This window comes from Microcaecilia unicolor, chromosome 1, assembly GCF_901765095.1.
Source record: "Microcaecilia unicolor chromosome 1, aMicUni1.1, whole genome shotgun sequence".
In the NCBI taxonomy this organism is placed as follows: Eukaryota; Metazoa; Chordata; class Amphibia; order Gymnophiona; family Siphonopidae; genus Microcaecilia; species Microcaecilia unicolor.
This window is the reverse complement of record NC_044031.1, coordinates 584,345,588-584,417,676: the sequence shown is the minus strand read 5'-3', so window position 1 is coordinate 584,417,676 and position 72,089 is coordinate 584,345,588. Positions and strand designations below refer to the sequence as shown.

The 72,089-nt window shown below is 42.3% G+C and overlaps 1 long non-coding RNA gene across 1 annotated transcript in view; it reads left to right on the top strand.

Moving 5' to 3' along the window:
* Positions 1 to 1,358, top strand: part of LOC115460438 — an 11,171-nt gene extending 9,813 nt beyond the window's left edge. The window contains exons 2-3 of the long non-coding RNA XR_003940490.1: positions 878 to 883; positions 1,340 to 1,358. This is a non-coding gene — a long non-coding RNA (uncharacterized LOC115460438). The remainder of the gene's footprint in view (positions 1 to 877; positions 884 to 1,339) is intronic.
* The last annotated feature ends 70,731 nt before the right edge of the window (positions 1,359 to 72,089 follow it).

Here is a 72,089-nt window from a genome sequence, read left to right as displayed (position 1 = left end):
TGAAAGAAATGTAGACATTTCAGAAAGTAAAAAGGAATGCTAGCATAAAGAGAATTATAGTAGTCACATTATTTTGTGTACAGATATATTTCTATTTTTGTACAAAATGAAGCATCATGTACCTTACTGAAACATTTTACATATGTAATCCCCCATTATATTGGGGATTACTAAAGATCGATGTATGGAACACTCTAGAGTTTCTGGGTGGAGGGAGTGATATGGAGGGTGGACAGAGGTCCAGTCCAGGGGATGTGTTTAAGGAATAAGTTGCAGAAAGAAACTGTTCTGAGTTGGTGAATGACATGTGGGAGGTACCAGGGAGATAGTAAATGTAAGTGATGTGCTGTGCACAGGGTCTTTGGTTAACTGTACCCTTGCCAGGACCCTTGAAGGAGAGGGGGTCCTGGAAAGGCAGAACAAACCAAGGCTGAATTAAGGAGTAGTTGTTGCCCCTAGAAGTGGCAAATGAGAAGGCATAAGGAGCTCTGGGTGGGTAAAGAGAACCCAGACAGGGAACTGGAGACAGGACAGGGGAAGTCTGTTCAAGGCAGTGGCGTAGCTACATGGGGCCTGAGGGGGCCTGGGCCCCCCGTAGATTTCAGCCTGGACCCCCTCCCAGCGAACCCGCCCCCGCTACCGCCTACCTTCGCTTTTGCTGGCAGGGGACCCCAATCCCCGCCAGCCGACGTCCTCTCCGTCCTGCTGCAGTCAAAAAAGTCTTCTTCCTTCTGTTGCATGCTGACGTCCTGCATGTTGTACGTGCAGGACGTCAGACTCAGAGAACAGACTTTTTTGACTGCAGCAGGACGGAGAGGACGTCGGCTGGCGGGGATTGGGGTCCCCCGCCAGCAAAAGCGAAGGTAGGCGGCGGCAGGGGAGGGTTCGCGGCGGGAGGGGGGTCGGCAAAGACGGGGGCAACAATGGCGGCGGGGAGACTCCGGGGGGGGGGGGCGGCGCCAGGGGGGGGCTAAAATGTGCCCCCTCCCCTCGGGCTCTGGATCCCCCTCCCACCGAAGTCTGGCTACGCCCCTGGTTCAAGGCCAGGGTGCAGCTCTGAGAAGGCATCGCTGGAAGAAGGACAGCCACAAGGGTCTGTACCTGAGGGAATTGGATTGCAATCAAAGTGATAGAGGAGCAGCCTTGGATTATTAACCACCTTTTGAAGGAATTCACTCAAGACGGTGTACAGTAAGAATAGATCAAACATGAGCAATAGGCAACTACAGCAGTAAAAATATTCAAATAACAATATAAAGTATGGCATACAATGTCAACACAATTTGCAATAGAACATTATAATTGATAGTGAAGGGTAAAGCAAAGATGGAACATATAGATAGGTAAGAGAGTAAGAAGAGTTAGAAAGTAAGGTGACTGATTTAAAGAAAGTTTCACATGAGGTCAGAGAGATGGTTAAATGGTTAAATATTATCTCAGGGTAGGAGTCGGTAAACATGTCTTGCTGCAGTATGTGCAGCCCGAGTCATTCCTTGTGTGTGTGAGTGAGACTAACACGTTAGTTACTTCTTCCATTAGAGGCCTGGTTGAAGAGCCAAGCTTTCACCTGCTTCCTGAAGCAGAGATAGTCTTGTGTTAAGTGGAGCCTTTCAGGCAGTGCATTCCAGAGCGTGGGGGCTACTCCGGAGAAGGCTCACTTGCGGCTATCACATCGTGTAATGTCTTAAATGATAAAGATAAGAAATCTTCTGTGAATTCATTTCAATGACACGTGATGTCCTCTGTTGAACCAACGCTGCTGTCAATGAAAAACTGAAATTTCAGTGACCCCTGATGCAGGCGCTTGGTCGCCAAAACACAGCCTATGTTAGCTCTTTCCAATAAAGAACTCTTCACAGGGTACTGAAGAGCCCAAGCTCACCTCCCACAGAAAACTAAACTGTAACAGTGGCAGTAGCAAAGGTGCTCCCTTATTTGGCAGCCTAACCCCTAGCAGTAGTACTATGAGGGCTGAGGAGCCATTTTGATTCAAGGATTCACCCCATCCCCCTCCACTAGAGGGACCTCTGACAGATACCAAGAGAGGGTGCCAGAGTGGATGGGGATTGGAAGGCTTATTTTAGAAAAGAGATCAGGGGTGTGAGATCAGGTGAGGTATTTTGGAACAGGGATGGGGGGGGGGATTGGTGATCTCAGGGTATGGTTGAGGTGATCGAGACATTACTTTTGAACGAGGATCAGTAGCTAGAAGTCTAGGGGTGAGGAATTTTGACAAGAGTTCATAGGTTGTAAGGACAAGTTTTTTGGAATTGTAGTTGGTCCCTTTAAAAGATTACTGTGACCAGGAACACAGAATATTCCCAGCTGCAGAAATGTTAACCCTAACAATTCACTATTTTATCTTGACTTAATAAATAGGGTTCTAGCTAGGTACATGAGGAAATGGGAAAAAAAATTGATTTGCACAAGGTCAGAAGGAGTGGCAGAAGTGGGAAGGTGTAACCCACCTTAGTATAAAAGTCGATGAAATTATGCATGTTGTGTTACTCAAGACCCTGCAAGTCTGCAGATTAAGAGATGTCTCTTTATGTGCTGTAAAGTTGATGGCTAGCACCCAGAATATGTAAGCAGACTGCTATATCCTGCTAAGCCAAGGCAAAAAGGAATTTGCTTTGGTGCAATACCTAAGTTATTGTTTGTAATTAAGGTGAGCTAAGCTGCCATCCATATCCTCTGTCACTAGAAAATGAGGGTGAATGTTTGTAACTCTTTCTGAGAAAATTGCAATGGAGTTATCCACCAATGTTTTATGTATGAATATTAGTGCAGGCTGCTAGGATTTGTAGATATAAAAACCAATTGTATTTAGATGCTTGAATGGAATGAATAAATGCAAGTAATGCATTTAATATTTCAACTGTAATTTTGTTTCAGGCAGTTTGCTGGACCCTACTAGTCCAAGATAGAAGGGAATTTACTATTCTTTAATGAGTAAAGTTCTTATTTGTTTATAATTCAGGCTTTTGATATTAGGTTTTATCCAAAAAAACAGTGCTAAAATACCTCAGTGCATAAAGGTTAAGGGGTCCTTTCACTAAGCTGTGGTAAAAAAAAAGTGGCCTACGGTAGTGTAGGCGTGTGTATTGAGTGCTTGTCATGCCAGTTTTTACCGCATCTACAAAAAATGTTTTGTTTTAATAGGACAGGAAAAGGGCATGCGGTAAAAATGAAACCAGCGTGCGCTCAAAACTGGCCAGAGCCCTTAACGCCACCCACTGATCTAGCGGCAAAGGTTCACGCGCAACACGTGCGGTGACCGGTTGGTGTGCACCAAGGGCCGATTACCGATGGAACCGGCGCATGTAGGAGGAAATAAAAAAATATTTCTTCCAGGCGTTATGGGCAAGCACCAAATCTGAAGTTATTGCCAGGAGGGCGCGCTGACCTGACGGTAGGTCTCATTTTGGCATGTCTAGAACACATATTGAGCCTACCATGGCTTAGTAAAAGGGCCCCTAAGCTTTGGTAAGCACTAATGCATGCCTACCACAGATTAAAATGCAGTACCATGGGGCATGCTCTTTTCATATGTGCACGCTACCCACACACTAAAAAATAGTTTTATAGTGCTGGGGGAGGAGGGTAGGTGTGTTCTGCGCTAATCAGTTAGAGCTATATTGCCACACACAAACCAATTAGTGTGTGGTTAACGTGTGAGCCCTTACTGCCTACAAAATAGATGCTGGTAAGTACTCACGCTATAATAGTCATGCTCTAATAGGGAAATTAGCGTATGGCCATTATTGAAGAAATAGAAAAATTGGCTATTTCCCAGCAGCACTAAAAGTGCTGGGGATAGCGCAGGCCACTTTTTAGCGCTGCTCAGTAAAAGGACCCCTAAAATAGATGTTTATTGGATAAACACCAGAAAACCAACACTTCCCTAGAATTGGCTTATGGTATCTGTCAGCAATCATTGTCTAGGGATGGTCTCGGGTCAGTTCACAGAGGCAATGGGTTCCCAAAGAATACACAATCCACACGGGTTTGGATATATATAGAAAGTATATTGTATGTACATATATAGGCTCACTTAGTACAGGTATTACAATGCTGTATCAGTGTGTGTGTTTAGATGGGAATCAATGAGAGAAAGATAGGATAGTGGTGTTCAGAGGAAGAGAGAAGCTTTGGGGTAGAGCTGGAGAAGAAGGGGGGAGCAGAGAAAGAAAATCAAGAGCAGAGCCATGTGCTTTGGGACTCAAGATGGTGGTGTGCAGACAAAGAAAGAAAGAAAAAGCTGAGCTGAGCCATGTGCTCCTGCTTTTTATACATCAGGAACAGAAAAGGGATCAAATAACCTCTTTCCTTCCCATCCAAACTCCAGTTTAATTTCCTTGATGCAAAGAAGGTGACCATTTTCACAGGTTTTACCTTTGAAGTCCCTAGTTATGGAGCCTCTCTGTCTGGCTTCCTTTGTTCTCACAGAGAGCCCTGCTCCCAGATGCCCAGAGAGGACAAAAGGTATGTTAATTGAGACAGGCAGCTGGGCAACATTTGGTCCATTTGCCATCCTCAGTGATTCCTGAGGGAGAGGGGAGTTATCCGGAGCTGGTTTCATAGAAATCCTGACCTCCAGCAGTCCTAGTTGGTTTCATAGCAATCCTGACCTCCAGAAATCCTGACAGTATCATGTTCTTTATTTCTTGAAATGCCACCTATCAAAGCATTATCTAGTCAGGGGTGGGCAACCTTGGTCCTCGATGGCTGCAATCCAATCGTTTTTCGGGTTTTCCCTCAATGAATATGCATGATCTAAGTGGTTTAGAATTAAAAACTATAATAATAATAATAAAAAAAAACAATATGGAAATAAAAGTTACAAAAGCAATAGGAGAAATAAAAAATTATAAACAGTGTAATCAGGTCCAAACCCAGTATCTTTCCACTTCTCCTATTGTAATAGAGAAATAATTAGGATCCATAAGTTGTTTTTTTTTTCAAACAGGTAGGTTTTTAAACCTACTTTAAATGTCAATAAGAAGATTCCAGATGTAGATATAAAGAGAACATTGTTCCACTGGGATGAACTAACACTAAAAACGGAGGAACAAACTGAGTCAAAAACGATTGGCTGAAATGATGGAATAACAAAGAGTTTTTGATGATAAGAATGTAAGGCTCTATAAGGTATGTATTGTATCAACAATTAAAAAAAAAAAACCAGTAGAAAACCAGTAGTTTGTATTTTATTTATATGTTAGTTTTTCTGCCTCTTCTGTGCTGCCATTACCTACTTGATTCCATTCTGTGTGCAGGCTGAATTAATCTCTCAGCTCACTACAAATGCTGTTCCTGCTATTTTCAGTGTCATCTTCAGTGGTAGGAGCAAGGAGTTTACATGAAAACAGGAGATGGGGGTGAGCCTATCTAACCCACTATATGGACTGAAGCCAGTAGGCAGAGATTGCTGCCATTTTCACTCACCCAAAACAATAGGAAATGCTATTGAAAACAATAGCCAAAGATTATTAGAAATAAAGGGCTGCCTATGTATGGTCCATTCTGTAAAAAGTCTAAAGCTGTTCCACTTGGATAGGCAGTGCCTTAAAAGGTGGAAGACAAAAGGTTTGGGGTTTTTTTATTACTTATTTGACAAGTTTTTAATTTATTTTAAAGCTTCCCATATATAGATATAATTATCATATCATGAAAATAATGAGTGGAGTGGAGTGGAACAGGTGGATGTGAAGCGTCTGTTCACGCTTTCCAAAAATACTAGGACTAGGGGGCATGCGATTAAACTACAGTGTAGTAAATTTAAAACAAATCGGAGAAAATTTTTCTTCACCCAATGTGTAATTAAACTCTGGAATTCATTGCCGGAAAATGTGGTGAAGGCGGTTAGCTTAGCAGAGTTTAAAAAGGGGTTGGACAGTTTCCTAAAGGACAAGGCCATAAACCGCTACTAAACGGACTTGGAAAAATCCCAAATCCCAGGAATAACATGTATAGAATGTTTGTACATTTGGGAAGCTTGCCAGGTGCCCTTGGCCTGGATTGGCCGCTGTCGTGGACAAGATGCTGGGCTCGATGGACCCTTGGTCTTTTCCCAGTATGGCATTACTTATGTACTTATGTACTTATAAATAAAAATGGAATATCACTAAAACAGCTTAAAAAATTATTGTAGCTTTTATAAAGTCTGTATTTTGTGCTTATTTTTCTACACTTTTCTATACAATATAGATGACCAAATTTCAATGAAGATATTCTGTTTCCTGATGGGTTCATCTTAATTTTTGTTGTAATCTGCCGTGGGAAGCCTGATGTTATAAAGATGGACTATATTGAAATTAAATGGAAGTAAAAGTAAACTCTACTTTCATTGGGGCACATGGAATCACATCTTCATCAGTTTTGAAGAAGTTCACATTTTAGATACACAAATGGATTATTCTACAAGATGCAAGGTTCCACATTAGGTGTCACCGACCAGAAAACCATCTAAGTGTCATCATTGATGATACATTGGAACCCTCTGCACAGTGTGCAGCAGTGGTGAAGAAAGCAAATAGAATGTTACGTATTATTAGGAAAGGAATGGAAAACAAAAATGAGGAAGTTATAATGCCTTTGAATCAATCAGTGGTGTGACCGCATCTCAAATACTGTGTGCAATCCTGGTCACTGCATCTCAAAAAAGATATAGTAGGATTAGGAAAAGTACAGAGAAGGGTAATGAAAATGATAAAGGGGATGGGAAACTTCCCTAAGAGGAAAGGCTAAAGCAGCTATGGCTTTTCAGCTTGGAGAAAAAACTGCTGAGAGGATATGATAGAGGTCTATAAAATAATGAGTGGAGTGGAACAGGTAGTCGTGAATCGCTTGTTTACTTTTTCCAAAAATACTAGGACTAGGGGGCATGCAATGAAACTACAAAGTAGTAAATTTAAAACAAATCAGAGAAAATATTTCTTCACTCAACATGTAATTAAACTCTGGAATTTGTTGCCAGATAATATGGTAAAAGCAGTTAGCTTAGAGGGTTTTTTTTTTTTTTTTAAGGAAAACCAACCTGGTTGATCTTTTTATTACTAAGACATGGTTACCTATGTTGAATGATCCTAGACTAAATGAGTTGTGACCCACCTGGGCATAATAAGCTGGGTGGGGAAGGATAGAAAATTTATACAAGAGGTTTTTTTTTTTTTTTTACAAAGTTTTAGGTTCTTGGAGTTCTTCAGTGTTAGAAATCTTAGCATGTAAAATAATTGATGAGTCTTTTAAAGGGCCTTTCTGTTTTACATGAAAATGGAATTCTGCTAAAGAAACTTTTTTATGATTTTATGATGAAAAATGTTAGGTATGATAATAATCTGTTAGTTAGAGAGATTAATTTACATTTAGATGATGGTGCTAATCCAGTTGTCATTGATTGTATTGACTTCTTAGAATCTTTAGATTTTACCTGTCCTAAGATTAGTCGTTCTTATGAGAAGGGTCACCTACTGGATTTTAGTTTAGTATATTAAACTTGATGTACGGCATTTGATATTATCAAAGCAGTTTACAATAACATTTTCAGAACAAAAAAATAATAAGAAAAGAACTCCAACTTTAAAAGAGTAAAGAGAAATAAGAGCCAGAAAATAGGGATAAGATAGAAAAAAGGATGAGGAGTCTGAAACTGCCAGCTAGCCAGCTAGTCTACCTGTCTCAAGGGTCAACAGAAAAAGCTTTGGTAAACAAGTGAGTCTTTAAAGTCACAATTATTCAGTGTGAAGAGCAAATTCAGAGAATTCCATAATGATGGGCTTAACAAGAAGAAAGCAGAGTGGTGAGTAGCCTGAAGCCTAGTATGTGTTGAAACAGGAATACATTTCTGATTACCAGAAGAAGAATGCAAGGAATGTGCTGGCCTATATTACTACTACTACTTATCATTTCTAAAGCGCTACTAGACATACACAGCGCTGTACACTTGAACATGAAGGGACAGCCCCTGCTCAGCAGAGCTTACAATCTAATTAGGACAAACAGGACAAACAAGAGATAAGGGAATATTAACGTGAGGACGATCAATTTAGAAGGACCAATATGTGCTGGCTGCGCATATTGTGCTGACCAATGTGCTGACCAATATGGTGGCTGCGCAAGTGGGGTTGCTTCAGCTCTTTGACATCATGCTGGCTCCTGCCATTAAACCTCCTTGTCTGGCACCAAAAGTTAAGCATGAGAATTAGCACTAAGCACAGTTCTCTAAAGGATGCACATCCTTTACAGAATGGTGCTCAGCACCGTTTGTTTCCGGCGCTGATTTTTGAGTGCTGTTTATAGAATTCCCCTCATTCTAGGCAGCATGATCTCCAATTCCGTTGAAAGCTGAAAGGACTTCATGCTTACTTTGGTCATTTAAACTATCTATACAGCGGAGCTTTCAACTAGTATTGTTGACCCCTTTCTATTCACAAATTCTTCTCCCTTTGCATGTTTAAGTTTTATTACAGTTTGTTTCCAGGTGCTACCATCACATTTTCGTTTTTTAGTAATTTGGTAGGATAATTTGACATTCTCAAAAACATCCTTTGCAGCGTTGATCAGCTAAGCTAGCCTGCACATGCTTTATAGAAAATTATCACTACAAATTAATTAAATTGACCTAAATTACCTCTTTAAAATTAATTATAGCCGTAGTTAGCAGATAAAAAATATTGTGTATGCAAAGGACCAGATTCTATATATGGCACCTGAAAAATCCATGTGGAATTTATGCCTAAGCATATTCTATAAGCGGCGCCTAGATTTAGGCACGGTATATAGAATATGTTTAGTTGGTATCTCAGTGCCTAAAACTACATGCCTCCATTTACACCAACAAAAGCATGGCATAAATCCCAGCAAGTAGATTTAGGACCGTGCTCTATAACAATGTGTGTAAATTTCAGAACACCCAATGAACACCCATTTCCCCCACCCATAGCATGCCCTTTCTTGTCTGTGCATGTTAGAAGTTAGACGCACTGCATTACAGAATATGCTTAGTGAGTTGTGTGTGTAAATTCTAATTATTGCCAATTAGTGCTCATTATTGCTTGTTACATTCTATCAATGCTAATTAGATTGCTGCCAATTTAAGTTACGCACATTGTTATAGAACATGCCTGGATTTCAGCATGGTTCTCTAGGCGCGCTACATAGAATCTGGGGGAAAGTAATTAATATATTAGAAAATTAGCCTTTTTTATTTCATTTCCTGTTGGACTACTTCTTGTGGACTTAACAGGATTTTGCACAAAGCCAAAGAGAAAATAACATTTTGCAATAACTAATATTTATTTATTTATTTATTACATTTGTATCCCACATTTTCCCACATAGCAGTAGACTCAATGTGGCTTACAGGTTCCGGAGAGGAGAGTACCAACTCCGGGAATATTTACAAAGTGCAAAATAGAGTAACCGTAGGTGCAAGTAAGCTGATAAGGTTCCGGAAAAGAGAATACAGTTCTGGGATGAATATATAGTAGCATATAGAGAGAAGTAATCCTAATGAAGCTGATAAGTCTCCGGGGATGCGACTACAGCTTCTAGTGAGCAATACAGAGTAGGATAAGGGTTGAAGTACTCTTATTTATAACTGGAGTGGTAAAATTCGTACAGTTTGAAGTAATAGGATTATGTGGAAGGGGTATTGTTCATTATTTAGTTCGATAGATGTGATGCATTGTTCATGAATTAGTTCAGGTCTGCTGGGTAGGCTTTCCAGAAGAGGTGAGTCCTGAGGTCTTTTCGGAATTTTAGATGGGTGTTCACAGGTCTAATAGTAACATAGTAACATAGTAGATGACGGCAGAAAAAGACCTGCATGGTCCATCCAGTCTGCCCAACAAGATAACTCATATGTGCTACTTTTTGTGTATACCTTACCTTGATTTGTATCTGTCTTTTTCAGGGCACAGACCGTATAAGTCTGCTCAGCACTAGCCCCGCCTCCCAACCACCAGCCCCTTGATTTGTATCTGTCTTTTTCAGGGCACAGACCGTATAAGTCTGCCCAGCACTAACCCCGCCTCCCAACCACCAGCCCCGCCTCTGCCATCCAATCTCCGCTAAGCTCCTGAGGATCCCTTCCTTCTGAACAGGATTCCTTTATGTTTATCCCACGCATGCTTGAATTCCATTACCGTTTTCATCTCCACCACCTCCCGCGGGAGGGCATTTCAAGCATCCACCACTCTCTCTGTGGAAAAAATACTTCCTGACATTTTTCTTGAGTCTGCCCCCCTCCAACGTCATTTCATGTCATCTAGTTCTACTGTCTTCCCATCTCCAGAAAAGGTTCATTTGCGGATTAATACCTTTCAAATATTTGAACATCTGTATCATATCACCCCTGTTTCATCTTTCCTCCAGGGTATACATGTTCAGGTCAGCAAGTCTCTCCTCATACGTCAATGTTTCTAGGTAATGCATTCCAGAGCTTGGTGCAAATGTAGGAAAAGCTGGATGCATATGTTGATTTGTATTTTAGTCCTTTACAATTTGGGTAATGCAGGTTTAGAAATGTTCTTGATGATACAATGATGTTTCTAGTTGGTAAGTCGATAAGTTCGGTCATGTAGGTTGGGGCCAGACCATGGATTATTTTGTGGACCAGAGTGCAAATTTTGAAGGCTATTCATTCCTTGATTGGTAGCCACTGCAGTATTTCGCGTAGAGGTTTAGCACTTTCGAATCTTGTCTTTCCGAAAATTAGTCTAGCTGCCGTGTTATGTGCGGTCTGGAGTTTCCTTAAGATCTGTTCTTTGCATCCCGCATATATGGCGTTACAGTAGTCAACATGTGATAGTCCCATTGTTTGAATTATGTTACGGAGAGTTTCCCTAAGGAAGAATTGCTTGATCCGTTTGAGTTTCCACATTGCATGGAACATTTTCTTCATGGTGGCAGAGGCTTAGCTCTCCAGGGTTAGGTTGCTGTCAATAGTAATTCCAAGGATTTTCAGTTTGTCCGATATTGGGAGAGTATGTTCCGGGGTTTTTATGGATGAAGGGAGGTTTGTTTTGTGGTGAGAAGAGAGAATAAGACAGTGAGTTTTTTCCTTGTTGAGTTTGAATGCCGATGCCTAGGCATCCATTAAGCTTAAACTAGTCTTTATTGCAACAGTGATTTCTGTTAGATTAGAGTTGAACGGTATGTAAATGGTGACATCATCTGCATACAGAAAAGGATTAAGATTTTGCTTGTATAGGGCATGAGTAAGGGGGATCATCATCAGATTAAATAATATGGGTGAGAGAGGTGAACCCTGGGGTACTCTGCAGTCAGTATTCCATGATGATGATATGTTTGAGTTTGCTTTTACTTGATAGGATCTCGTGGTTAGGAAACCCTTGATCCATTTGAGTATATTCCCTCCTATGCCTATCTTGTTGAGTATTCTTAATAGTATATAGTGGTCAACCATATCGAATGCGCTTGACAAGTCGAATTATAAGAGGAGTATGTTTTTACCTAATGCGATTTCCTTTTTGAACTTGGCTAGGAGAGTTACCAGGACGGTTTTCTTACTATGGAGAGATCTGAAGCCCGACTGTGACTCATGAAGGATTGAGAAATTGTCGATGTATTCAGTAAGTTGTTTAACTACAATGCTTTCCATCAGTTTGGTTGTAAGTGGGATGAATGCCAGTTGGTGATATCGTTAGTTTTCTTTTTGGTGTCTTTTGGTAATGGTGTGAGTAGTATATTATATTACCTTTGTCTTTGAGGAACATGCCATGCTGGAACAAGAAGTTGAGATGGGAGGTAAGTTCAGTGATGAATCGAGCGGGGGGGAGGGGGTTCATTAGATAATTGGGGCAGGTGTCCAATTGACAGTAGGCTGTAGATAGCTTATTGGTTGCTAGTGCTATTGTTTCTTGTGTGATCTGAGTGAAATTTGTCCAAGTTCGGTTGGCTGGGTATTCTTCTGAGCGTGGGTCTAGCTCATTAAGGAAGGTATCAAGGTTGGTGTAGTCCTGTGACATATTTTTGCGTAGATCGACAATTTTGCCTTTGAAGTAGTTAGCAAGTTCATCTGCTGTTGGGATGCCAGATTTTGTTGAGGACACTGGTTTTGTGTCTAGTAATTTATCCAGTAGCTTGTATAACTTTTTCATGTCTTTGTAGTCAGAAACTAGTTGTTCATTATAGTAGTTCCATTTGGATTTTTTGATTTCATATTTGTATTTTCTATGTGATTCATTCCAAGCATTTAGATTTTGATCGTTTTTGTTTCTTCAGGCTCGTTCAAGATGTCTGGTTCTAGATTTTAATTGTTTCACATTTTCGTTGAACTATGGGGTCCTGTTTGGTTTGTGAGTGTTTTTTGTTCATAAAAGAGCTAAGTCATTTAGAACGGTGATACATCTTGATTCCCAATCTGCAAGATAGTTGATGGAATCAGATGGAATAGACCAATTGTTGTCTTAAATAGATTGCCAAAATGCAGTTGTGTCCATTTTACCTTTTTTTTGGTAAGATTTTTTTTCATCAGCTTTGAGATGCTCATTCTTCTCCCAATGTAGGGTTAGATTTAATTTGAAGTGATCTGACCATGGAATTTCCATCCATTTGTGGTCAATGACTTTAATGATTTGGTCTGATGCGAATTTATGGGTTAGTAGGTCAAGGGTGTTGCCTTTTCTGTGGGTGGCATTCGGATGTGGCCATTTGAAATCCCATAGTTAGAAGAATTCCTTACAATCTTGGACATCAGTTGAGCTTGGGTCTTCTAAATGAAGGTTTATGTCCCCAGTGACTAGTATGTTTGAGTTAGATGTACAAGTGGCCGATATGAAATCCATTAGGGTTATATATGCTTTGCTCCAAGTGCCTGGCGGTCTGTAGAATAGGACGCAATTTAGATTGCCGGCTACACTTTTATGTTGCAATCCGAATGAGGCAATTTCTAGTTGAGGTGTGATTGATTCAGCAGTGGTTTCTAAAGTGAGATGGGATCTGTAGATTATGGCAATGCCTCCGCCTCTTTTACCTATTCTTATCCAGTGTGTAATGTTATATCCTGGAGGGCAAAGGTCCAGTATTATGGGACCTTTTTGGTCATGAATCCAGGTTTTAGTGATGAAGAGTAAATCTAAGGTTTCTGATGTGATCCAATCTTTTATAATTTCTGATTTGTTTACTGCTGATCTGGCATTGATGTAACCTATTCGAATTGTAAGGTATGGATCTTCCATAATGGTGAAAGTGGGAACCTTTATTAGTTGTCTTGTATGTTGATTTGGATTTATTAGAGCTTTTTTGTGTTGGTTGTGCAGTTTGTTTGTGGGATAATGTTTTGCTATTGTAAGTTCTGTTGCCGGTTTGGTTGAGGTTGGTGTGTCTGGTAATCCTGAATCGGCTGTGTAGTATTGGTATGGTGTTATAATCATCGAGAGGTATGGCTAACAGTATTTGGATCAATGTTAAAGAGTAGATTCCTAGGAGTAATTTCATTACGTTCTTTCTGGCTCCTTTGTATAATAGCGAGTGCTTTTGGTTTTGCACTTTTCTCTATGTGATCTGTTGCGTGTTAAATGATGTCTAAGAATGAACTCGTGGGGGAAGAGTGGAGTGTTGTTAGGGGTAATGTTTTTTATGATGTGAGGTTTATCTGGACTAAGTTCGTGAAGTAAAGGAGGAGTGTGCGTGTAAATGTATGAGAATGATGAAGGAAGAGGGTATATGAATTCATGAGTGTTTAAGATATGGTACCCAGTTATGCTCTGCTTCTTTTTCTCAAGGGTGTATCCAGTCGACTGGTAATTGTGCCGTTTAGTGTGTAGACAAATGGTTCTCAAACCTGTCCTGGGGAAACCCCTAGCCAGTTAGGTTTTCAGGATATCCATTATGAATATTCATGATGGATATTTGCAAAATCTCTCTCATGAATAATTATTGTGGATAACTTGAAAACGTGACTGGCTAGGGCTTCTCCTGGGGCAGATTTGGGAACCACTAAAGTAGATGGTGAATAGCCCTGTTAAAAAATATGTCAGTAAGAAAATCTCAGTTTGTTCCTAAAGTGGACTTCTCAAGTTTTTATATAATCCAGCTTATTTTCGAAGGGAAGGACACCCATCTTCCGACACAAATCAGGAGATGGGCATCCTTCTCCCGAGGTCGCCCAAATCGGCATAATCGAAAGCCGATTTTTTGCATCCTCAACTGCTTTCCGTCGCGGGGACAACCAAAGTTCACGGGAGCGTGTCGGCAGTGTACCGACGGCGGGACGGGGGCATGGTTAAGAGATGGGCATCCTCGGCCGATAATGGAAAAAAGAAGGGAGTCCCTCATGAGCATTTGGTCGACTTTACTTGGTCCATTTTTTTCATGACTAAGCCTCAAAAAGGTGCCTGAACTGACCAGATGACCACCGGAGGGAATTGGGGATGACCTCCCCTTATTCTACTATTACTACTATTTAGCATTTCTATAGCGCTACAAGGTGTACGCAGGGAGGGGTGGTGACCAACCCCCTCCCACCTTAAAAAAATTTTTAAAACATTTTCTTCCAGCCTCTATGCCAGTCTCAGATGTCATACCCAGCTCCATCACAGCAGTATGCAGGTCCCTGGAGCAGTTTTTAGTGGGTGCAGTGCACTTCAGGCAGGCGGATCCAGGCCTATTCTCTTCCCTCCTGTTACACTTGTGGTGGTAAATGTGAGCCCTCCAAAACCCACCCGAAACCCACTGTATCCACATGTAGGTACCATACCTAAGTCTATGGTAGTGGTGTACAGTTGTGGGGAGTGGGTTTTAGAGGGGATTGGGGGGCTCAGCACCCAAGGTAAGGGAGCTATGCACCTGGGAGCAATTTGTGAAGTCCACTGCAGTGCCCCCTGGCATGTGAGGAGGACCAGTGCACTACAAATGCTGGCTCCTCCCACGACCAAAGGGTTTGGATTTGGTCATTTTTGAGATGGTCGTTCTTGGTTTCCATTATGGTCGAAAACCGGGGATGACCATCTCTAAGGACGACCATCTCTAAGGTCAACCTAAATGTTGAGATTTGGGCGTCCCTGACCATATTATTGAAATGAAATATGGACGCCCATCTTGTTTCGAAAATACGGGTTTTCCCGCCCCTTCGCCGGAACGTCCTTAGAGATGGATGCCCTTAGAGATGGTCGTCCCTGTTCGATTATGCCCCTCAATAACTTTCAATTAGATTAGTGCGAAATGTTGCTACAGTGACCCCTTAGATTTTTGCTGCAATGGTAATTTCCAGCTTGTGTGCCAGCCAGTGACCCCTACTATCTTTGTAGCTATTTTTGCCTAACCTTTAATAGAGAAGGATCTGCTTTGTCACTCTATGCATTTTTCTTAGGTTCAGAAAAGGCAAAGATGTCTGGTTGTTTCCCAGTAGCTATTTTGCTGAGTTTCATAGATAGTAGGAGGATTACTCTGTGGAGTCGGCTCCTTTATAGATATCAAAGTTGGAGGAACAAACAGTAGTCTTGTGTGCTCAAATATTTATTTTTGCTTCAGAGTGGGAAAACACTAAAGGATATTTACTGCTTTGTGTTGCATCTTCTGTTTCAAATCTCTTTATTGGTTTTCAAGAATACAAAACAAAAAACCAATCAACCTATTAACAGAACTTACGTAAGCAGAATTGTACTGAAGACATAATGATCCCCTTTTTTCCAATATATTGTATTGAAAGTTTGCATAATAAGAGGAACAAAGATTATAAAAAGTAAATACCTAATAACAAGACAATGTCAAATACACTGCACTAAACGAAAAATCAGGGAGAACAGTAGGTAGGCATCATATTTAGGATACAGAAGCATCAACCTATTTATGTAAATATTGTTCTATAGGGGACCAAAGTCTCAGCTTATTGAGAATTGTTCCATATTTTTCTGCAATAACAAATTCAAACTTCTGATGTTGCAGTGCTGAGTTCTACCAGAAATGAAGCCTGGATCTTCAATATAGAGCTAGATTCTAAATATAGCGCCAAAAAATTGGCGCTGAAAAAGGTTCTATTCTATAAGCCATGCTTAAAGTTAGGCATGGTTTATACAATAGTGCTTACATCCAGGAATCACACCTAACTTTAGTCACGGCCATTTACACCCACTGAAATGTGCTTCAAATGTTTATGCCTATATTAAGCATGTGTCCCCGTTATTCTGTAATGCATGTCAGTTTTAGGAATGCCCTCGTTACACCCATGACTCTCCCATTTCCATGCCCCCCTTTTTTAAGATTGCGTGTAAATGCTAATTCGATCTAATTAGTGCCAATAATTGCTTGTTAAAAAGCCAATTATTGGCACTAATTAGCTTTGTGACCTGGATTGGCCACTGTTGGAAACAGGATGCTGGGCTTGATGGACCTTTGGTCTGTCTCAGTATGACAATACTTATGTACTTATTCAATTAAATTACACGTGTAAATTGGGCACATGACCAAATTTGAACACAATTTTTGGCAACTTTTATAGAATTAGGGGGATAATGTCTAAGTAGTTTATCCTAGTGTCTGGGGGCAGGGATTCAGCCTTTGTTTTGTTTCTCGTGTTGGCACTGATATGGTTACTTGTTGGTGTTCTTGTTTTTATTACAGTATGCAGAGCTAGTTCCAATAATTCTTTAATAATTTCATATTCAACAATGCTATTCATTACTTCCACCTTCACTATACTCATTTTTAGTTCTGATTTATTAATTTCCACGTGACTCGTCCACTTCAAATATATTCCTTAAATATTAAAGGGCTAAATAGCCCCTTCAAACATCAAAAATTATGGGATTAAAGTAATAATGTTTCCTCAGATATCATATTTACATAGGAAACTCATTTAAATTCCAAATCTTTTCTGCTTCAGCATCATGCCAAATATAAACTTAAGGCCTAATTCTATACACGTCGCCTAAAAAATAAGCTCCAAAGGAAAATACGCTTAGGCACAGTTTACAGAATATGCCTAAATCCACCCACGTGACTAGAATTCTTACTGTACACCACCTTGAGTGAATTCCTTCAAAAAGGTGGTAAATAAATCCTAATAAATAAATAATTATGCAAATGAAAACCTGGTGTAAATGCTCACGCCTAAATTTAGGCACTGACTCCTGGATTCTATATATGGCGCCTAGATTCTGTGCAGAGATACGCACGTACCTTAATTGGTGGAACAAGTTAATAAGCATTTTTAACAGCACTTAACAAGCACTAATTGGTAATAGTTACAATTTATGTGCGAGCTAAGCGTATTCTATATAGAACTGCGACTAAACTGCAAAGCGCGCAGTTCAAAATAAATGCATGTAGCTTAAAAGGGGTGTGTTTATGGGTGTATTTATGGGAGTTTCATGGGCATTCCAAAATTTCCACGTATAATTACAGAATACGGATCAGTGCGCCTAATTCTACGTGCACGGATTTACACCAGGATTTTATTGCTGCAAATGAACATGCATACATTTAGGCGCTATGTTATTGACTAAGCATATTCTACATACCATGCCTAAATTTTATAGAATACGCTTAGTTCTACGTGGATTTTTGTAGGTACCATATATAGAATCTTTCCCTCAGTGTGTTATTCTGTGTTACACTGCATGTAAATTTTTGGAATGCCCATGACCTGCCCAGCAATGGAAAAGGATGTGCAGGGTTGGGAGAGGATAAGAAACTGTCTGGTATACTGCTTGCTCATTGCTAATTCTGATTGATGTGGCAATAATGGCTAGTAAAATGTGCCTTAAAACTACAACTATTAATGCTAGAGGTATGAAACTGCCAGAAAAAAAGGTGATGATGGGATTGAATAAATAAGGGTCAGATATTTAACTCAAGAAACTCACCTGAGTGCAGCAGATGAAATGGGTACTAGAGGCTTCTTATTTCCATGGAAAAACCAATAGTGCAGGGGTTGCAATGCTGATCCAGAAAGACAGTTCAATTACGATAATAAACAAAGGGAAAGTCAATGAGGGAGTAACACTAGTGCTGTGAATAGTGTAAATGTTTATGTGCCCAATAGAGGGGAAAGTATAATTTCTGCAGAATATGCTGCAGGAGACCAATGCTTGGACTAATTTACCTTGTATAATAGCTGAGCATTTCAGTAGTGTTACGGAGGAAGGCCTGGGCAGATATAAGTTGGGGGATAGATTCAGAAGCGGAGCCAGGATGAGCGAGGTTGACGGCGCGGGGGGAGCGAAAGCGGACTTCCGCCGGCGCACATTTCCAGTGCAACAGGATAAAAAAAATAGGCGCTGGCAGACCTCTGTTTGGGGGAGTGGCTGCTCCCCCTAGCTATGCCACTGGATAGATTTTCAAGGACATTTACTTTTTATTTTTGTTACATTTGTACACCGCGCTTTCCCACTCATGGCAGGCTCAACGTGGCTTACATGGGGCAATGGAGGGTTAAGTGACTTGCCCAGAGTCACAAGGAGCTGCCTGTGCCTGAAGTGGGAATTGAACTCAGTTCCTCAGGACCAAAGTCCACCACCCTAACCACTAGGCCACTCCTTAGCAGATGCTAACTGGATAAGTGTCAAAAAGAGGGTTGTGTTTGGCTTATTCTTGCTCTATAGTGCCTTGGGGGAATTTCTTCAAAAAGTGGTAAATAAATCCTAATAAAATAAATATTCAGCAGCAGTAATCAGACAGTGTCACTAACTATTTCCTCTGACCACCTCAGTGCTATCCGGATAGTTCTGGGGTGGTCTGTGCCTGGAGTTTCAGCAGAATCATAAGTCAGACCACTAACCAGATAGTTAACGGGTAAGCGCCTGTGTTTACTAAGGTGCGCTATGGGCTTGTTAACGTGTCCATAGAAATGTATAGGCGCGTTAGCGTTTAACGCACTTTAAATTTAAAGGTGCGCTAGAAATGCTAATGCACCTTAGTAAACATATTGTAAAGTTAGGTCAGCCCACTCTGCCTATCTTCTTTTCGGCTTTGGCCATCAGCACTCCGTAGGATCTACGTGTTCTCCAATTTCAACAGCCCCATGTTGCCAGCAGGCAGATCTGGCAGAAGACAGGCATAGCAGCGGGAACAAACTCCTGCTACCCTGCAGCTACTTTAGAAAACAGGAATGTTTTCTTCAGACCACCAGCAGGCAGCTCCTACCAGTGAGCAATTTTGGGCCTTTTGCCAGATTCGCTCAGTGTATCCCATCTTTTATTTTTGCCTAAGTAGCTGTGGGTCAGTGGGCAGCAGCAGTTGGCAGGTTATACTCCCATGGGGATCCTATTAAAACCTGCAATGCCAATGTGTTTGTCTCTAATGGAAGTGAATTTTATTCAGGTACTTTTCCTGGGTTATGGTGATAGATCATTTCTGAGCCTCTGCTGCAAGTTCTGTCACTCAAGTACCATAGTACTCAACAGGGATCCTTTGGGGGTTGTTCTCAAGTATCTACAATAACGATTCCAGCGCTCACGGGCATTAAGCTCAGGGGCATTGTAGTGTCACTATCTCTACCTCTTCAATGCCTATGTATTTATTTACAGCATTCATAAGGCATCTTACCCAGAGCACCTATTAATACTAACAGAAAAGAGAACAACAGTGTGTAGCTCACTGAGTAATGGATGCATGGAAGAAAAACTGAGGCCAAGGCAAATAAGTACATTTTCCCTTCCTGAAAATTGCTAGAATGGGCCTTCTTTAATGTTAGATTGTAACTATGCCATAAACAAAATTCCGGTTTGTGAAGGAAATAAAGTACTACACATACATTAATAGCTCTTCTATCAAAACAATTCTTTAAAAATAGACAAAACATTTGAAAAACCTTTGTAGATCTAGAGTAGCCTCAAAACATTTGTTTTTTGTTTTATTTTGCTCTTAAGCGATTTTTAAATTCATCGCAGTCTACAGTCATTTTTTTGCTCCCACAAGCTTTAGTGTTTTTAACCCATCAGCTTTTCTGCGCTTTGTTTAATTTTGTCAGAGTAACATGACCTGCGTTTTTTTCAGGCAGCAGACGTGTTTTCAGCTTGGTGATATTTTTTTTAATTGAATATATAGATACAACATCCACAATAAACCAAGAAAATGTATAACAGTATAAATCATAATTGTCAAACAAGAAATATGATCATACATCAAGTCCACATCATGGGATTCACTAGAGTTAAAAAAGGAAAAAAAAAAAAATAGGAATGTCAAAAAGCATACATAATAATGGCTGTGTTGGCACAATAGCAAATAACATATCCCAACAAACCAAACCAGTTAAAGAATAATCTATTCTATATTAGTTACTTAGAAGACAGAAACACTTCCAAATGATTGGGTTCCAAGGAAATGTTTTGATTTCATATTTTACCAGGCATTTGCACGTACATTTCAAAAAGGTGCCACACACAGCAAAGACCTTTGTATTGAGCTGTAAGAAGGCTTTACAATGCAATTGCATTGGCCTGAAAACATCTGCAAACATTGAAATTGTTTGACCACAAAAGATATATCTTTGTTTTTAAAATATGATTTAAGAATTGCCATTTTTTTTTCTCAGCAGAAATAAAAAAAGACCAGTAAATTGTTTTTCAATTCTCAATTATATCCTTAGAAGACTCAAGAGATTTAGTAAGACCTAAACTATCAGGGGAATTTTGATTATCAAAATCACCCTCTTGATGAATTTGTCATACATCTTTAGGCAGATAATATAATAGACTTTATATCAGCTGGATCAAATGCTTGATGAATTACATCTTTCTTACGCATCTTGAAAAGTTCCACCAGGGAAAGAAAATGCATTATAGGAGAATTTAAAGCCCTCAAATTACAAGCCTATATGGAATTTTCAAAATTCTCCAACTGCATATGCATCACAAAACTACCCTTAATGAAAGACGCTATAGCTGTCTGCCAAGAGGCTGTGGCTTACATAGTACCGTAAAGGCATTCACCAATTCCGGTATGAACAAATACAGTAATGTTGTGGTAGAATAAGGTTTGTGTGTACAGACACATTAGGGAACCGTAGAGAGGAAGAGTTATTATATGTCCATTATGAGCTTTGGTTTTGTTGTATTGCAGGGTACAGGCATTTAAGTTGGGTCGGTAGGGTATGCCTTTTTGAACAGGTTAGTTTTTAATAATTTCTGGAAGTTTAGGTGATCATAAGTTGTTTTCATGGCTTTTGGTAATGCGTTCCATAGTTGTGTGCTTATGTAGGAGAAGCTGGAAACATAGGTTGATTTGTATTTGAGTCCTTTGCAGCTTGGGTAGTGGAGATTTAGGTATGTTCGTTTTGATCCTGTTGTATTTCTGGTTGGTAGGTCTATGAGGCCTGTCATGTATCCTGGGGCTTCGCCGTAGATAATTTTATGAACCAGGGTGCAGATTTTGAAAGCAATACATTCTTTGATTGGGAACCAATGTAGTTTTTTGCATAGAGGTTTGGCGCTTTTGTATCTCGTTTTTCCAAAAATAAGTCTGGCTGCAGTGTTTTGAGCGGTTTGGAGTTTCTTTATAATTTGTTCTTTGCATCCCGCATAAATTCCATTGCAGTAGTCTACATGGCTTAGTACCATTGATTGTATAAAGTTGCGAAATGTTTCCCTCGGGAAGAATGGTTTCAGGCATTTGAGTTTCCACATTGAGTGGAACATTTTATTTGTTGTAGATATCACTTGGTTCTCTAGTGTGAGGTTACGGTCGATTGTAACACCGAGAATTTTCAGGCTGTCTGAGATAGGGAGGCTATAATCTGGGGTGTTTATGTCTGTGGGTTTGTTCGTATTGTATTGGGATGAGAGGATGAGACAGTGTGTTTTTTCTGTGTTGAGTTTTAGTTGAAATGTGTTTGCTCATGAGTTCATGATATTCAAGCTGAGCTTGATTTCGTTGGTGATTTCTGTCAGATCACGTTTGTAAGGAATGTATATTGTGACATCGTCTGCATAGATGCAAGAGTTAGGGATTTGGCTAGTGGGGTCATCATTAGGTTGAAAAGGATCAGTTATAGTGGTGATCCTTGAGGTACTCCGCATTCTGCTTTCCACGGTGGTGATATGTTTGAGCTTGATTTCACTTGATATGTTCTAGTAGTTAGGAAACCCTTGATCCAACTAAATATGTGTCCGCCAATCCCGAAGTAGTCTAGGAGTCTTAGTAGTATTTTATGGTTTACCATGTCGAATGCACTGGATATGTCAAATTGGAGGAGAAGTGTGCTTTTGCCTGTTGCTGTTTCCTGCTTGAATTTGGTTAGTAGGGTAATGAGTACTGTTTCAGTGCTATGAAGGGGGCGAAATCCTGATTGTGATTCATTTAATATTGTGAATTTGTTTATATAATCAGTAAGTTGTTTGGTTACCATGCTTTCCATCAGTTTGACCACCAGTGGGATTGATGCTACAGGGCGGTAGTTAGTGACTTTGTTTGATTTTTTCCTGGGATCTTTTGATACTGGGGTGAGTAGGATGTTGCCATTTTCCTTAGGGAAGAGACCTGTTGAAGCATGTAGTTTAAGTGGGATATAAGGTCTGCTATGAAGCGGTGTGGGGGGCGGATTTTATTAGGTAGCTGGGTCAGGTATCCAATTTACAGTGAGAGTTGGAGAACCTATTAATCGCCTGGGTGACTGTTTCCGCAATGAGGAGAGAGAAGTTTGACCAGGTTCGGTCCGCTGGGTATTCACCAGGGGTTTGGTCCAAGCCAGTGATTAAATTTTCAATATTGGTGTTGTCCTGAGGTAGCATGTTACGTAGGTTTGCAACTTTTTCATTGAAGTATTTAGCAAGGTTGTCTGCAGATGGGATGTCTGTATTGGTTGTGGTGACCAAGGTGATGTCTTGTAGTTTGTTCACGAGTTGGTATAATTTCTTTGTGTCTTTGTAATCTGGCCCTATTTTACTTTTATAGTATGACCTTTTGGTCTGTCTTATTGCGTATTTGTATTTTCTTTGTATTTGTTTCCATGCGTTGAGTATGTGTTCGTCTTTTATTTTTTTCCAAGCTCGTTCGAGTTTCCTGGATTGTGTTTTTATATTTCAGTTCTTTGTTGAACTACGGTATTGAGATATGCCTACATGAGGTTCTTGTTTGTAAGGGTGCTATTTTGTCCAGTATGCTTCTGCATCTTTTATCCCATTCTGAGAGGTAGTATATAGCATCCGTTTGTGCTGTCCATTCGTTGCAATGTAACAATCCATTTATCAGTTTCCACAAACTTCTCAGCCATTTCAAAGGTGAAATTACTATAAAGTGATAAAGAGGGGCATAATCGGAAGGGGCGCCCAAGTTTTCCTGAGGACGTCCTCGCAGGACATCCCGGTGAAGGGGCCGAGAAACCTGTATTATCGAAACAGGATGGGTGTCCATCTTTCCAGTGGCATACCAAGGGTGGGGCGGTGGGGGCGGTTCGCCCCGGGTGTCAGCAGGTGGGGGGTGCTCTGCTGGTGCCGCAGTCCCCACCTGCCTACCACCAGCTCCGTTGACAGATGACCCTCTTCTCCTGCCACCCAGCCGGCACCCAGCCTTTAAAAAAACTCTGTGAAGCGCCTCGAGTCTGCTCTGTTGTAAAAGAAGCTAATCGCCTCGTCACGTCGGCCCTTCCCTCACTATGTCCCACCCTTGCGGAAATAGGAAGTTACATCAGAGGGCGGGACACAGTGAGGGAAACTGGTACGCAGGTGTAAACTGGGTCGGGGAGGAGGGAGACTCAGATGGGAGAAGGGGATTGTGTCTTGGGGGGCTCAGATGGGAGAAGGGGACTGTGTCTGGGAGGGGGCTCAGATGGGAGAAGGGGTCTGGGTGGGGTGGGGAGGGGCTCAGATGGGAGAAGGGACCTGGGTCTGGGGGGGGGGGCTCAGATGGGAGAAGGGGCCTAGAGCTAGAACTGGGGTCTGAGAAGGGGGCAGGAGAGAGAATGGGGCCATGTCTGTGGCAGGTGGGAGAATGGGTCTGGGGCTGAAAAGGAGGGCCCTAATGCAAGGCATGTGGATGAAGGGGACTGGAACTGGGGGCTGAAAAGGAGGGTAGGTGGGATAAGGGGGCTACTACTGGAACTGGGGGCTGAAAAGGGGCATGGGCTGAAACTGTGGGGACTGGGGGCTGAAAAGGGGACAGGGAGAATGGCTGGGGCTGAAGCTTGGGACTGGTGGGAGAAATGGGCTGGAGTTGAAACTGGGGACTGAAAAGGGGACAGGGAGAAGTGGCTGGGGGCTGAAGCTCGGGACTGGTGGGAGAAAAGGGCTGGGGCTGAAACTGGGGACTGGTGGGATAGTGGGGCTGAAAATAGGGGCAGGTGGAAGATGTGGGCTGGGGCTGGAACTAGAACTAGGGGCAGGTGGGATAATGGGGCTGGAACTGGGGGCCGAAAAGAGGGGGCAGACCCTGAATGGAAGGGGGAGCGAGAGGGAGGGCAGACCCTGGATGGAAGGGAGAGCGAGAGGGAGGGCAGACCCTGGATAGATGGGAGAGGGAGGGCAAATGGTGGATTGAAGGGGCAGAGAGAAAGGGTAGACAGTGGATGGAAGGGGCAGAGATAGAGGGCAGATTTGGATGGAAGGGAGGGAGAGGGCAGACAGTGGGGATGGAAGGGGCAGAGAGAGATAGGGCAGACATTGCATGGAGGGGACGGCAGAGAGGGCAGATACTGGATGGCAGAGAGAGAGCATAGACAGATGCTGGATGGAAGGAAGACAGTGAAAAGAAAATGAGGAAAGCAGAAACCAGAGACCACAAACTGTAAATAAAATATATATTTTAATTTTTTTTTTTAATGTTTCAACTTTTTTATTGATGGAACAATCTGGTACGTACAACCGAGTAACTTCAAAATCAATTATAAAATACAAGTACTATACATCAATACAAGGTGAATAATGTTTACCATCAAGATTTTGTTTCATTTTCTCCCCCCCCCCCTCCCTTTCCCCTCCCTCATGTCCCAAATGCAAGTTGGACTAGGCAATGTTTATTTTTATTTTGAAAAAAGTCATCATGGTATATATTTTTATTTTTTTGCTTTAGGATAAAGTAGTATTGTAGCTGTGTTAATAAATGTTTATAATAGAACATGGAAATAAGGTAATCTTTTTATTGGACTAATTTTAATACATTTTGACTAACTTTCAGAGAACAAAACCCCCTTCCTCCGGTCAGGATATGATACTGTAACAGCACTATACTGTATTGACTTGAGGAAGGAGGTTTTGGCCTCTGAAAGCTAAATGTATTAGTCCAATAAAATGGTATTATTTTATTTTCTATATTTGTTTTATTTCTATTTGTTAATTTGTAAAGTGGTGATTGGTTCTTGTTAGTTTTTTTCAAATTTACATCCGCTGTCTTTATATTTTGCGCAGTACTAGGGGACATTTTCTGTTTCTGTGGTGTTGCATTGTATGCAGAGTCTGGCATCTTGGGGGTTCAGTTTAATTTTTGTCTAAATAGAAAGTTTATGATTACTTATTCTATAGTGGATTGGGGTGTATCTGTGTTTGTGAAAAAGGCTTTCAGTTGGCATTGACTGTGCAGGATCGACGATCTGTTCTATTCTGTCTAGTTTTGTTTTACAATAGGTGAATTGATGTTCTAGTGCTCACTGTAGTGTTTAAGATGCTTTTCTTTTCCTTGTGTGACTTGTAGAAATTACTACTTATGGTATTCTAGAATTGCTCTATGTGTCCTGAGTGTTTTGTATTCTCGGTATGCCTAGTACTGGATTTTGGAGGGGGGGGGGGGGGTGTTAAAAAATGACCAGCCCTAAGTGTCAACTACCCTAGGTACATAGTAACATAGTAGATGACGGCAGAAAAAGACCTGCACAGTCCATCCAGTCTGCCCAACAAGGTAAACTCATATGTGCTACTTTTTGTGTATACCCTACCTTGATTTGTACCTGTCCTCTTCAGGGCACAGACCGTATAAGTCTGCCCAGCACTATCCCCACCTCCCAACCACCAGCCCCGCCTCCCACCACCGGTTCTGGCACAGACCGTATAATTCTGCCCAGCACTATCCCTGCCTCCCAACCACCAGTCCCGCCTCCCACCACCGGCTCTGGCACAGACCGTATAAGTCTGCCCAGCACTATCCCTGCCTCCCAACCACCAGCCCCGCCTCCCACCACCGGCTCTGGCACAGACCGTATAAGTCTGCCCAGCACTATCCTCGCCTCCTAACCACCAGTCTCGCCTCCCACCACCGCCACTGCATCTTTCGTTTCGATAATACGGTTGGGGACGCCCAAATCACGAGATAGTTGTCCTTAGAGATGGTCATCCCTGATTTTCGGCGATAATGGAAACCGAGGACGCCCATCTCAGAAACGACCAAATCCAAGCCATTTGGTTGTGGGAGGAGCCAGCATTCGTAGTGCACTGGTCCCCCTGACATGCCAAGACACCAACTGGGCACCCTAGGGGACACTACAGTAGACTTCAGAAATTGCTCCTAGGTGCATAACTCCCTTACCTTGTGTGCTGAGCCCCCCAACCCCCCCCAAAAAAATCCACTCCCCACAACTGTACACCACTACCATAGCGCTAAGGGGTGAAGGGGGACACCTACATGTGGGTACAGTGAGTTTCTGGTGGGTTTTGAAGGGCTCATATTTACCACCACAAATGTAACAGGTGGGGGGGATGGGCTTGCGTCCGCCTGGCTGAAGGTCACTGCACCCACTAAAACTGACCAGGGACCTGCATACTGCTGTCATGGAGCTGGGTATGACATATGAGGCTGGCAAAAAATATTTAAAAAGCTTTTTTTAGGGTGGGAGAGGGTTGGTGACCACTGGAGGAGTAAGGGAACTTCATCCCGGATTCCCTCCGGTGGTCATCTGCTCAGTTCGGGCACCTTTTGAGGCTTGGTCGTAACAAAAAAATGGACCAAGTAAAGTCACCTAAGTGCTCGTCAGGGACGCCCTTCTTTTTTCCATTATCGATCGAAGACGCCTATGTGTTAAGCACGCCCCAGTGCTGCCTTCACTACGCTTCCGACATGCCCCCGTGAACTTTGGTCGTCCCCGCGACAGAAAGCAGTTGAGGACACTACTACTACTACTACTTAGCATTTCTAAAGTGCTGCCAGGGTTACGCAGCGCTGTACAAGTTTAACATGGGGAAGGACCGTCCCTGCTCAAAAGAGCTTACAATCTAAAGGTTACAAACTATGTAGTCAGTGTATTTATTTATTTATTTATTGCATTTGTATCCCACATTTTCCCACCTTTTTGCGGGCTCAGTGTAGGTATCATGAGTGGGGAAGGTAGTTATGCGCCAAAAGCAAGGGAGAAAAGATGGGTTTTGAGTAAGGACTTGAAGATGGGCAGGGAGGGCGCATGACGTATGGGCTCGGGAAGGCTGTTCCAGGCATATGGTGATGCGAGGCAGAATGGGCGGAGTCTGGAGTTAGCGGTGGTGGAGAAGGGTACAGATAAGAGTGATTTGTCCTGCGAGCGGAGGTTACGGGTGGGAACGTACGGGGAGAGGAGGGTAGAGAGGTAATGGGGGGGCTGCAGATTGAGTGCATTTGAAGATTAAAAGGAGAAGCTTGAACTGTATACGGTAGCGGATCGGGAGCCAGTGAAGTGACTTGAGGAGAGGGGTGATATGAGAGTATCGGTTCACGCAGTAGATAAGACGTGCAGCAGAATTTTGGACAGATTGAAGGGGGGATAGATGGTTAAGCGGGAGGCCAGTGAGAAGAAGGTTGCAATAGTCAAGACGAGAGGTGACGAGCGAGTGGACGAGGGTTTGGGTGGTCTGTTCAGAGAGGAATGGGCGAATTTTGCTAATATTATAGAGGAAGAAGCGACAGGTCGCCCAAATCGGCTTTCGATTAAGCCGATTTGGGCGACCCTGGGAGAAGGATGCCCATCTCCCGATTTGTGTTGAAAGATGAGCACCCTTCTCTTTTGAAAATAAGCCTGAAAGTCTCTTGGAAGTTTGTATCCATTTTAAACAAAACATCATAAATAATCCTGCAAGGAAATTTCCTGTTTAGAAGCAGCTGATACCGAATCAGATAGTAAATGGGGCAAAAAGGAACAGGAGGCAATCCTTTAAATTGATTGGAACCCGAAGGCTCTGCAACATCATTTGTAAAACCCATAATTGTAGAGGAATCAGAATGAGCTATGGTACCTTCTTGCTTCTCAACGATAGGGAAGTTTCAGATATAGAAAGAGTACTTACATGTGTCGCGATAGTGACGGTTGAAGATACCAGTAATCCATTGGTCCCTTAACCACCTAAGGTCCTGAAATCTTCTTCTTCCCAATAACTTTTCTCTTCCTCATGAGAGTGGAGCTTGATATCACATTCAACGCTTTTCACTGGCTTCGAAGGGGCTTCAAAGGGGCAGGACCTGCCTCTTTGGTTACATGCCAATGGCCATGCACCCACATTCGTGTACCGCAGTAGGACTGCTTCTTTGTAGCTGGTAAGACCCCCTCTTGGTGTCACCTGGGCCCAAAGATGGCCAATTCAGTGCCTGCACAGAACGCCTCGGCTCCTTTGCAAACCCAAAGGCTCCAGTCAGAACTGCCACTTTGTAGTTGGTAAGGTCCCCTCTCATGTCACCTGGGCCCAAAGACTGCCAATCCAGCGCCTGCACAGAATGCCTCAGTTCCTTCATAAATCCTCTTAGTGATATTTGTTTGGATAGGATTAATAGAGTTTATATTTTCATAGCATAAATCATTTGGAAGCCCAGCACCAGAGTAATCAAAACGCTGGCTGGTCACAGTGGTGGGTTTCTGGGTGGGGAGTGGGCTTTTCACTGCCTAGGGCAAAAAAAGGTATATTTTAACCATTAAATATACATGATCATGTTAAAAAAAAATTACATGATGATGTTTAAAAAAAATACGTATTTAAAATTTTATAACCTGGTCCTGCAGTGTTGGGCAGCTGCTTGCTGATCTGTATCTCCAACCTTTCCTCGCACTAGTCAACCCCTGGCAGCAGTAAGCGTGGTGCATGCGTGCAGCTATTTTGACCTGCAACGACGAGCGAGAACGAGGCTGAGCACACCACACGGGTGGGGATATATAACAAAGCTTGACTCAACAGCAGCAACAGCATGCAGCAAAGGAAGGACGCACGGGTCACCAGAGGTCAAGCTGCGGCCTGCAGTGTGACTGCATTTGTGCGTGCCTGTCGTGCCGAGTCTGCCTCTGCTCTGCCTAAAAGATAGGTGGGTGGGTGGGTGAGACTGGAGATCAGCTGAGCGGGCGGCCACCGCCGGCGTGACGACACGGTACGAAAGTGATGTGTGCAACCGCGCTTGGGTGCTAAAGTGATGTGTGCAATCATGCTTGGGTGGGCGGGCCTGAGCCGAGATTGGATGGGCCTGGGGCCCGCCCAGGCCTGCCCATAGCTATGCCCCTGCATTTTACCATAGCAATAAAAATGACCTTAGCGTGCATGAATGACCCATGTATGGACGTGCTAAGACAACTTAATACCACTGTTTGCTAAAAGGGCTCCTAAGGTTGCTAACCAACTTCATTTGTGCTAATCAGGCTGATTCGCTCCTGGGTTTACCTGACTGCATGCCAGGACTTGTGGTTCTGGTTTCCCAAAAGTTCATGCAGAAGTGGGCCAGCTGGAAGTACCTATAAGAGAAAGTGAGAGGCAGAGCTGAGGGTGCATCTTTGAGTGAGATTCAGCAGTTTGATTGCTGCACAATGCTATATTAAACATCACTGCAGTACATAAAACATAGGCTGTCTGGTCCTGGTATAGCTTCCAGATGGATTAGGAGTGATTATAATCACCATCGTCATTATCCTTGCTAACATGATCACTAGCTTTAGGTTCCAAAGGAAAAGCTTCATTTGTCTTTGTTAAATTCACTTCCTCCAATCTTTTTCTCCTAATTGTCTTTCCTCAACTGCACCTGCTGCTCTAACAGGATTTTGCTACCTTAGGTTTCTGCATGTGATACTTGCATTGCAGAGCTGTGGTTGACCAGTATGTGAGGGGGAGGGGAAGGTAGTGTTTTAGGATCTGGATAAGATAGCCATCATGCTAAGTTGAGATTCCTTGGGGCTCTAGCTTTCTATATGCTTTATGTTTTCTTCTGTAAGATCTCCGATCTGGCCTATGTTATCCTGAAGGGACTGATGCTTTCTTTGTATATGTTTTTGTTTTCATGTATAGTTTTATATTCTCTGGTGATTATATTATTTTGAAATGTAAATGTCAAACACTTTTCAATAAAAAAGGGAAAAAAAACAAATGCTTTCTGAGGCAGGTGGAGGAAAAGCCTGCAGATACTGCAGAACACAGGCATTTACTTACTGCAGAGGGCATCCCACTTTGACTATATTTCCCCTTACCTGTCAGCAGTACGCTAGCTTCCAGTGCTATGGATGGTAAAATTTAAGGGTTTGATATTCAAAGATAACTAGTGCTCACTAGTTATGTACTGCTACTGGATAACTTCTCATGGAGGCCAAATTCCTGGATATTCAGCACTGGTAAACCCGTGATGGCCAATGTGTAAAAAAAGCTCAGACAACTGCAGGTTAAATATTAACCTTTAAAATTTTAACCTTAATTCATCAAGCACTAAATGGTGATACCCCCAAAACACAGTTTTGTGTATTTACAGACTGACACATTTGTTATGATACTACTACAAATCGTTTCTGTAGTACTACTAGACATCTGCAGCACTGTACACATTATATACATGTACTTTCTTTGTTCTTAGCAGGGGCGTAGCCAGACTTCGGCAGGAGGGGGGGTCCAGAGCCCGAGGAGAGGGGGCACATTTTAGCCCCCCCCCCCCCGCCATTGCCGACCCTCCCCCCCCCCGCCGCCCTCCTGCCGATGACCCTCTCGACCCCCCTCCTGCTGCCAACCCTCCCCCGCCGCCACCGTCGCCTACCTTTGCTGGCGGGGGACCCCAACCCCCGCCAGCTGAGGTCCTCTTCTTCTGGCGCAAGGCTTTGTTCTGTTTCTGAGTCTGAAATCCTGCATGTACAACATGCAGGACGTCAGACTCAGAAACAGAACGAAGTCTTGCACCGGAAGAAGAGGACATCGGTTGGCGGAGGTTGGGGTCCCCCGCCAGCAAAGGTAGCCCGTGGCGACGACGAAGGCGGTGGAGGGTTGGCGGCGGGAGGGGGGTCGAGAGGGTCATTGGCAGGGGGGTCCAGGGCCAAATCTACGGGCGTCCAGGCCCCCGTGGCCCCACGTAGCTACGCCACTGGTTCCTAGAAGGCTCACAATCTAAGATTTTTGTGCCTGGGACAATGGAGGGTTGAGGGGCCCATTTACCAAGCCACGTAGGCGTCTATGTGCTCCCAATGCGTGCCAGTTAGGAGTTACTGCCCAGCTACCACGTGGCCCTTGTGTTAATTTCATTTTTGATGTGCAGCTGCTGCACGCGTCTGAAAAATAATTTTTACTTTCTGATGCACGTCAGCTACGTGTGTAGGTCACTATTGCCCGGTTAACGCATGAGACCTTACCGCTAAGTCGAATGGCTGGCAGTAAGGTCTCAGACCCAAAATGGGCGTGCACCAATTTTTATTTTGCCACACATTTTCGGCACTAATTTTAAAAAGGAATTTTTTTACAGGCATGCTGAAAAATTGATCTGTGTGTGCCCAAAACCCACGCCTACACTACCACAGGCCATTTTTCAGTGCACCTTAGTAAAAGGACCCCTAAATGACTTACCCAAGGTCACAAGGAGCTGCAGTGGGAATTAAACCCAGCTTGCCTGGATCAAAGCCCCCTGCACTAACCATTAGGCTACTCCTCCACTGCATGAGCTGAGGGATCTCATCAGTTACATATTCCTGTTGAACAGTGTCATCTGGCTGACATACAGGCCTGTGTCTTTTGGTGGAATAGACCGCCATAGGAACTGAGAAAAATTGAGAATGTCTTTCACTTTAGGAAATAGTTGAAATTGTGAAATAGTTGAAATTGTGATTGTTTTAACAGGCATTTCTTTATGATTACAAAGAGGAGATTGTTCCCGGTCCCTGAACAGATAATGTGTTATCTTCAGTATATTAAATTGTGCTGTATGTTTTTTTATAATGTATGTGAACTTTATTCCCCACCCAGCATTGTGATAGGAGCGTGCTATGAATTTTTAAACAAACGCATAAATATTCCTTTAGAATTCACAGTCATTGAGCCCATCAGTTAATGAGATTTTTACTGCTATAATTGTCTATTGCTTATGTTTGACTTATTCTTGCTGTTCAACACCTTGAGGAGCCCTTTTACTAAGCCGCATGAGGGCCTAAGCACACCCAACGCACATCAATTCTGAGTTACTGGCCAGCTACCGTGTGGCCTGGGCGGTAATTTCATTTTTTACGCGCGTCCACTCCGCGCGCCGGAAGAGGCAGGGTATTGATGAGGGATTAGTTATTAGGGACAGGCTGCCCAAAATATTTTGTTTTGTGTCATTTCCCACGTTGTTTGCAGCATTGGTCATTCTGTTTTGGTTTGTTTTTAGTCTTCATTTACATTTTGGGGGCAATGTTATTAAAGGGGAAATTCTAGAATGTTGCACACGGGGGGGGGGGGGGGGTCCTTTTACAAAGCCGTGGGAAAACAATGGCCTGCGGTAGTGTGGGCGCAAATTTTGGATGCATGCTGGGCCACTTTTTACCACAGCTGGGAAAAAGGCCATTTTTTAATGGGCCGGGAAATGGGCGTGCGCAAAAATTAAAGCTAGCATGCGTTTATTTATGGCCTGAGCATTTACCGCCAGCAATTGACTTAGCAGTAAGGGCTCACGCACTGCCTGTGTGGTAACTATGCAGCACACACCAACGTGGCTGCGCTGCTGATTACCGCTGGGAACGCCCCCCCCCCCCCCCCCCCCGAGGTAGAAAATAGAAAAAATATTTTCTACCATGGGATTCAGCACATGCCAGACTCAGAATTACCACCATGTGCACACGCTTCCCTGACAGTAGTGCTAATTTGGTGCACGCCAGGGGCGTAGCCAGACAGCAGATTTTGGGTGGGCCTAGGCAAGAAGTGGGTGGGCACCAAATGTTCTCTCCCACACCCCCACACCAAAAAAATATCTCAGCTGGTGAGAATATGCTTCTCTCCAGTCTCCATCTTGGCAGTCTGCAGCAGGCATGTGCTGAAAACTGAGCATGCGAAGGTGCCAGTATTGAGGAAAGCAGCATTTTCATTACCATGTGCTACTGTTGGATGTGCCTGAGCCCTAAGTGGGTGGGCCCTGGCCCCCCCAGGCCCACCTGTGGCTACGCCACTGGTGCACACTACCCGTGCATTAGCCCTCCCACGGCTTTTTAAAAAGGCCCCTGATTTTGGCGTTCCAATGACCCATGCTGAGTGTCAATTTTATAACGGAACATTGTGCAAAGATTCCATTATAGAAGACTAGTGAAAGCTACCATTGCAATGTCAAAAATATAATGCACCATTAAGCTTTGCACACTCTGTTGATAGTGTATACATGCATGCATGCACTCATTTTCCATGTGCACAATATTGAGAGAGTGAGCACTCTTTCCAAAACAGTGCATTCTCTTTAAGAATAGTGTACACTATTATTAGTAAATGAGAAAAACCATAAACCCTAGGATTCTATATAGCGCAACTTAAGTCGCGTGAGCAAATCCGGTCTGGATTTGTGTGCACAACTTAGGGGCCCTTTTACTAAGCTACGTAGACGCCTATGCACACCCAATGCACGTCAATTTGGAATTACTATCTGGCTACCGTGTGCCTAGGCGGTAATTTCATTTTTTACGTGCATCCACTATGCACGCCAGAAAATAATTTTTAGGGGACCTTTTACTAAGCCATGTAGGCACCTATGCGCGCCCAACATGTCTCTATTTGGAATTACTGCCCGGCTACCGCTTGGCCTGGGTGGTAATTTCATTTTTTTACGTACGTCCACTACACATGCCAGAAAATAATCTTTATTTTCTGGCACGTGGCGCTAACCAGATGGTAAAGGGCATTCTATGCGCATAGACCATTACTGCCCGGTTAACGCATGAGACCTTACCACTAAGTCAATGGGTGGTGGTAAAGTCTCAGACCCAAAATGGACGCACGCCAATTTTCATTTTGCCAAAATTTTAAAAAAGACATTTTTACAGATGCGCTGAAAAATGGATCTGCGCACATCCAAAACATGTGCTAACACTAGCGCAGCCCATTTTTTCAGCACACCTGAGTAAAAGGACCCCTTAATTATTTAACATGCAGATCAGCACCGATAATTGCCAATTAGCAAGCAATTATTGACAATTGGCATTAATTAGAATTTACGCATACAACTGTATTCTAAATTCTAAGTCACATAGTTGAAAAGGGGTGTGGCCATGGGCATGAAATGGGTGGGTCATGGGCATTTCTAAAATCTATGTGTATTGTTATAGAATATAACTGATCTTCGGGCAGACGCTCAGCATATTCTATAAACTTAGGCATACTTTATAGAATGCACCTAAATGTATTTTTTTTTCAGCACTGATTTTTTAGGCGTGATATATAGAATCTAGTCCAAAATGTATTGTTTCTGCACATTTTAGTTTGTTAATAACGTGAAACAACATGGCATATATCATTGACATATGCTATGTTGCTGCAAACAACAGCCCGCCCCCGCTGATTATACTTCCTTGGACTTTGCGACGCAGTTGGAAAATTCTATTGAAGTAACCAGTAATAGGACCATCATAGTGGCATCACTTTTGCTAGCCTCAGATAGAGGTAATATATTGGATTGATTTTCTATACAGATCACAAGTTTTTTTCATGGATATAAAACTTATGTCTTCCCTGATGTATCTGTGAAATCACACAAGATCGAGAAGGGATTTCTTAAGCTTTGCAGTATAGCTTTAGTCATGGGGATGAGTTTCTGTTTGGCATTTCCTTGAAAACGTTTTGTCAAATACCAGGGTCAAGATTGTGTATTTTTGGACCTAGACCATCTAGAGTTGTTGATATTAATTCAGAGAAGAGCTAGCACTAGCAACCAAAGGGGAATATCATTGAGAGCTTGTAAGATGACTTAGAGATAATCAGAGGTTTATAATGTTTGATAGCTGCATTTTAACCTGAAATTGGCTCCCCCTCATATTATAAATTTATCAGTGGTATTTTCTTTTATTATTATTATTATTTTAATCTTTACTACACTAGGGATATTAATTACCTTTTCATAATATAACCTAATATTGACACTTCTATACCACCTTTTCTCAAGAAGTTGGACCCAAAGTGGTTTGCAGTAATTATCAACAGAACATTAATTAATTAATTAAATAAACAAATTAAGGGGTCCTTTTATCAATGGGTAGTAGGGCTACCACTGGGTAGCAGCAGCGAATTGCTTAAATGCCAGAGATATGCAAGTAACTTACAGTATTCTATAAGTTACGTGCATACAAATGAGTCTCCTGTGCTCCCCCCCCCCAGACTCCACCCATACGTGAGCCTACCTGTAAAATATGCACATATTTACAGAATAGTGCTTAAGTGGATTTTTTTCAGCATTTATGCATGTGTGTGCACATATATGCAAGTATTCTAATTATTTATGCATGTATTTGACACATAAATGGTAGCACGTTATTTAAAGATAAGAACAAAAGCACAAGGAGCCTTCAGGAATAGGGACATCAATTCAGAATTTATTGGACAGACCTAACATGGTCCATGTTTCAGCAAAGCCTTACCTGCATCAGCGGTCTTGCAAAAATTCACAATTTCCAATAAATTCAAAAGACAGTAAAGATTACCGAATCTCAGGATGCTGTAAGATGCCAGACTAACGAGGGTGCAACCAGAGGCTAAATGTGCAACAAATCTGCATCAGAAAAACCACCGGGAACTGGCTAAAGGTATGTTTGGGAATGGAGTGGATATTGCTCCATTCATGGAAGAAAGTGTTTAAAAACAACTTGAAAATCTGAAACTGAACATTACTCTGCTGGTTCCCAGCGTTTTTTTCTGATATGGGTTTGTTGCACATTTAGCCACTGGTTGTACCCGCGGTTAGTCTGGCGTCTTACAGCATCCCGAGATTTGGTCATCTTTTCTGCCTTTTGCATTCTTGGAAATTGTGACTTTTTGCAAGACCCCTGACACAGGCGGCTTTGCCGAAACACGGACCGTGTCGGGTCTGTCCGATAAATTCTGAGTTGATGAACCTGTTCCTGAAGGCTCCTTGTGCTTTTGTTTTTTGCTCCTACGTGAGTGTACTTTGATTCCCCTCTCTTGCGTTGCCAGCACCTTAGAAAAGAAGTTCCCTCATGGTGCCAACATTTAGGACCCCTTTTACAAAGCTGCGGTAAAAGGGGCCTTGCGGTAGCATCGGCACATGGATTTGCCACGCACCAAGGCCCCCTTTTACTGCAATGGGTAAAGAACGTTTAACAAAATGGAAATGGCAGTGCAGTAAGTTGTAAGATTTATGTGTGCCAACCTGGCAGTAACCTTGCAGTGTGTGGGGCTGCACAATTACCACTGGATAAACACCCGGCACTAAAGAAAACCTATTTTTTCAGCACCTTAAATAGCGTGTGTTGGGGGTGGGCACTACTACCGGGCTCCTGTGGACAACCCAACAGTAGTGCCGGATTGGCGTGCGGCAAAATGGTGGGACGTGTACCGCCACTTTGTAAAAGGGGCCCTTGATGAATAGAAAATCAGACAGGTATTGTTGGTTATAAAACTGCCAATATAATTTACTGTCATTTTGTAGAAATTTAGCTTTGTACTTAGAAGGCAATCTGGATAGCTACTGTATGGCCCTGCGCCAAACCACCTTTTTCTCATAGCCAAACTCTAGCCTAATGTTTAGTACATGGATATTTCAGGTTTTGAAAGGAAAATAAAGAGTAACAAATCTCTTGGCAATGTAAAGTTTCTCACTCAATGTTATCAGAATACAGCAGGATCCCCACTGAAATTTCTCACATACTTATGAATTTGAAGTCCATGGCAGTTTCAGGTTAACTACAATGTACTGGAAGTTCAAACTGAAAGTCTTTCAAACTCATTTACATGATCTTTGATACGAGGACCTTTGTTTTATATCTCACCACTTATTCCCATCTTCCTCAGTTTTCATTTGTTTCCTTTGTCTATTATCTTATAAATGTATTCATATTTTCTCATGTTAAACATATTCAAATAAGATTCTTTTTTCCCTTCCAGTCTTCACACTACCGATCCGTCCCAGGGTTCCTTTCCATTGATCCCTTGCTTTTAAAAATTTAGGCTGGATGGGAGAAAAATCCTGGAGAAGGACCGTGGTTGGCTGCCTAGGGTATATTTGGGAATGGAGTAGATAGTGCTGCATTTATGGAAGAAAGTGTTTAAAAACAACTTGAAAATCTGAAACTGGAGAAAGCTATGGGGCCGGATTGGATACATTGCAGAATGAGGGAGCTCTAAACAATTGATTTAATAGATCTTTAGACATGGGAGAGGTTCATGGGATTGAAGATGAGGGATGTGGTCCCTCTTCATAAAAGTGGAGACAGGGAAGAAGTGGGGAAACTACAAGCTGGTAAGCCTCACATCAGTGGTAGGAAATATAATGGAGTCGTGGCTAAAGGAAAGGATAGCAAACTTTCTAGAGTTCAATGGGTTGCAAGATCTAAGACAACATGGCTTTACCAAAGAAAATCCTGTCAAATTAATCTAAAATAACATCTTATATACAAGACACTACTCATTTGCTTAACATATTAGATTCTTTGAATTTTGAAGTAGATCAATAGATCCAACTTGTCACATTGGACGTGACCACCTTATATACGAATATTCCCCAATAATTGGCATTACAGGTGATAGTGGAGGAGTGGCCTAGTGGTTAGGGTGGTGGACTTTGGTCCTGAGGAACTGAGTTTGATTCCTGGCACAGGCAGCTCCTTGTGACTCTGGGCAAGTCACTTAACCCTCCATCACCTGCCGCATTGAGCCTGCCATGAGTGGGAAAGTGTGGGGTACAAATGTAATTAAAAAATAAATATATAGATGAAACATTGGTAACGCAGGAACTCTCATGCACAAAGGTGGAGTTTCTGAATCAAATAACTAGAGTGGTGAACACTAGCAACTATTTCAGATTTGGAAATAAATTTTTTGAGCAAAGTAAAGGGGGTAGCCATGGGGGCAACTGTAGCCCCCACGGTGGCCTGCCTCTACATGGCAAGATATGAAAGCAAATTTATATATCATAGTAAATATGTCTCATCCATTCTAGAATGGAGGAGGTATATAGACGATGTGCTCCTAATATGGGGAGGCAGTGAAATAGCTCTAACAGAATTTATTGCATATCTGAATACATGTGATCAAAATATCAAATTTACGGAGCATAGAGGAGGACACATGGTAGAGTTCCTGGATACCAGAATTCAGTGTAGGGAAGGAAGATTGTATACATCTGTATACAGAAAAGAGACAGATAGAAATACTTTATTGCATTTCTCAAGCCATCACCCTGTACCTTTAAAGAAAGGAATTCCAACGGGGCAGTTCCTCCGAATCAGACGGATATGCTCAGATAAACAAGAATATGTTAATCAAGCTCAAATATTAAAACAGCGATTTAGAATCCCGAGTCAAGCATTTGGAACAAGCTACTGAACTTGTGGAATCAGATAAGAAAGAATCTTTCGAAAAAGTGAAGTATTTGACAAACCAGGTAGGGCAAGTGCAAGATTTACAGATTATGACAATAAAGGATATTTCTATTTTGAAAAGAAAAATAGAAAATTTGGAGAATGTTCAAAAATCAAATAATTTGAGACTTTTAAATTTTCCAAGGGTGATTACTGTTTCACCTAGAGAAATGTTTAATAGATATTTGAAGGAAATCTTAGGATTTACTGACGATATCTTACCACCTTTGACTCAAATTTACTACTTGCCTAGAAAGGCAGTCAATGATTTGGATCAACAACAAACGGAACAACCATTCGATGTCTCAGCAATTTTAGAGACTCCGACTGTAGATTTGACAACATCAGCAACTCTATTAATAACCTTGGCATTGTCTATGGATAAAATGTTAATTATGAAAAAATTTTTCCAAAGAAGAGAAAGAGAATTCCTGGGATTCAAAGTCTGCATATTCCCAGATGTATCTGAAGACACCCAAAAAAAACGTAGGCAATTTCTTTTGTTAAAGCCAGGGGTGCTCAAGTTGGGGGCAACCTTTTTCTTACGATATCCTTGTAAGTGTATAGTATACCATCATGCGGTTAAATATGTGTTTTTTGAATCAGTTCAACTTTCTGAATTTATTACAGCCAGAACTCCTTAGAGGTTAGCTCTGAATGGATTATAGACACAGATGTTAGACCGGTTTAATTTTCCGTTGAATTTACCTAATTTAATTCTCCAAATTGTTAATCTTGGATCTACAACTGTGGACTTGAGTGTACCCAGTCAAGTACATGTTTCTTTATTATTGTTATTAAGATGTTATTGATGAAGGTACCTTTTCTTGTTTCAAATATGACTGTTATAAATATTTGAAATCAATAAATATATTTAAAATAAAAAAATTTAAAACAGCGATTTAAACGAGGGTATCCAAGCAGAGTGATACACAAAGCATATAAAAGAGAGTTTAATGCACATAGACCTTGGCTTCTACGAAAAACAGTTGGGTTTTTAGATTTCTCCAATGAATATGCATGAGATCTATTTGCATGGCATGTACTGCCTTCATTGTATGCAAACAGATATTATGCTTATTCATTGGGAAAATGTTTGGACAAGTTCCTGGAGGAAAAGTCCATAGTCTGCTTTTGAGATAGACACGGGAAAAGCCACTACTTGCCCTGAGATTGGTAGCATGGAATGTTGCTATTAATTGGTTGTCTGCCAGGTACTTGTGACTTAGATTGGCCACTGTTGGAAGCAGGATTCTGGGCTAGATGGACCATTGGCCTGACCCAGTATGGCTATTATGTTCTTATAGTTTTGTTCTCTTTCAAATTGACTAGGGGTTGTCTATAGATTACGGTCTTCATGATTTGCCTCAGATTTTCTATTGGATTGAGGTCTGTGTCTTGACTTTGCCACTCTATGTCGGAGGTTCCTAATGTTATTGTGGTTCTGGAACCCATTTAATATACCAATTAAACCCTCCCACCCCCTCCTAAACCATATATCCACTAGTGACTACTAACAGCTACATAGGTCACTGTTAGCCACAACTGCTAACCTGTCAATAAATTTACAGTAGTACATAGTTATATGAATAATTGTCTTAATAATTGCAAAGTTTTGATAAATTGCCTCAAATTTTAAGATCCATCTCGTACCCCATTTGACATCTTCCCATACCCCTTGGGGATGTGGTCATCACTGGTTTAGAAACCTTGCTCTAGGACATTCACTTTCTTTTTGCTGAGTTACTCCATAAGTTGATTTATTTTAGAATCATTATCCTGGTGAAAGGTGAACTTTCTCCCCAGGCAGAAACACATTTCCCTGCAGAATCTGCCTGTATTTTGCTCCATCCATCTTCCCCTCCATCTTCTTGCTTCCTTGTCTCTGCTGTTGCAAAGTATCCCCCAACATAATGCTACCATCACCCTGCTGTAGTGTAGGGATAGTAGGATAGTGTTAGCAGATAAATAACTGTTGCTACTATTTGAGATTCTACATGAAATGTTGCTATTCCACTAGCAACATTCCATGTAGAAGTCGGCCCTTGCAGATCACCAGTGTGGCCACACAGGCTTCTACATGGAATGTTGCTAGTGGAATAGCAACATTCCATGTAGAATCTCCAATAGTAGCAACATTCCATGTAGAATCTCCAATAGTATCTATTTTATTTTTGTTACATTTGTACCCTGCGCTTTCCCACTCCTTTCCCACTCATGGCAGGCTCAATGCGGCTTACATGGGGCAATGGAGGGTTAAGTGACTTGCCCAGAGTCACAAGGAGCTGCCTGTGCCTGAAGTGGGAATCAAACTCAGTTCCTCAGGACCAAAGTCCACCACCCTAACCACTAGGCCACTCCTCCACTCTGCTAAAACCAGAAAGGTCCACTTTGGTCTCATCAGACCACCAAACTTTTCCCACATGGAAGCAGTATTTTCTAAGTGTTCCTTTGCAAATCCCATATGACGTGTCATATGACTCTTCTTCAGCAGCAACTTCTTTCTTGTTTCCCTCCTAGGCTGTATTTATTGAGTAATTTTGCAATTGTTGAACAGTCAACATTTCCACACTTTCAGACAAAGAACTCTAGACTGTTTTTACAAGTGATCTTAGGCCTCAAACTGACCTTCCTCAGCAGTTTGCTTAACCCACAACTATTGACTTAGGAGAAATGGCTTGAATGAAGAAGTGTCTTGCCAACTTATTTTCACTTTACAATGAAGTCACGGACTTGACAGTATCCCAGCAGATATTCAAACACGCTGAATTTTTCTTAGACTTTTCCAAATCTCTACTTTGAATAATTTTATCTCAGAATTCTTTCCGCAGCTCAGTGTTTGGCATCTTTAGACCATTGCTTCACATTTTTTTTTCAGACAACAGAAACAGTTTGATTCTTCATCTTGAAATATTCAAATCAGTCCAGCTACTGTGATTCGACACAAGTCAGCTCTACTGAATGGAGGAGTAGCCTAACGGTTAGACTGAGAATCTGAAGACCAGGGTTTGATTACTACTGCAGCAGCCTGTGATTCTGAGCAAGTTACTTTATCCTCCATTGTACCAGCTACAAAGCTTAGATTGTGAGCCAACTAGGGACAGAGAAAGTACCTGTACATAATAATATAATATAATAATCCACTTCAATCTGGCTTTCGCCCCCTTCATTCAACTGAAACAGCGCTTGCTAAAGTCTCCAATAATCTGTTCCTGGCCAGATCCTTCTTGATCTATCTGCTGCTTTTGACACTGTTGATCACAGCCTATTCCTTGATATGCTGTCCTCACTTGGATTTCAGGGCTCTGTTCTTTCCTGGTTTTCTTCTTATCTCTCCCAGTGTACCTTTAGTGTATACTCTAGTGGATCCTCCTCTACTTCTATCCCACTGTCAGTTGGTGTACCTCGGGGATCTGTCCTGGGACCTCATCTTTTCTCCATCTATACTTCTTCCCTTGGTACTCTGATCTCATCCCATGGTTTTCAGTATCATCTTTACGCTGATGACTCTCAGATCTACCTCTCCACATCAGAAGTCTCAGCCGAAATCCCGGCCAAAGTATCAGCCTGCCTGTCTGACATTGCTGCCTGGATGTCTCAGCGCCATCTGAAACTAAACATGACCAAGACTGAGCTTCTTATCTTTCCCCCTAAACCAACCTCTCTTCCTCCCCCATTCTCTATTTCTGTGGATAACACTCTCTTCCTGTCTCATCAGCTCGTAACCTTGGGGTCATCTTTGACTCCTTCCTCTCCTTCTCTGCACATATTCAGCAGACTGCTAAAACCTGTCATTTCTTTCTCTATAATATCAGCAAAATTTGCCCTTTCCTTTCTGAGCACACTACCAGAACCCTCATCCACACTCTTATCACCTCTCGCTTAGACTATTGCAACTTGCTTCTCACAGGTCTCCCACTTAGCCATCTCTCTCCTCTTCAATCTGTTCAAAATTCTGCTGCATGACTAATATTCCGCCAGTGTCATTATGCTCATATTAGCCCTCTCCTCAAGTCAATTCACTGGCTTCCTATCCGTTTCCACATACAGTTCAAACTCCTCTTATTGACCTATAAGTGCATTCACTCTGCAGCTCCTCAGTACCTCTCCACTCTCATCTCTCCCTACATTCCTCCCTGGGAATTCCATTCACTGGGTAAATCTCTCTTATCTGCACCCTTCTCTTCCACTGCTAACTCCAGACTCCGTTCCTTTTATCTTGCTGCACCATATGCCTGGAATAGACTTCCTGAGCCGGTACGTCAAGCTCCATCTCTGGCTGTCTTCAAATCTAAGCTAAAAGCCCACCTTATTGATGCTGCTTTTGACTCCTAACCCTTATTCACTTGTCTTTATTTTATCATCCTCACTTTAATATTCCCTTATCTCTTGTTTGTTCTGTTTGTCTGTCCTAATTAGATTGTAAGCTCTGTCAAGCAGGGACTGTCTCGTCATGTTCAAGTGTATAGTGCTGCATACGTCAGGTAGCGCTTTAGAAATGATAAGTAGTTGCAGTAGTAGTAATATAAACCACTTTGATTGTAACACAGAAAGGCAACATATCAAATGCATAATCTTTACCCTTAACTTATTACTGACTTTAAATACAGGGTGTGATAACATATGCAATCAAGACTATTTGATATTATTGGCAAATGAATGATTCAATAGATAGACATCAGGGGCCCGATCTTCAGCCAGCAGTGGACAGTGCTTTTGCTGTCCACCGCTGATGTTAAGCTAGGATATTCAATGCCGGGCCGTTTCCAGTGACTGGCATTGGAATTTAGCTGCGAAAAAGTTAACTGGTTAAGCTGATATTTAGCGCTATCTGGTTAACTTTATAGTGGTTAAAGATAGACTTGTTATTTATGCTACCTATTTTAACTGCTGAACATAGACAGTTAAGCGTTGAATATCTATGCCTTCTTGCTATGTTGCACAATATAGCTGGTTACCCTTGATTCTCTATAGCGTGCCTACAGATCCGTGTTGAAATCCAGGTGGATCCTATAACACCGCATGTAACTTAACTGGCTTAACAAGCTAATCAGCGTTGATTACAGTTCTTAACAAGCAATAATGAGGACTAATGGGCAGTAATTAGAATTTACACGTATAACTCGCTAAGCGTATTCTATAATGCAGTGTGCCTAACTTCTAATGCACACAGGCAAAAGGGGCATGGTTATGAGCAGGAAAATGGGCGTTTCATGGGTGTTCCGAAATGTGCGCACATAGTTATAGAATATGGCCCTCTGCGCCTAAATTTACACACCAGGATTTATGCCACATTTTCATTGGTGTAAATGGAAGCACATAGTTTTCGGCGCTGGGATATCAACTAAGTATATTCTATATACTGTGCCTACATCTAGGCGCAGCATACAGAATACGCTTAGTCGAAAATGTGTTCCACACAGATTCTTTAGGCGCCATATATAGAATCTCCCCTTTAGCGGCTACCACTATCCATGGATATCCAGCAAGAGAAGTTATCTCCTGCTGAATATCCACGGTCAGGCACCGATATGCTATTTAACCGGTCAGCGGCTGTGTCTGGCCGGTTAAATAGCTTTGAATCAGGAGGCATGTCCTTACAAGCACTCAAAGGTATCCTCTACCCTACCTAAATACCTTCCTAATAGTAAGTTTTATCTTGTTTGAAGATTTTATGAGATCAACATAGCCAATATTAAATGTTTCTTCACTGGGGTGGTGAGGAGAAATTATACCATTGTCAGCGGATTTCATCCCTTCAACCTTTCCCTCTCCCTCCTAAGCCTATTTTCTGTCCTATCAATCATTGTATTTCTTATCTTTTATACTATTGCATACTATTTTTATGTAAACCACCCTGAAAGGTCTCTCTGGGGCGGCATATCAAATCAAAATAAACTTGGAAACTAGGAAGAATATGAGGAATTAGAAATGCAACGATTTACCACAAATTGGGTGGATAAAGAACCCGGAGCAGTGTCATTTAAGTCACAAATTTGGTAGGGAATGTGAAACTATAAGACATACTGAGAAATCTTGAGCTTCTCATGGTCCAGTTAAATTATTGAAATGTTTTTTTGGCAGCACGATTCCTCATTCATGTTAGTACAACAGCAAAAAAAAAAAAAAACAACCTTCTATTTGTTCCTGCTTTTGTTTTTATTGCGTTTTAATAATTCAAAAAGAGTGAAACACAGAGCTGTCTGGAGAAAGATTGAAAACGTTACAGCACAAAAACAAAATTCTTGTTTCTTTTACATATGTAGGATAGAATACTTTTATTTATATGTGTTCATACCATCTCACTGTTGGTTCCTTTTTACAAGCAGAACTCTTTTCCTTAAAAGGTAAAGAGTGTAAGACCCTCCTTCCATCCCTCCTAAAAGTATATTAATTTTTAACGTTTCCTTCCTGCTTCTGCTGGTAGATTTGTTTAAGTTTCATCTTCAGCAGAATAATGATTATTTTAGTATGCTGTAAGAGGGAGTTTGTAGGCTCCAGAGTTCCAAAATGATCACAGAAGGACCAAGAATATCTTTAGAAAAACCTTTGTGGCCATGTTGAAAATATTTTCCATGCTATGTGTTTCTTGTTTGTAGCATGATAGTTTCTGATGGGTGGTTGCAAGTTCCCCTTCATGTGCTGTCTGCCCAACATGTTGTTGGAGCAGGTGCTATGCAGGAGTCTTTTTGGATCAGCCGAGTTCAGTTTTCAAGGGCCATAAGCAGACCAGGTTTCAGGATATCCTTAATGAATATGTATGAGAGAGATCTGCTTACAATGATGTAGTGGGCATGCAAATCATTTTCATGCATATATAGTAACATACGTGTAGATGACGGCAGAAAAAGACCTGCATGGTCCATCCAGTCTGCCCAACAAGATAAACTCATATGTGCCACTTTTTGTGTACTCTATAGCATATATAATGCCCCCTTGGCTTCAGGGCTGCCCTGATTCAGTGACGACAGCAAAACCGGCTATCAGTCACAGTGGATGGAGGTTGGCAGGTTTCCCCTAAATTAAGGTCTACGAGACTCTATGTTCACCTAAACCAGTGATGGCGAACCTTTCAGAGACCGAGTGCCCAAACAGCAACCCAAAATCGAATTATTTATCGCAAAGTGTCGGTACTCATTATGGGTGGGGTCACCACAAATGACTCCACCCCTATGATAGCCACACCCCTTACACTAGCCATGGCGCATATAAACAGACATCATTGAAAATATTATACTAGTATAGGAGAAAAAAATAACATGACTTTTTTTCATTATAAATCATTTCTGTAAGCTGTTACAGCTCCAGTATACCCAGTGCAAAATAAGACAGCAGATGTAAATTCTCAAATTCGACATATTCCAAACACTAAAATGAAAATAAAATGATTTTTTCTACCTTTGTTATCTCTGATTCTGCTGCTCTCTTAACTCCATTTCCAGGGCTTCCTTCCCATTTCTTTACTTTCCTCCTTTCTTCTTCATTTCTTGTCCTCCATCCATGTCCAGCAACCCTCCTCTCCCCTCCAGTCACAAATGTCCAGCCACCCTCCTCTCCCCCCTGCCCTCCCGCCCGCCCTCCCAGCACCAGGCCGCCCTCCCACTCAGCACCCAGTAGCACCCAGCACCAGGCCTCCCTCCCTCCCACCCACCCACCCAACACCCAGCATCAGGCCTCCCTCCCACCCAGCACCAGGCCTCCCTCCCACCCAGCACCCCGTAGCACCCAGCACCAGGCCTCCCTCCCTCCCAGCACCAGGCCTTCCTCCCACCACCCAGTAGCACCAAGCCTCCCTCCCTCCCTCCCACCCACCCACCCAGCACCAGGCCTGCCTGCCTCCCTCCCAGCACCACCCAGTAGCACCCAGCATCAGGCCTCCCTCCCACCCAGCACCCAGTGGCTCCAAGCCTCCCTCCCTCCCACCCACCCAGCACCAGGCCTGCCTGCCTCCCTCCCTCTTCCAACCAACGAGGCACCAGGCACCCGCCCTCCCTCCCTCCCTCTTCCAACTAACGAAAAGCCACCAGGCCACCCGCCAGGGGCATAGCCAGACACCCAATTTTGGGTGGGCCTAGGCCCAAGATGGGTGGACAGAAGAATCCCGCCTCATCCCACAGATGATGTGCTCTTTCCTTCTGTCACCTGCATGCCATATGGTCTCTCAAATATCCTCCCTCTCCCACATACCTTTTAAATAGCAGATTTTCACCGGCAACGGGCAGCAACTAATACACACTGCTGATGTTGGCTCCATACCCTTCCCTCTGATGCAACTTCCTGTTTCTGCCTAGGCAAGAATACATCAGAGCGAAGGCTATGGTGCCGGTGCGAGCAGTATGCATCAGTCACTGCTCACTGCAGGCGAAGATCTGCTATTTACAAGGTATGCAGGAGGGACAGTTGTTGGGAGTTTTCGGATGGTGGGGCTTGGGGATCCCTGCCAGCCACATTATAGCTATGCTTGTACTGGGTGGGCCTGGGCCCACCCAAGCCCACCCTTGGCTACGCCACTGCCGCCCGCCCTCCCTCCCTCCCTCTTCCAACCAACGAAAAGCCACCAGACCGCCCGCCCGCCCTCCCTCTCTCCCTCCCTCTTCCAACCAACGAAAAGCCGCCCGCCCTCCCTTCCTCCCTCCCTCCTCCCCAGCACCAGCGCTCGCCCTCCTCCTCTGAAATTTAAAAGGCGTCGGCAGCTGCAGCGAAATGCGTGGTCTTCGCTCGGCGCGCCTTCGGTCTTCGCTTGTGTCTCTCAAGCTCTGGCCCCGCCCTTATAGGCGAGACCAGAGCTTGACAGACACAAGCGAAGACTGAAGGCGCGCCGAGCGAAGACCACGAGTTTCGCTGCAGCTGCCGACGCCTTTTCAATTTCAGAGGAGGAGGGCGAGCGCTGGTGCTGAGAGGTGCTGGGAGGGAGGGGCGGGCGGGCGGCCTAGTGGCTTTTCGTTGGTTGGAAGAGGGAGGGAGGGAGGGCGGGCGGCCTGGTGGCTTTTTGTTGGTTGGAAGAGGGAGGGAGGGCGAGTGGCCTGGTGCCTCGTTGGTTGGAAGAGGGAGGGAGGGCGGACAGCCTGGTGCTTCGTTCGTGGGAAGAGGGAGGGAGGGAGAGTGGGCGGAGCGGACCACCAACGACGCGCATGCCAAAGGAGAGGGCTCTGAGTGCCTTCTCTGGCACGCGTGCCATAGGTTCGCCAACCCTGACCTAAACCATTACAGCTGTTTAATATCTACATTGAAAACCAGTGGTGCATTAACTCTTGCAAGTGTGAGGTAGAAAGAGACTCTTTACCAATTTGTCTCAACTTAATAAGTTACTTTATTGCACAGAATTACTCAGAGGTTATAAATGATTCAATCTTTCAGTTACCATTAAGTGTTAAGGGGAAAAGAACCCTTCAGGCTTCTCCAGTAGTGTTAAGGGGACCTTTTACTAAGCGTCGCTCACTGGGGCCCTTTTACTAAGGCACGTAGGCAACTATGTGCGTCCAACGCATGTCAGTTTGGAACTATAGCCCAGCTGCTTCATCCCCAGGATTTTTTACACGTGTCTGATATGTGTTAGCAGAAAATATTTTTTATTTTCTACCACGTGGCGCTAACTGGGCTGTAATCGGCAGTGTACATGTGCTGGTTAATACGTGAGACCTCACCACTAAGTCAGTGCTGATTTTTAGTTTGACGCATGTCCATTTTCACCAAAAAAAGCCTTTTTTGCTGGTGTGCTGAAAAATGGACCAGTGGTGCATCTACACCAGCGCAGGCCATTTTTCAATGCACCTTAGTAAAAGGACCCAACTATTCTGGAACTACCACCGGGCTAACATAAGAACCCAGCTATAGTTCCCACCCCCTGCGCATGCTATTTCCGGCGCTACAAAAAATGTATATTTTTGTACCACTGGGTTAGCGTGGGAGCCCTTACTACCACCTCAATGGGTGGTGAGTAAATGCTCCCTCACCCCCCCCCCCCCCCCAAAATGGCTGTGCAGCAAGTGGTTCACTTACCACATATGGCCATTTCTCCATGACCAAAAAAGACAGCCTTTTACCCGCTGCGGTACATGAGGGCCTCAGTGCCATAGGCAGCGACTCCGTGGGTGCTATGGGTGCTCAAACACCCCCAATAATTTCTAACCTGCCATCGTCAGAAGTTCCGGTTCCAACCCCAGCCCGACCTGCCCGCCCTCTTCTCCCTCAACAGTCCTCCCTCCTCGCCTTCCTGATGCCCAGAATTTAAAACTGGGCAGGACCAGAGCTGAGAGAGAAGGGAAGGTTCACTGCCACCGCGACCTGAGGTAAAAAGAGTTTTAAATTCTGGGCGGCAGGAAGGTGAGGACAGAGGACTGTTATAGGAGAAGAGGTCGGGTTGGGGTTGGAACTGGAAATCAGGGGGGGGGGGCTGAAAAGGGGCAGGTGGTGTTTGGGGCGAGTTACTGGACATGGAGGGGAGGAGAAGGCAGGGGAGAGAGGAGAAATCGCTGGACATGGAGGGGAGGGGAGAGAGGAGAAATCTCTGGACATGGAAGAGAGGGCAGGGGAGAGATGAGACTTGTTGGACATGGATGGAGGAGAGGGCAGGGGACAGAGGAGACTTGCTGGATATGAATGGAGGAAAGGTCAGGGGAGAGAGAAGAATTGCTGGATATGAATGGAGGAGAAGCCAGGGGAGAGAGGAGAAATCACTGGATATGGATGAGAGGGGAGAGAGAAGAAATTGCTGGACATGGAGGGGAGTGCAGGGGAGAGAGGAGAATTGCTGGATATGGATGGAGGAGAGGGTAGGGGAAAGAGGAGAATTCACTGGACATGGATGAGAGAGGAGGGTAGGGGAGAGAGAAGAATTGCTGGATATGAATGGAGGAAAGGGCAGGGGAGAGAGAAGAATTGCTGGATATGAATGGAGGAGAGGGCAGGGGAGAGAGGATAAATCAATACCCCCCAACCCAGTGCCTACCCTCCTCAGCTCCCTCCAACCAGCTCCCGCACCCTACCTTTAAAGAAATTTCAGAAGCCGTGGAGAGGCGAGGTGCAGCGCCTCGCGCCTGCATGTAAAAGAAGCGTGGATCCTCATCGGGCCTTCCCTCACGCTGTCTGTCCCGCCCTCCGCTGACGCAACTTCCTATTTCCGCAAGGGCAGGACAGACAGAGTGAGGGAAGGCCCAATGAGGACCCACGCTTCTTTTACATGCAGGCGCGAGGCGCTGCACCTCGCCTCTCCACGGCTTCCGAAATTTCTTTAAAGGTAGGGTGCGGAAGCTGGTTGGAGCCTGAGGGAGCTGAGGAGGGTAGGCACTGGTCAGGGAGGGTGTTGATGCGCCGAGGGGGAGGTGTCATCATGCTGCACCCGGGGAGGGAGCTGGCAGGGAGCACCCCTTCCCCGAGCTGACACCCGGGGCGGACCGCCCCTCCTGCCCCCCCCTTGCTACGCCACGGTTCCCCAATCATTTTGAAAAGTTGGCTCCTATGCTCAGTGCGCATCAAAAACATGCACTGATGATAGCTAACACAGGCCCCCTTTTACCAGAGTGATGACATCACTAGCAGTGTTGCCAGTTACCCGGTCCCCAAACCTGCCCAAAAAGTTCACACCCCCGCCCTCGCCCCTCATCAACCCCACCCCCGCCGTCATCATCCCCGCCTCTGCCGTCATCAGCTCCACCCCCGCCATCATCAACCTCGCCTCTGCCGTCATCAACCCCGCCTCCTCCATCATCAACCCCACCCAAAACGTCATCAACCCCCCCAAGTCATCAAACCCCGCCCAAAACGCCATTAACCCCGCCCCCACGGCCCCAAAAAAACGCACAAAAAACATCGGGAAAACCAAAAAAATAGCCCAAAAAACCGCGACCCACAGCGGACAAAAATTTCCTGCAGCGGGTCCCGGAAAACCACCCAATTGGGCGTGTAAACCGCCCACCTGGCAACCGTGATCACTAGTAGCCAGAAGTGTGTTTATTCAGCTGATTCCAAAAGAACATGACTATATAACAACGTGGAAATGGGAGTGTCCTAAATTCTATTGGTCAGAACTGCAAAAGAGAAGGAGGAGTACACTTTAGAAGGGGAAATTCTGAAAATTCAAAATGGAGAGCCTAGTTTTAAAATGAAAGTCAGTCAGCTTTAGCCTCCTGAGCCCTGACCACATTGAGCTAGGGAAAGAACCCCGGCCTTAGACCAAGATGAAATAATTACTGCATAACCATTTAGGTAGAAGTGCTTGCTAGCCCAGTAGCATATTAAAGCTACAGAAGAAATCTGAGAGCTGGACAGCAAGCAGAAGGGTCACCCAGACCTCTGCTCTGTAGCCGGTGAAGTGGGAATTGGGGAACCCTCTTCATCCTAAGCTCCAAACTGAGGGAGAAGAAGAAAACTGTACAAACCAACTTATTTTGATCCTTTGGGCACTCTAAAGCTACGAGAAAGGATACAACTACAACTTTTGCTGCTGTAGCCATACAACTGGAGATTAAAAGACCTTCCAAATCCTGCATGTCTATCAGGGCTCAGCACCTGCATGCCTGACACCTTTTGTGGCCTGCAGAACTGTAAGTCTGTTCCTATTTAACATCCAAATTGTAAGTTTTAGAGAGAGAGGGGGAAGCTTCACAGCTCCTCTACTGGGTGTAAAGTAAAACACTGTAAAAGAGAAGTGTAAATATTAATTTTAAATCCCTGCACTTAATTGTCCTGGATTATTTAATGCTGCCTATTTTTTGAGGGAAACTATTATTTTGGTTCAGAGCACATCAACCATTTGGTCTGCTTTTAGTCTGCGAACTGAAAGAATATAAATATGTGGAGCATAGCCTTATTCGGCCTCTTGGGGTTTTTCCAGTCAAGGCCCATGCCCTAAAAATAAAATATTATATACACGACCAGCTATCATGCTCCCAGAGCACACACTAGGAAGCTGCCTATGGTGACCTCAAAGATCAGGGCTTACAATTGTATATTAAAATTCGCAGTTGTGTGCCAGCTTTATTAAGGTGCTCTGTGTACTATATCCCAGAAATTCTTCTTCTAGAACATGCTATGGAACCTCAGACCTCACCCCAGTAAACAATATCAGATAAGTAACAGCTAAAAGTTCTTCTTAAGCCCTAGTTGTACACTTTAGAACCAGAGGCGTAGCCACAGGTGGGCCAGGGTCCATCCACTTAGGGCTCAGGCCCACCCAACAGTAGCACACGTTTAGCGGTAGCTGGTGGAGATCCCAAGCTCTACCAGCTGAAGACTTCCCCCTGATGGTAATGAAAACGCTACTCTCTCATGATACTGGCACCTGCGCATGTTCAGTTTTCAGCTCATGCCTGCTGCAGACTGCCAAGGTGGAAAGAAACATTTTCTTGCCAGCTGAGATATCTTTTGGTGGTGGGGTGGAGGGGTGGGAAGAGAACAATTGGTGCCCACCCACTTCTTGCCTAGGCCCACCCAAAATCTGTTGCCTGGCTACGCCCCTGTAGTAATGTCATATCAACCTCTGCATGACAGCTTATAATTTAGGGGCTCTACTATTGAAATGTTGCCCAGAGCACAGATCAGCAACTGTTCCTTTATTACACCTGTACCTAGTGAACACTTCTAAAACACTATGACCATGAGATTCTGCTAAGTATTTCTCCTACTCCTATTTGTTTTTGTTAAATAAACATTCTTAATATGTGGAGTGAATGTTATCAGTAAACAATCTATTTATAGCTAAGATAAAAATAGATTGTTTACTGATAACATTCACTCTACATATTAAGAATGTTTATTTATTTAATGAAAACAAATTGCAGTAGGAGAAAATACTTAGCAGAATCTCACCTCATAGTGTTTTTAACTAGATTCTGGCCTGGACTGATTTCTCCTGTGAGTGAGGAGTGAGGGGTAAGTGCCTTAAAAGTGCCATCAGCCTCCAAGTGCCAACTGTTCCCAGCTCTGACCCACCAACTACCTTATATTTATTTTGGTACATTTATACCCCGCATTATCCCACAAGAGCGGGCTCAATGTGGCTTACAAAAATTACAGAGGTTACAATTCAGGGAGAGTACAGATTCAATAAAGTCAAAGGGAGGGGTAAGTATATGTGGATAAGAAAATAGCATGCTCAAGCTATCAGGACCAAAAAGGGTTACACTTTGATTTTTGAAGTCCATAATTGGCCGATTCTGTTCAATATATTTGTGAGTGACATTGCCAAAGGGTTAGAAGGTAAAGTTTGCCTTTTTGCGGATGATACTAAGATTTGTAACAGAGTGGACACCCAGGAGGGAGTTGAAAACATGAAAAAGGATCTGCAGAAACTAGAAGAATGTTCTAAGGTTTGGCAATTCAAATTCAATGTGAAGAAATGCAAAGTGATGCACTTAGGGAGTAGAAATCCATGGGAGATGTATGTGTTAGGCAGTGAGAGTCTGATATGTACAGACGGGGAGAGGGATCTTGGGGTGATAGTATCTGAGGATCTGAAGGCGATGAAACAGTGTGACAAGGTGGTGGCCGTAGCTAGAAGGTTGTTAGGCTGTATAGAGAGAGGTGTAACCAGCAGAAGAAAAGAGGTTTTAATGCCCCTGTATAAGTCGTTGGTGAGGCCCCACCTGGAGTATTGTGTTCAGTTTTGGAGGTCATATCTTGCTAAGGATGTAAAGAATTGACGCAGTGCAAAGAAAAGCTACAGAAATGGTATGGGATTTGCGATACAAGACGTATGAGGAGAGACTTGCTGACCTGAACATGTATACCCTGGAGGAAAGGGAGAAACAGGGTGATATGATACATACGTTCAAATATTTGAAAGGTATTAATCCACAAACAAATCTTTTCCGTAGATGGGAAGGCGGTAGAACTAGAGGACATGAATTGAGATTGAAAGGGGGGTAGACTCAAGAAAAATGTCAGGAAATATTTTTTCACAGTGAGAGTGGTGGATACTTGGAATGCCCCCCCCCCCACCCCGCGGGAAGTGGTGGAGATGAAAACGGTAACGGAATTCAAAAATGCATGGGATAAACATAAAGGAATCCTGTTCAGAAGGAATGGATCCTCAGAAGCTTAGCGGAGATTGGCTGGCAGAGCCGGTGTTGGGAGGCGGGGCTAGTGGTTGGGAGGCGGGGCTAGTGCTGGGCAGACTTCTACGGTCTGTGCCCTGAAAATGGCAGATACAAATCAAGGTTAAGTATACACATAAAGTAGCACATATGAGTTTATCTTGTTGGGCAGACTGGGGATGGATCGTGCAGGTCTTTCTCTGCGGTCATCTATGGATAAACTACTTAGACATTATCCCTCTAATTCTATAAATGTTGCCAAAAATTGTGTTCAACTTTGGTCATATGCCCAATTTACACGTGTAATGTAATTGAATAAGTACATAAGTATGTATTGCCATACTGGGAAAGACCAAAGGTCCATCAAGCTCAGCATCCTGTTTCCAACAGTGGCTAATCCAGGTCACAAGTACCTGGCAAGACCCCAAAAAGGTACAAAACATTTTAAACTGCTTATTCCAGAAATAGTGGATTTTCCCCTAGTCCATTTAATAATGGTTTGTGGACTTTTCCTTTAGGAAGCTGTCCAAACCTTTTTAAACTCCGCTAAGCTAACCGCCTTTACCACATTCTCTGGCAACAAATTCCAGAGTTTAATTACACGTTGAGTGAAGAAAAGGTTTCTCCGATTTGTTTAAATTTACTACATTGTAGCTTCATCGCATGCCCTCTAGTCCTAGTATTTTTGGAAAGCGTGAACACACGCTTCACATCTACCCGTTCAACTCCACTAATTATTTTATAGACCTCTATCATATCTCTCCTCAGCCGCCTTTTCTCCAAGCTGAAGAGCCCCTAGCCACGTTAGCCATTCCTCATAGGGAAGTCGTCCAATCCCCTTTATCATTTTCGTCGTCCTTCTCTGCACCGTTTCTAATTCCACTATATCTTTTTTGAGATTCGGCGACCAGAATTGAACACAATATTCGAGGTGTGGTCGCACCATGGAGCGATACAAAGGCATTATAACATCTCATTTTTGTTTTCCATTCCTTTCCTAATAATACCTAACATTCTATTTGCTTTCTTAGCTGCTGCCGCACACTGAGCCACAGCAGCACACTGAGCAGAAGATTTCAACATATCCTAAACGACGACACTAGATCCCTTTCTTGGTCCATGACTCCTAATGTGGAACCTTGCATGAATGTAGCATATAATCGGGTTCCTCCTTTCCCACATGCATCACTTTGCACTTGCTCACATTAAACGTCATCTGCCATTTAGATGCCCAGTCTCGTAAGGTTCTCTTATAATTTTCACAATCCTCCCGCGATTACGACTTTGAATAACTGTGTCATCAGCAAATTTAATTACTCACTATTACTCCCATCTCTAGGTCATTATAAATATATTAAAAGCAGTGGTCCCAGCAGACCCCTGGGGAACCCCACGAACTAACCTTCTCCATTGAGAATACTGACCATTTAACCTACTCTCTGTTTCTATCTTTTTCCAGTTTGAATCCACAATAGAACATACCTCCTATCCCATGACTCTCCAATTTCCTCTGGAGTCTTTTCGTGAGGTACTTTGTAAAACGCCTTCTGAAAATCCAGATACACAATAACACACCGGCTCACTTTATCCACATGTTTGTTCACCCTTCAAGAAATGTAGTAGATTGGTGAGGCAAGATTTCCCTTCACTAAATCCATGTTGATTTTGTCTCATTAATCCATGCTTTTGAATATGCTCTGTAATTTTGTTCTTAATTATAGTCTCTACCATTTTGCCCAGCACCGAGGTCAAACTCAGTGGTCTATAATTTCTGGATCTCCTCTGGAACCTTTTTAAAAATCGGCGTTACATTGCCACCCATCCTCAATCTTCCGATACCATGCTTGATTTAAGGATAAATTACATATTACTAACATAGCTCCTCAAGATCATTCTTTCAGTTCTATCAGTACTCTGGATGAATACCATCCGGTCCAGGAGATTTTGCTACTCTTCAGTTTGTAGAACTGCCCCATTACATCCTCCAGGTTTACAGAGAATTCATTAAGTTTCTCCGACTCATCGCTTCGAATACCATTTCTGCACCGGTATCCCACCCAATCTTCCTCGGTGAAGACCGAAGCAAAGAATTAATTTAATCTCTCCGCTACGGCTTTGTCTTCACTGATGTCCCTTTTACTCCTCGGTCATCTAGCGGTCAAACCAATTCTTTTGCCGGCTTCCTGCTTTTAATATACCTTTAAAAAATTTACTGTGTTTTACCTCAACACAATCTTTTTTCAAAGTCCCTCTTTGCCTTCCTTATCAGCACTTTGTATTTGACTTGACATTCCTTATGTTGTTTCCTATTATTTTCAGTTGGTTCCTTCTTCCATTTTCTGAAGGATTTTCTTTTAGCTCTAATTGCTTCCTTCACCTCACTTTTAACCACATCGGCTGTCATTTGGTCTTCCGTCCTCCTTTTTTAATACGTGAAATATACTTGGCCTGGGATTTCAGGATGGTGTTTTTGAACAGCATCCACGCCTGATGTAAAATTTTGACCCTCGCAGTCGCTCCTCTAAGCTTTTTTTTCACCATTCTTCTCATTTTATCATAGTCTCCTTTTTTAAAGTTAAATGCTAACGTATCACTACGATATAATTTGCACCCCGGTAATGACAGCGTCCCACTGGTTATCCTCCTTCCACCAGGTCTCAGAGATGCCTATTATATCTAATTTTTCATTTAGTGCAATATATTCTAACTCTCCCATCTTATTTCTTAGGCTTCTGGCATTCGCTTATAGACATTTCAAAGTATGTTTGTTGTTCCTATTTACATGATGCTTAGTACTTGACAGTATTAATTTGCAATCTTTTGTCTGATTTTTATTTTTATTTAAGGACACCTGATCTACTACGGTCTCTTTTACAACCTCACTATCAGGATACCCTATCTTCCCTGTTTTGGTGATATCTTTGAAAGATACCTTATCCCGAACCATGCGCTTTTGAGTGACTGTCGACCTTCTCCAATTTCTAATTTAAAAGCTGCTCTATCTCCTTTTTAAATGCCGATGCCAGCAGCCTGGTCCCACCCTGGTTAAGGTGGAGCCCATCCTTTCGGAATAGGCTCTCCCTTCCCCAGAATGTTGCCCAGTTTTCTAACAAATCTAATACCCTCCTCCCTACACCATCATCTCATCCACGCATTGAGACTCTGGAGCCTGCCGTGCCTCTTGGTCCCTGCGCGTGGAACGGGTAGCATTTCAGAAAATGTTACCCTAGAGGATCTGGATTTGAGCTTCTACCTAAAAGCCTAAATTTGGCTTCCAGAACCTCTCTCACCACATTTTCCTATGTCATTGGTACTCACATGTACCAAGACAGCCGACTCCTCCCAGCCCTATCTAAAATCCTATCTAGGGACGCGTGAGGGTCCGCCCACCTTCGCACCAGGCAGGCAAGTCACCAGGCGATCCTCACGTCCACCAGCCACCCGCTATCTATATGCCTAATGATCAAATCACTAACTACAACAGCTGTCCTAACCTTCCCTCCCGGTCAGCACTTGGAGACATATCCTTGGTGTTAGAAGATAGTACATCCCCTGGGGGCAGGTCCTGGCTACAGGAGTACTTCCTACTTCGCCAGGGGTGATGCTCTCCTTCTAGGAAACCTCCCTCCTTCAAGATAGCACAGGGGCTACCATACTGGAGGAGGGACGTCTCTACAACATCCCTGTAGATCTCCTCTATGTACCTCTCTTTCTCCTCAGCTCCACCAAGTCTGCTACTCTAGCCTCAAGGGAACGGACACATTCTCTGAGAGCTAGAGCTCTTTGCATCGGGAACACACATATGAAATCTCACCAACTGGGAAATAATCATACATGTGACACTCAATGCAAAGACTGGATAGCACCCCTCTCGCTGTTGGACTACTGACTCCATCTTAGTGTTTTTGAGTTTTCAATAATTAAAACTTGCTACAGTATAAGGATATTAGCCTAATATAAAAGTGTATTTTAATTTATATAGTATATTGTATGATTTAGTTAGTGTTTCCCTTCTTAGATGGTAATGAAATGTATTTAAAACCCTGTAAGAGCACTCCTTGCTTGGTACCCTAATTACAATAACTGACTATAAATGAAGAGTTGTCCTAGGGTGCACGGTGCAGGACGTAAGGCGTCAGAAACAGATGATCACACAACGAAGGCGCAGGAGTCCACCGGCGCTGAAGAAGACTCTTCGGCTGGCGGAGATTGGGAACCCCCGCCAGCAAACAAGGTACCTGATGCGGTGGCGGCAGGGCAGGGGGCGGGCAGGTGGCGGCGGGGGGTTGCGTTTGCGGCGGCGGGGGGGTTGCGTTTGCGGCGGCGGGGGGGGGGTTGTGTTTGCAGCAGTGGGGAAGGGGGTTGCGGTTGCGACGGCGGGGGGGGATCCAAAGTGGTGGGGGGTCCAAAGTGGCGGGGGAAGAGGTGGCTAAACTGTGCTCCCCCACCTCGGGCTATGGCCCCCCTCCCGCCGAGGTCTGGCTACGCCCCTGTCCCAAAGCACAAGGCAAAATAGTGTTCACTTACCAGAGAAATGTCCTCTTCTCTTGGAACTTCTCAGAAAGGACTTTCTGTGCAAAAGTGGACACAAGTGTTTTAGAGAACCATAAATTTATGCCAGCATTCTGGAATACCAGCACGCTCTTTACTGTATCAACCATCGCTGATGGGTGATTTTAGTAGTTGATGCTGGATGCAGAATCTACAGAATCTTTTTGCCTTTTCTACCACCCCCAGATACTTTGGTAGCAGCTGTTACAACTTCTTCCTCAGCCTGCCTCTGGCTCTTTCTGGTTTTCTTTATAGAATTTTGCTCTCTTTCCTCAGCTGTCAACTCACACCTGATTGGATAAGAAGCCTTTCAAGGCTGTGCTATCTCTTTCTGGGATTGGAAGAGAACCCACAAGACTTCTGCGTGTTGATTGGATCCTGTTCAGGAAACCACCTGAATTATAGATTAACCTTAAAATGTGCTGACAAAATTGTAGTCAGCCTCTTCTAATATTTGTAATCAAGGAAGACCAACAAGTGCATCATGGTGCTAATTTGCAAATGTAAATGGGGCATACACATGTAAGTAATGATTTCAGTATAGCTGCTAATTATATGTGTGTATTCACAACATACACAGTTTTCCAACAGGGAAAAATTTGAGGTTTACAGCTTGGCCCCTTAATTGCCTCTTTATGTTTGTGAAATATAGCACCATTAGTGAAGCCACTCCTTTTCTTGACGTGTTTGTAAAATACCTGTTCTCACTGGATGGGTAACAATCCTAACGCATTTCCCAAAGGTCACAACATATTGAGGACATAAGGAGCAATGTTTAGTATATTTGATTTTATATATCAATTATTTATGTAAGGAAGCCCTCAGTGTTTGATCTGAGTCATATCATGGACACAGTGTCTAAAGTATGAATGCTACAATGTTCACTAGATCCTAGACCCTTAATCTTGAAGGTCTAACCAGCTCCACACCATCATGGGGCTCCTTGTGTGATAATGTGATACATATAGGGCTAGATTCTATATATCGTGCCTGAAAACTCCGTTTGGAAAAAAAATATGCCTAGGCATATTCTGCAAAGTACACCTACACTTTATAGAATAGGCTTAAATTTCTGCACGGTATATAGACCAAATGTAGTCACAGCAATTTACACCATGTTTTACTGCTTTGGGAATTTATATGTTTAGGTAGGTAGGTGGATCCTTGCCTGACACTTTCCTTTGAGTGTTTCTATTTTCCCCTGGGGCGCTCTATAGATAGTCTCTTTTTTTAAGGCTGGGGTAGTCTTGGCGGGTTAGTTTGGGTTAAGTGCTCATTCATTTATAGGAACAAGAAGGAAAGAGAGTTTTTTCATCCCATTCGTTTTTTACCTCAGTTAATTTGAGTTTTTTTCGTCTGGGTTTTTTCCTTTTTTTTCCTTCTTGGGAGGAACCTATGATATTAATCTACTCCGTATTATACAAGGTGCGTTTAAATTCCGTTGGAATGGTCCCTTGTTCGGAGGTTTGAGGTTCCATTTGGTATAGTTATTATATGCAGGGGGAAGTTTTTTTCCTCTTAGTGGAATGGGACACCCTCAAACTAACCTGGCATATAATACAAACTCCTCTTATTAGGTTGAAATTATTTCTGTAGAGTTTGCATTCTCCAAGAGTTGTTAGAGTTTCAGATACAAATCAAGGTCAGGTATACACACAAAGTAGCACATATGAGTTTATCTTGTTGAGCAGACTGGATGGACCATGCAGGTCTTTTCTGTTGTCATCTACTATGTTACCATGTTACTATGATGCCCTTATAATCCACAATACAGAGCTGCAGTGTTCAAATCAAATATGCTTCTACTGTAAATAGCTGCTGGTTAAAGGTGATTCACTGTGCCCTGTTTCGGCAACTATTTATAGTGGAAGCATATTTGATTTGAACACTGCAACTCTGTATTGTGGATTATAAGGGCATCATATTATCATGTTGGCACATTTGACATATTGCGTGTCTAATAATAAATCCTAAATCCTAATAATAAATAATATGTACCACATTATCACACAAGGAATCCCACAAGGGTGTGGAGCTGGTTAGACCTTCAAGATTAAGGGTCTAGGATCTAGCGAACATTCAGCATTGTGGCGTTTATACTTTAGACACTTTGTCCATGATATGACTCAGATCACATACTGAGGGCTTGCTTACAAAAATAATTGATATATAAAATCAAATATACTAAAACATTGTTCTATATGTCCTCAATACGTTGTGACCTTTGGGAAATTTGTTAGGATTGTTAGTCATTGAGGGTATTTCCCAGTAATGGAGTGGAGGAGTGGCCTAGTGGTTAGGGTGGTGGACCTTGTCCTGGGGAACTGAGGAACTGAGTTCGATTCCCACTTCAAGCACAGGCAGCTCCTTGTGACTCTGGGCAAGTCACTTAACCCTCCATTGCCCCATGTAAGCCACATTGAGCCTGCCACAAGTGGGAAAAGCATGGGGTACAAATGTAACTAAAATAGAGAATAAATAATCAGTGCATGTACATAGTACATAGTAGATGATGGCAGAAAAAGACCTCACAGTCCATCCAGTCTGCCCAACAAGATAAACTCATATGTGTTATACCTTACCTTGAGTTGTACAAGTCTGCCCAGCAGTATTTCCCACCTCCCAACCACCAGTCCCACTTCCATAACTTAATACATTTCTTGATTAGCTTTTGAAGGGTTGCCCTTCTTCGTCAGATAGGAAAAAGCTAATCAAGAAATGTATTAAGTTATGTCCAATAAAAAGGTATCATCTTATTTTCTTTTCCATGTTTTATTTGTTTTATTTCTATTGATTACCTTTAAAAGTGGACTAACATGGCTACCACACCTCTCTATGCAACACTACAAAGAAAGGCAAAAAAACATTGTGTATCTGTAATGAAAATGTTTCATTCCTTTCCCAATCCCAATATGATGATCCTTTCTGCGAAGAATGAAATACCTGCTAAATCCAACCACAAAAAAAGATTATTATTGAATTAGCAGCTTTTCCTAGTGTGCAGACGTATCATCATCCCTAGCAATATTGTTATTTATTTAAATCATCTCCAGTTTACTTTTGGATCGATTTAGGGGCCCTTTTACTATGGTGCACAAATGGATTTAGCGTACACTAATGATTAATGTGAGCTGAATGATAACACACCCATTATATTCCTATGGGCAGCTTATCATTTAGCACCTGCTAGATCTGTTAGCACACCTTAGTAAAATGACCACTTAATGTTGCAGCCATAACTACCTCTGCAGGCAAAATGTTCCAGAAATTTTCCCTCTGAGCACAAACTCTATTACTTTGAAGGTTGTAAAATCTATTATCTCTAAATCTTAGAGAACATCCTCTTGTTTTGGTTGGTAGCTACTTTGATTTAAAAAAAAATATATCTGATATGTGAGATCCCTGCAGGGCATTTTTAATTTGCATAATATAATTAGAACTCATCTACTCTGTCTAATTTCTCTGAAAGGAAGCTGAATAAATATGCTAGAGCTGATTCATCCAAAATCTGGATTAAAAAGTCTAGAATCCTGAGCTAATGTACTTAAAGATCCATTTTGCATAGGTAGTTGAGCGAGGAATTGAAACATCCAGGTTAAGATATTCACAATGCCACTGGTATTTTACAAAAGGCTCTGCAACATGTTGAGCCTTTTTGTAAAATATGTAGAAGGACGCTAGTAAGTAAACATGTATTTTGCCAGCAGAATTTTGAAAGGTGATATACAGAAACAAAGGGCCAGCATCATGCAGCCCCTTCTACATATAAGTGCCAGCACTTATACATATAGGTGGAAAGTCTATAAATATCACTGAAATTTAGGCACTGAAAAGATCCATACGAGGAGAGACTTGCTGTCCTGAACATGTATACCTTGGAGGAAAGGAGAAACAGGGGTGACTTTGATACAGACATTCAAATATGAATCCACAAACCAACCTTTTCTGGAGACGGGAAGGTGATAGAGCTAGAGGACATGAACTGAGGTTGAAGAGGGGCAGACTCAGGAGTAATGTCAGGAAGTATTTTTTCACGGAGAGGGTGATGGAGATGAAACCGGTAATGGAATTCAAACATTCATGGGATAAACACAAAGGAATCCTGTTTAGAAGGAATGGATCCACGGAATCTTAGCGGAGATTGGGTAGTAACACCTGCAATTGGGAAGCGAAACCAGTGCTGGGCGGACTTCTACGGTCTATGCCCTGATCGTGACTGAATAGATATGGGTGGGCTTGAGTGTAAATTTTAAGGGGCTTCGACATTAGCTTCAGAACTTTTAGTACAAGAAGAGTGCTGGGCAGACTTCTACGTCTGTGCCCTTAGAATGGCAAGGACAAATCAAACTCAGGTATACATATAAAGTATCACATACCATGTAAAATGAGTTTATCTTGTTGGGCAGACTGGATGGACCGTACAGGTCTTTATCTGCCATCATTTACTATGTTATTGAATACCGGGATAGCACGCAAATCATGCCTAACTTTGAGTGCCAAACTTATGCCTGTTGGAAACAGGTGTAAGTCTAGTGCCAAAAGTTAAGTGCAGATTGGCCAAATTCTATAACTCATGCCTAAGTTTTAGGAATGCCCATGAATCGCTCATAGCCCTTTCTTTGGCCATGCCCCCTTTTTGATTGTGCATGAGAAGAGTTAGACACCAAGTTATAGAATAGCATGCAGTAATTTAATATACCGGCCTTTCAACAGATATCAAGGCGGTTTACAAAATGAAAATTTCATCCGTTGCAATGAAAAAATAACAAAAGTAAATCATCAGAACATGTAAGACTAGAAACAAAAGGGAGAGAGATAAATTGCGCAATAATAAAAAAACAGCATACCATGTTTAAACTGTTCAAAACATAAGGATAGGAAAGCAGGACATGCAACCCTCAGTTCTCCAGAACTCAATACATGATAGCAAAAACCATGTTTTCATCCCTGTCTTAAATTTTTCATAACAGGTCTCCAACCTTAACTCTATGCCATAGAATTCCAGGTAAGGCTGAATAATATGAGGTATCCAGCCACAGTTTCTTGAGTGAAAGAATTGTCAATATGTTGAACGAAGCAAACATCTCGGGATATATGAAACCAGCAGAGAACTAAGAAAAAAAAATAGCATCCCCATATGTAAAGACTGAAATGTCAAAACAAGAATTTATACCTAATTCTCACATTTACAGGTAGCCAATGCAGCTGGTCCAATAATGGAGTGACGTGATCATAAGGTTTTGAGTTATATGAAAGTCTAGCCGCCGAATTCTGAATCAACTGAAGTCGCTTCAACTGTGATTCAAAACAACCGACTAGTAAAGAATTACATAATCAATGTAGCTGATTACCAGAGAATGTAAAAAATATGTTCATTTTTTAGGGTCAGAGATGGATTTTCTGTAAATATTAAAATGATTTTACTATTTTAGAAATATATTTTAATAAATGGAAATAAATCAAAACAAAAAAGAAATAAGATGATATCTTTTTTATTATACTAACTTAATACATTTTTGATAAGCTGTCGAAGTTAACCCTTCTTCTTCAGATCAGAACTAAACAATGTTGACAAGTATCAGAATGTATAAGTGAAACACAAATGCTTTTGTGTTTCACTGATATAGTCTGATGTTTGTCAACATTTGCTTAGGGGCCTTTTTACAAAAACAACGATAGGGCTAACGCGTGGGTAGCGTGAGTTAAAGCAACACTAACACCAGGGTAGTGTGAGTGCCCTGTGATAGTTTCGCAGTTAGCGCGCGCTGTTTCCCATGGGGGGGGCAATCGACAGCGTGGCCACATTAATTGACGATGTCTGATTACCGTAGGAGTACAGCATGAGCCCTTACCATCAAAAATAGGTAGCAGTAAGGGCTCAGGCAGTGAATTGCTGTGCGCTACATAAGAACACAAGAACTTAAGAGTAGCCATACTGGGTCAGACCAATGGTCCATCTAGCCCAGTATCCTGTTTTCTAAGCAGTGGCCAAGCCAGGTCACAAGTACATGGTAGAAACCCAAATCATGGTAACATTCCATACTACAAATCCCAGGGCAAGCAGTTGCTTCCCATGTCTGTCTCAATAGCAGACTATTGACTTTTCCTCCAGGAATTTGTCCAAACCTTTTTTAAACCCAGATACACTAACCGCTGTTGCCACATCTTCCGCCAAAGAGTTCCAGAGCTTAACTATTCGTTGAATGAAAAATATTTCCTCCTATTTGTTTTAAAAGCATTTCTTTGTAACTTTCTTGAGTGTCCCCTAGTCTTTGTACTTTTGTAACGAGTAAAAATCGATTTACTTCTATTCGTTCTACACCACTCAGGATATTAGCACACAGCCACTTACTGCTCCATTAAAAAAAAGGTCTTTTTACCCGTTGTGGTAGAAAATGGTCCAGCATATGCTAATTTCACGTGTCCAAACTAGCGCAGGCCACTTTTTACTGCAGCTTAGTAAAAGGGTCCCTTAATTCTGATCTGAAGAAAAAGGGTTACCTTTGAAAGCTAATCAAAAAATGTATTGTTAGTTCAATAAAAAATATCATCTTATTTTCTTTTCTGTGTTTTGATTTATTTCCATTTATTACCTTTAAAAGTGGGCTAGCATGGCTACCACACCACAGAAAAATATGTTGAAAATGACAGTGCAGTATCCCAGTTCATGCTCAAAGATGTAATTTTATTTCAGATTGCAATTGGCTGCCTATCAATCATCAAAATAAATTCTAAACATTTACTTGTTAAATGTGTGCATAAAAGTTAGCACCTGTGTTACAGAACTGAGGCAGAAATAAAAATGAGGAATTAAGGGGATTTATTCTCTGTATCCTTCCTATAAAGCTGTGGATGAAACAAATTCTGTTTAAAATTCTGTGTGTGACTCTGAGATAGAGCAGAAATTGACTAGGAAATGTGTTTATATAGAGAGGGAATTCTGTATGGGTCACCAAAATTAAGCCATCAAAATGTGGGTGAAATCGTGAGCACTATGTACTATTCTATAACGGCATCTGCGTGGCCACATGGAGGGGCATTTTCGATATGACATCCAAGTTGGACTTTGTACGTTTGTGCTAAACGTCCAAATCCAAATAGAAATCATGACAATTTTTGAAACTGCAAAAAGTCTTTTTTTTTCAGACATACCATTTGTAACAAGTTTTTGTATCTTTTCAGGCCATTTTCGGAAAAAATATATATATAACTGAAAAATGTAGGAAATCAAGCCATTGGGATATAGGAGGTGCCAGTATTTTTTGTCGATTGGTTCCCCAGACATCCCAGGAGAGCAATGGGGTGTTATAGGGGACACTGCTGTAGAACCGTCATACAATGCTCCCAGTAGATATCTCATTGTTGCTTCCCTTACCTTTTCTGTTGAGCCTCCAAAACCACCCAAAAACCTACTACTCCCAATGGGACACCACTAAAATAGCCCGTATGGGTGAAGGGGGCACCTATATGTGGGTACAGTGGGTTTCTGGTGAGGTTTGGAGGGCTCACAGTTTCTACCACAAGTGTAATAGGTAAGTGGAGGTATGGGCCTGGGTCCACCTATCTACAGTGCACTGTACCCACCACTAGACTACTCCAGGGACCTGCATGCTACTCTGATGGACCTGGCTATAAACATCTGAGGCTGGCATAGAGACTGGTTATGTAATGTTTTTAATCACATTTTTAGGGGGTGGGAGGGGGCAGTACCCCTGGGGGAGTAGGGGGGGGGGGGTCATCCCTGATTCCCTCCAGTGGTCATCTGGTTATTTAGGGCACCATTTTGTGCCTTATTCATTCTAAAAACAGGTCTAGACCCAAGCTTTTAGATTTCAACCCTGGACATTTCAGTTTTGTTCCATTATGGCTGTAAAATGTCCAGGTGTTAGGTACGCCCTAAGCCAGCTCTAATCCCACCTTCAAATGCCCCCAACAGACCACTTGTGATTTTGATGTACTGGGAGACAAATTGCATAGATAGATGTTTCTAATATCTATGTACAGCAAGTAATACTCTCTCAAGCACGTTATGCTACGTTATTTATATAGAGGAAAAAAGACTTCAGATGCTCGGCATCTCCCTAGTTTCTCCTGTGTGAATGCCTTCGTTGCACAGAGTTCACTACTTGAAAATCAATTTCTGAATGTGAACTTCTGGTGAGCTTCTTTATTAGTCAAAACCCTCTGCATAAATTGCTTTGCTTAATATTTCATACATTTTTTAAATATTATGTTTCTCTTATCCTTGTCAGCGTCTTTATTTAAAGAAGCAAAGCCAGTTATCTCATTTGTGACTTGAAACTACTGGGTACGCTCTACAGAGAGCCCTGTTTCACCAGTGCTTCGTTAGGAGCATAACCCACTGCCGCTCCGAATGGACACAGCATAAGGGCACTCTGAGCAGCTGTGGGTTATGCTCCTATTGAAGCATGAGGCTGCCATGGAAGTTTTGGCAGCCATTTGGATTGCAGCAGCATATGGAGCAGGACTGAGTTGGATCCGTTCCTGCTTCTTGAAGAGGCTACTAACCACAGGGGCCACTTGAGGGAGGCCTGTAGAAGGCCTACAGGTGTTTAGGTGGGAAAGGGGGCAGAAGTGAGAGAATGCGGGGGGGGGGGGGGGTACAGAAGTTCAGTTTCAGCTAAAAGGCACAGGCCTTTTTGGCTGAAACACAAACCTGGATTTCAGGTCAGTTTTCATTGCCAAATGTGAAACCAACATTGAAATTCAGTCAGCCTCTACTTTGGAGTCAGCCTTGAGATCACAGAAGCTTGATTCAGAAAAGCAGGATCCATTGAGGCCAGGTTTGAAACCATGGAAACTAGAGTCTCTGGAGCTGGGCTCTGTGGCACAAAGCAAAACATTCAGGCTGAAATCTCTGGAACTGGAGTCTGAAGTTTGAAAGCCTCCAAGACTGCACTACCAGGAGATGGAACCTAGTGTAGGGTTACCATATTTGCAGAGACAAAGAGGACACAAAAAATGAAAATGGTTGCTATCTTTGCTAAAACTATATTTAATCATTTCAAATGCATAAATTATGTTTAGTTAATGAACACACATCAAACGGTGACTGACTTACAGTATAGCAACAACATAATCTAGTTTTTAAAAAACTTCTATCTTTGAGTTTAACTGAGTCTGAGCTCAAGTGTACTTATTAGAAAAGCAGATATCCCTCACAACTTTGGTTGCCTTCTAAGATACATGTGAAATTTTTTGCTTGACAAATGCTTAAAGTTGTGCTGCATGAAAAAAGTCCCTTTGACAGATTCTACCAGCAGGGAAACAGAGAGGATCAACATTCCTTTCTCTCTCTTTAGCATCTGCATGTGTCCAGACTGACTAATAGGCCAGAGATGGTTTCTTTCATTGTGTAGGTAGATATGTTGGTCATAGGCACACAAAAAGAAAAAAAGGCTATTTTCCTAAAAATAAAGTGGTAGCCGTGTTAGTCCACTTTTAAAGGTAATCAATAGAAATCAAACTAAATAAAACATGGAAAAGAAAATAAGATGATACCTTTTTTATTGGACATAACTTAATACATTTCTTGATGAGCTTTTGAAGGTTGCCCTTTGTCAGATCGGAAAAAGCTCATCAAGAAATGTATTAAGTTATGTCCAATAAAAAAGGTATCATCTTATTTTCTTTTCCATGTTTTATTTTATTTGATTTCTATTGATTACCTAAAAATAAAAAAAAACATTAAAATAAACCCTGGAAGACATATCTGAAGAAGTCCAAAAAGAGGGCATATCCTCTTCAAGAGGACGTATGGTAACTCTTGCCTGGGAACTAATGTAACAACTATCCAATGACAGGAAAACTTTTCAAATTATGGAGATCTACTACTGTAACACAAACCAGGTAGTATACGGTATAATATGTCCCTGTAGAAAATGGTACATTGGTCATATAAAAAAGGAGAATAAAACAAAGAATAGTGGTAACATGTAAGTAATCTAAGGGTTCATACGAACCCTTAGTGGAACATTAGGAACAATTCAAGCATGGAGAACTGAATGTATTGTATTAACACAGGTAATTCTACCCTATGGGGCAATGTATCAACGGTTCTACTAAAAAGGAACAGCAGTTTATTTTCAGTGGAACACAGTGACCCCTAGTGGCCTCAATAAGGAACTAGAATGAGAGATTATCTCTCTATATAAAAGGCAACACCAACGTTCTATGAAGCCTCCAGCCGGAAGTGTGAAGGGGGCGAGATATCCGGTTTCCCTATGAGTGTCTGCCCCGCCCTCTCTGTAACACAGTCAGTGAAGGAAAACAGCAGAGCACGAAATCAAATCGCTGGCTCTGTAACAGTGAAGGACTCAGAGGGGGGAGGGGAGAGAGGCCAGAGGGCAGGGACACACACACTTCCCACATGCACACGAAGAAAACTTGCTAGCCCCCGTTTCATTTGCATCAGAACGGGGCTTTTTTACTAGTGTATAAAAATAGACAGCGCATGCGCTGGTGTTTTTGTAACTTTCCTCGGTTGGAATTTGAGTTCCATTACTGGTTAGCCGAAATGTAAGTTTACAATGTTTTGCTGAAATAAGTCTACTAAATTTAAGAGAATAGATTGACAAAGGACAAATAGATAATGAGTCAGAGTCTCAATGAACTTGTATTTTGTTTTGTTTTTGATTCAAATTATTTATGGATAAGTTCTCCTGAGGATGCCGATTTATGGCAAAACATGGACCATGTTGGGAACCTAAGAAATGAAATTTGTGTATTATAAAACATCAGGATAAAAGAATTACTAAGTTACAGAGAATGAGTCACAATGGGGAGTCATAATGGAATGAGGAGGGAATTTTATATTGAAAAGTGTTACACGGTATTGATCTTGAACCAGGAGCAGCATATCACCATCCATACCAGAACAGCACAGTGATTAAACATAAGTGAACTGTTTTGATATAAAGTGAACTATTCTATTACAAAAAGTATAAAGTTGGATATCTGCCTGTTGCAGCATTCCAGTAAAGTTATTGCAGTTTGATATAAACCTGGAGTGGAGAGATTCTTTGGAGTGCGAGTGAAGTTATTTTACTCCCAGACAAGAAAAAATAATACAGAGTGAGGCTTAAAACCCCCACAGCCCATCAGGATCAAGCACAGCCCCAGCCTGCACCCAGCTCAGTGAAATAAAACTTTCTTTGTGGCCCTGGTTCGGATACTGACCCGAAGAGCTAGCTGGTGCCTGGAACTGTGTAGTGAGACCAGGGACACATTTCTAACAAATGGACATCCTTAATGCTAATTTCCCAAATTCACATAGAGTTGTTATGTACTGTTTATTTATCGTCTTTTTAAGGAAACTCACCCAGGTGGTGTACAGCACAGAATAGTCAAATAAGTGACAATTACATCAGTAAAAATATTCAAATAACAGTACATACTAGGGCATAGTATGCTACTTACAGTGTCACACAATAAGCAAGAAAACATCTTAATTAACAGCATAGGGTGTAAGCAAAGATGGAACACAGAGAGAAGATAAGAGTAACAGAGTTAGAAAATAAGGAGACTAATTAAAGAATGTATGTGAAATCTGAAAGGTGCATGATATAATCTCAGCTAAGGTAGAAGTGGATAAGCAAGTCCTGCTACCATATGTGCAGAGCGGTGTTAGTCCTGGGGGGGGGGGGGGGGTGACTTGCAAGTTGGTTGCTTTAAAGGCCAACTGAATTTCTATTTCGGTTTCATATTCAGCACCAAAACTGGCCCGAAATTTGTGTTCTGGTTTCAAGTGAAAATGTCTGCGCATTTTCAGCTGAAAAATTCCCTGCCTCTAGCCAGTGCCAGTTCTGATGCTGCAAGCCCAGGCCAGTTCCCCCCCCCCCCCCCCCCCCCCCGGACCAAAAAAACCCCTTCGCACCAACTTGGCCCAGGTATATGAATTTATGATTGATTGATTTATGACATTTATATCCCACATTATCCCAAACAAGTTTGAGTTCAATGTGGCTTACAATAAACAGTATAGGATACATAACAAAGAATAATGCATAAGAAAGTAATTTGTTGTAAGAATCCAATTTTACAATACAATATCATAAACATACTGGGATAGCTCTGGATATTTAACATTTAGAAAATCTACTATGAATGAGAAATTGTACATGAAGCAAAGAGAAAGTTAATGGTAAATAGAGTAATAACCAATTCAGGTAATAATTAGTTGTTTGAGATATGGTCATTCTTTGTGATGGTTTGTTTGAATAGGAACGTTTTGAGGATTTTGCAGAATGTAGTATATTCCTGTATATTTCTTATTTTGGGTGGTAAGGAGTTCCACCATTTGGTTCCTAGGTAAGTGAAGTCTGCAGAGTGGACAGTTTTGTAGATCACTTTTTTGCAATTTGGGAGGTTTAGTTTGAGATAATTTCTTGCCTCATATTAGTGTTTCTTTAAGGTAAGTTTATTAATGGTACAAAATAGTCTAGAGCTGTGCATTTAGAATTTGAAAGATAAGGTACATAGTTTGAAGGTGATTTTGCTTTGATGGGAAGCCAGTGTAATTTGATTAATAAAGGGGAGGCACTTCCAAAATGAGAGATTTGGTATATGAACCTGGCTGCAGTGTTTTTGAGCTGTTTGGAGTTTTTTCAACAGGAATTGGGATAATGATAATGATTGTACCAATAGTCTGAATGCTTCTGATGAGAAATAGGATCCGATCCTTTTTAGTTTCCAAGAAACCTAAAGATTTGTGATTACTGAGGAAACTTGAGTATCAAATGTTAAATGTTTGTCTATAATTATACCTAGAATTTTCATTTTATTGTCAATGGGGAATGAAGTGTTGTCAGTTGTAAAACTGTTGCAGTCGTTTTGGTCAAATAGATTGGTAATGACCATGAATTTAGTTTTTTCTTTATTTAGCTTTAGTTTGGATTCGGAGGCCCAGGTTTCCATCAGATTGAAGCCAAGTTTTGCCTTTTGTAAGATGTCTTTAATGTTCTTTTTGAAGGTTATGTATATAGTATCATCATCAGCATATATGAATGCTTTGAATCCTGCCGTTGCTAGTCTGCCCATATTGCCAGTGTACATAGAAGGCAAATGGCACCGCTGACAATGTAGATCCCTGAAGAACTCTCCACAGTATTAAAAAAGAATGCTGAGAAATGATGTCTCAGAGATGACACTAAAACCCCTATCTTTTAAGAAGATCTGAAGCAGTCCAAGCCTGTACGCTCCAAATCTTCCTCCCCCTCCATCTTACTCTAACTGTGTTCTAATGAGATGGAAGCAATCATAGTATTAAACAGTAAGTTAAAGTCTAAAAAAAATCGATCTCTATTCAGATTATCTACTAAAGCTACCAATTTCCTTCCATACTGTATTTAGCTGGAAATCTAGATGGGAAAAAAAAATTGAATAGGATTGAAATCTGGCTTGAAAAGTTAGTGTCATTTAATAAAATCTTTACAGTTTTGAAGTGGTGAAGCAGTGTTTACAATGCATCTTTCCAACACAAGTTAGCAACTGAAATCATTATAACAGCTCTTGATGAGAGCCGCTTTTCTCATTTGTTCATAGAACAAATTTTTTAATTGATCATGGATACTAAAAGTAAAAAAAAAAAATAAACAACAATTTTAGCTTTCCTTGATTTACTGTCGCTGCTTTCTTTAGAAGTGCAGTTAGCATAGAGCCAAACCTGACAGGAGTAGCAAAAGGCTTATAACTTATTATTAGTTTCTGAGGTATCTAATTCCATTAAATTATATCCATGGTGAATTGATATTATTCTAGAGTATTTAATTAGTATTTGCATACAGTACTAATAAATCTAATCCTTATTGTGCAATAGTCATTCAGCTTGCCATTGCCCTGGAGTCATTGCTCAGTGAATAGCTATA